The sequence below is a fragment of the Cibotium barometz genome, chromosome 2 (genome assembly GCF_041138505.1).
Source record: "Cibotium barometz isolate CiBa-2024 chromosome 2, ASM4113850v1, whole genome shotgun sequence".
Lineage (NCBI taxonomy): Eukaryota > Viridiplantae > Streptophyta > Polypodiopsida > Cyatheales > Cibotiaceae > Cibotium > Cibotium barometz.
In genome coordinates this window covers 58,056,925-58,123,436 of record NC_141047.1, presented here as the reverse complement: position 1 = coordinate 58,123,436, position 66,512 = coordinate 58,056,925, and the positions used below count along the sequence as shown (strand labels likewise).

The following is a 66,512-nucleotide window of genomic DNA, read 5'->3' as shown; positions in this document are numbered from 1 at the left end:
ATGAGACTCACATAAAACTGCACAACAACCAAGAATCTCCCTAAGAATGTAAAGAACTCAAAGGATCTTGCAAATAATAGCACGAAACTAGGGTTTGTGTGAAGATTTGATGAAAATTAGCTTTAATTCATGCAAAATTTTTATAAAATTCAAGAAAATCAAGAAGATTTTCAAGAACATCAAGAAATGTAGAAAAAACAAGAAAATGCATTTTGAAAACTGTAAAAAATTTTAATCTAATAATGATTAACATTAATCATGATCAAGAAAATGCATTCTGAAAAAACTAGATTAATTATAATCCAAAAAATGATTATCACTAATGATCAAGAAAATGCATTCTAAATATTAGATTAAGAATAATTTAAAAATGATTAATCTTTTAATCATTTTCTAAACAAGGATCTAAGCCAAGAGCTTCTGATACCAATTGAAATGGAGTGATCATAAAGCTGAGGTTTGAGACAATCACCATGGATTAATATAAGATTAAGGAGATAATCTCATACAAAGAACCATGATGCCTAGTGATTTAGCGTTTCACCAAAGGATAGAATATAGTGTTCCACAAGCCAAGATATGAAAGCCATGAAGCTCCAAGAGTTAAGATGACCAAATATCAAAAGATGTTAAAAAGATACAAAAGTGATCAATGAGTCCCCCTTTTATACTTAAGCCCATGACCATGGTCCTTGACCTAATCTAAAGTTATTGCTTCATTACAAAATCTCTACCACAATGTTGATGGAATGCTAGGCTTGTTTGTATTTCCCTCCTCCTGGATGGTGCTTACTTGAGTAAGGGTAGCATGGAAGTGACCCACTGTTGTAATTGTGGCTCTGCCCCTATTTAAGAGCCTAATGTTATCTCTATACATGTAAACCGTGTGAGCTCGAGTGTTTGTCTTGGAAAATCCAAGTACAACATCATGCCAGCTCCCATTTGTTGCTTGCACGCATAGTGTGTGAGGAGGAGTGAACCAATGCAAAGCCCTCCTCTTCATCATGCCTACTGGGAGAAGGTCTAACCGGATGAGGGGGGTCATTGGAACCATCATGTTGTCCGGCCAATACAAAGAGGATAGGTCTTCTTCACTACCATAATTCAAGTGTTCCTCGAGGGAAAGGGAGAGATGCTAGAGAGAGAGAGAGAGAGAGAGAGAGAGAGAGAGAGAGAGAGAGGAAGAGAGGGAGGGAGAGCGTGTAATGAAGGAAGAGATAGGGAGAGAGAGTGTGTGTATATTACAAGAAACATTAAAAGAAACTCGTGTTTAATGCTAACCTAGAGTTTCACATGTCTAAGAGAGTGTATATTACACATAAATACCATTCGATGTGGACAAGACTTGCACATATTTAGAGGTGGCTACACTTCCACAATGCTACCAAAACCATTACTATTTGCAAGCATGGACGAGACTTCATGTTGAGATGTTTGCTTCAATTATCCGTACAATTATCGAATCTCCTTCAAAGCTACATGCATGAGCTTTAATACTTGTAAATAAAGCATACAAGAATTATAATTGCTAACTCTCCTTGTATGTGTAAAAGGTTTGGACCCTATAAAGCATATGTCTGAGAAAAGTGTATATTACACACAAAAAAGGCGATGTGAGAAGGACCCCATAGCCTTGGATTTCAGAACATTAGAGAAGGCGAAGGTAATAATGCTAGCACTCTTGCACTATATACATTTGTTGGTTTTAAAAAAGGGGGAGGGAGGGCAATATGTCCTCCCTCTCCCCCTTTTTTTTACCACTAGGACCACACATTGGTGGTTTTTATATTTATATAAATGTTTGGTTGCAAATGGTCTCCCTCTCTCTCTCTCTCTCTCTGTCTCTCTCTGTCTCTCTCTGTCTCTCTCTTAGAGTCCAAGTTCTAAGTGTAGGTTGAGGAATTGCACAAGTTCAAAGTGCAAGTTCATAAATGGAGGTAACAATTTCATTTGTAGGTCTATCTAGCACATGTATGCACATACAATTACTTAGAGGGAAGTACATAGTTTCTATAATATCTTTGGAGGAGAGGATGGGGCCTGCATTGTTGCAAAATGATAAATGGGACTATAACCACAATAGATTTACCATAATACAAGGACCTTAAAGACAATGAATATTTCATTTTGGTAGAGATGTTTGTTACAACTATGAAGCAACGTTAATTTGATAGTAGACATAGCTGAATATGTTGCACCCCATGTAGTAGGACATGGAATCACCCATCTAGGAGGACAAAGCATCACAAGTAAGCTCAACATTACGCTCAGCAATCGAGCTATATTCTCATGATGTGTCAGTCAAGGCAATTGCACATAAAGAGTTGCACAATAGACATAGACCGAGCCCCACAAACAAATCACAAATATACCAAGGTTTTAAAATGGGGGTCTTGCCTTAGAGTTCTCCCATCAACATTGGGTCAAGTACCTCCAAGGAATGCAATGGAATCATGGTATGATGTTCACCTATGGACAAAAGACACAACTATAAATGTGTCTTTTAATGGCATCATGAGGATCAATTATTGTGTTGTGGAGCTCCAATGCTTGAGCAATAGTTGTCCACACTTTATTGGGATAGGGAGGAGAAACGGAACAAACTTCAGAGGGATGAGAAGGAAAAGATGTGTCTTGGGAGAATCAACAGATGAAGACAGACAAGTCAATTGCTACTATTGCGAGGGACCATGGACATGCATGGCATTGTACGAGGCATACATCTACTATGTTATGCCTCATGGTGTTACCTTGACGTGCCTAATGATTCACCTTGAATATCACCACCATGAGGTATAGCATATGTCGGTTTTGCCAAAGAACCAGTAATGAACATTTTCATTCCACACGAGCCAGAAACCCACCAAGGGTGAGATGGAGCGGGGTGACTACCTTGAGGAGATCTTTTCCCTTGTCCAAAACACAGGGTATGTATGTTATCCCATTTTCATGTTAATCTATATTTTTATTTTGATCCCCCTTGGTCGGGCTTGATACTAGCATTGGTGCCATCACTCCCTTAGGAATTGGATGTAGATTCAAACCCATTGCTTACTTGTTTGGCTTTTGCATGTGGGATGGTTTCCGCTGCTTGTTGTGAGGAACTCAATAGCTCATCTTTTGGATATGATGACCTCTTAACATCGAAGAGAGACATCACTTATTAATTCTTCCATGGCAGCCTCTTTCCTGGGTAGGGGTTAGATAAAGAGGCTTGCTATGAGTTTAAAATGTCAATGAAGGGGCCCACCTTTGGAGTAGATCTTGTCAATAGGATGTGACGAAGACCTCTATCATTCATGGATACATTTCAACCATACCCATCGAGTCAAAGATTAGGTGACACTGACTGCCATTTGTAAGACCCCATGTATGTAGCAAAATGAGCTCTATAGGCTCCACTTTAGAGAAGATAAATGTGGCAAAGCATTGGTCATTCCATTGGTGCATAAATGTAATAAACCATTGGTCATTACGGTTGATGCATGCCATAGCTTGTAAGAGATCCTTACTATTACCACCTATGAGATGAAAGTTGAAGATGCAACTACGCAAGTGATTTTTTTGAAGATCCTTACTATTACCAGCTGTGAGATAAAAGTTGAAGATGCAACTACGCAAGTGAATTTTTTGGCAATCTCTCAATAAAGTGCTAATGAGAAATGGGTTTCCAATAGCTAATTTTTGAGGCTTTATCATCGTAGACAGGGCCCAAGCCAATTAGGATGAGGTTTGACTAGTGCTCAATGGTTCAATGGTTTGTAAGTAGATGTCCAATTGGAATGCAGTTGGTGTTCAATGGTTGTAAATAGATGTCCAATTAGAATGCGGTTAGTGTTCAATGGTTGTAAGGAGATGTCAAGACATGGAGCATTCTTGTCATATCCACTTGGCACAGAGTCTCAAACACGACACAATGAAATATGTTGTGAGAAAAGAGCAAGTAACACACAACATAATGTGCAAGGAGAGGAGGAAGGCAATGAGCAAGAAAGAAGCACTCACATAGAGTCGAAGGATTCGACAATGGTGGTAGAGTGGAGCTATTCGACCTAGTCACATCCCAAGCATGGCTTAGTTGGTGGGGAGCTCGATTCAACCACTAGGGTGTCATCCCAATGGCAATGGGTAACAACACCTTTTCTTGTCCCCTATGTGAAATGAATAATAGCATTGGCATTAATTTGCATAATTATTAAACTAGCATCTAGACCAACAAACAATCTCTTAGAATCTAGGCATGGTAGTTGGCTAGGAGATAGGCTCACAAAGAAAGACATTAGGGAGGGCCCCAGCTTGGTGAACTTCATGAAGAGGGTCGTGGCATGACAGACACCCTGACCCTTGTAAGTAGTGATGCGAATAATGCAACAAGCAATAACAACAAGGATGCCTATGCACTATGCACTATGAGAACACTAAGGGGACAAGGAGACAAAGAGATGATGCAAGAGAAAAGCTACTCAAAATGATATAGTGGAAGATGATGCTAGCTTCACCACTCGGACTTCAATGTAAGCCTTGTAATTCGGCGCCCAAAGGGGAGACCATGGCAACTCCACTTTGACAGCAGTGACAAAGCCACTCAAAAGATATTCAGAGGAAGATGAAAATGGGCAAGCTAAACTCCCATATATGTTCCAAAGCAAGATATTCACAAGATATTATGGGCCATTCAGAGAACGCCGATGAACAACCGAGTCAAGCGAAGGGTGGGTCCAACATGAAGGGAAATGCGGCTGCATCATCTCAAACTATGTAAAAGGAGTGCCAACACCATGCTTCTACTCATCACACGAACCCATCAAGGAGGGAGTGCATCACAAATGATGTGGTTCTACAACAATGATGTGACATGGTTTGATTGCAACATCACCCATGTTCCAACCTCGCTGACTGTGTGGCCTATAGCTCTTGGCAATGTAGGTGAGGTTGCATCTCTAATAAGAGCAAGAGGAGGTTTTATCATAGAGATAAGGAGGACATTATCGGCACCCTCTAATACATGTGAAAATGTAGCCCATAATAATGAACAACACATAAGTGAAGGTGCGCCTAGTGCACCTCCTTTGGTCCACACAACTGCATGTAGGGATGGCACACATACAAAATATCAACCAAGCATCTCTCGGAAGGCCGAAGATCACATCAACAAGACTCTCTCTCTCTTGATGAACAGGTAGTGGAGGAAATTGTGGTGAAAATTAGGCTTTGCAAAGTCTTTCATATGCAAACAGAAGGATCAAAATCTAGAGGGAAACCATATGCAATGTGCATTTCAAAGCAGCGCTCATTCCAATAATGCACATATCACATGGATTGAACATAATAGACAAGAACAATACCACTACATAAATATCACATGGAACCCATTCCAACAATGTATAGACCATATGGACCATACAAACAATGCACAAATCCCACTCATAGCATGTTCATTGACCAATTATACAGCACATTTATGGCCACACATGCAGACCATCTAGGCCATAAAGACCATAGAGAATATACAGACCACAAGGAATAAATGGACACCACACACACGTGATCTCCATTGTTGTTGTTGATGCTGCTCTCTATCCAGTTACCTTACACTAGATTGAAGGTCTACCTCGGTTGCTAATCACATAGATGTTGAGGATCAACAATTGTAAGGGTAAGGGTTGAAGTGACTCTTCTTTGTGGCATTCCAACCGCTTTGTAGAAGCTCAAACCTCGACATAAGCGATGTGAAACATGATGTTGCATCTCTTTCAACTTGTCTTCAAGGATACCTGTTTGGGGTCCTTGAAACTTTAAAACTTGGAAGTCGTGGTCCCTTAAGCCTTGGGACTCAAGGTTTTGGGATTTGAGCCCCTATGTAGAAAAAGCATATAGTCCCTCTCATAGACCATATGGAGACCTTTTTCTTGGACTTACTTGGGCTTTGAATAGAAGAGTTTGGTGCTTGAAAATTGTAGTTCTTGAGATAAAATGAGGATGTTTAGGTATGTGTGAATCTTGTTGTGGGGTGTTTCATTACCTTGACCCACCACTCATCCCATCCTTGTAGCATTATTAAGAACTCTAAGGTGCGATCCCCATATGTTCCCCCCCCTCCCCAAAAAAAACCCTTCCTATATGTACTTACTTATGTACTGCTCGTTACGCCTCTCCATAGGAGTTTTAGCCTTGCCAACAACCCAGCTTAGTCCACCAACTCCTCTTGGAGACCCTTGAACAATTGACGTTTGTCCACCATAAAAGGTTTTAATTATAGAAGCCATATCTCCACAAAACTTAGCGATTAAAATTTCAATAATTATTTAATTAGTGGTAAAAAATCACCGCAGAGACAGACAGTTCAATTGGCGCGACATCACAGCGTCAAAGAGGGGGGTAGAGAGAGTTCAATTGGCACACTACCTAGGCGACATCGCAGAATTCCGTCAAGCGTCTTTGTGAGACCATCACATCATTTGCTACCGCTGCGTTATCACGTCATTTGCTACCGCTGCGATCTCTCCTCCTGCGTGTCGTCTTACTGTGGATGGTAATCTGCGATTCCGTCTGCTTATGGCGCTCAATGACAAGGCCTCCGTTACGAAAGAGCAGAATGACAGGCACCGCAAGGTATGGACACCATCGAGACCCTCTCGATCCGCAGTTTGATCAGGATCGCGATGGTACAAATGATAATCCTCGCTCACTATCTTGCTAGGGTTAGAGTCTCTGTCTTCTCTGCAGGTTTGCGTTAGGTCAGCCTTTGCACTTGTTGTTTTCTGCTGCGTAAAGCTTGCTTTCCTCTGACGCATGGTGCAGACAAAACCCTAACTACGAGAAGAAGAGTAATACGACGACGAGTACCTTCTCCTTCTTTCTTGAAAAAATGAGTTGAAAAGTAGGTTCATCTGCTGTTTGAAGGAGGGGAACCCTAACGCCTGCTTCGTCTTGATAACAGGAGTTGAGAAAATTAGGTCAACCTTTACTTTTCTTTGATGCATGATACAGAGGAAACCTCATAATCATGGCCTCTTTTTTTGAGGTCAAATCTTAGTCTGCTGTGCTTCTTGTTGTGAACAAATGATCATTTGCCTTGCTGATTTTTTGCATTTTCTGCGTTATCCAGGTCTTGGAAGGGCTTATGAAGCTGCCGGAAAACAGAGAGTGTGCCGATTGCAGTAGCAAGTACGCTATTTTTCTAGCTAGCCATAGATGGTTTCCTTATCTTTGGTTACATGTTTCAAAGAGGTCTTTTTGTGTCTTCTTAAAACCTGCAAAAACCTTATATTTCATGACTGTTGGAGAAACTTTTGTAATATGAATGTTTACCACAAAATTTGATTGCATTCATGCTATTAAGCATTTAGCTGTCTCCTTTGATTCATGAAAAGTGCATAGGCTACGTGTTGTGTGTCATATTGCCATGTGCTCTAGTTTTACAAAAGAATGAGACATCCATCGGCTTTTGGCATTTGGTCCGGTGAGGCACTACTAGAGAGAGAGAGAGGGAGAGACAAGATGACAACTAGCACAAGATAATCAGCGTGATTAATACAAGAGTTAGTTGGAGATTAATGGGAGCACAATTAGTCGTGGGAAGCATATTTGTATATGTTAGTTTGGTCCCTTTACAAGGTGTGTGCATATGTTGCCACTACACATGCCACATGTCAAGGCATGATGCCTAGCGCCTATAAGAGGTGTCTGACAAAGTGCCAAACAATGAATGAGAATTGAAGTTCACAAATACAGGATGCACAGAAACTGAAGGAAGATCATATACACCAAAAGGTGGTTACAAAGTTGGAGTAGGCAGCATGAGGCACACCGTAGGTGCAGCCAAGATCCTAGAATATTTAGAAAATGAGATGATACGATTGAGGGCAGAGCCCATGCTTATATAGCATCTAGAGAGCCCAATCGGCCAGCATAAAGCAGGAAGATTGGAGCATAAAATGGAACATGCCAAAAAAAGGTGCCAAAAATGTGGAAAAAATCCCAAAAAATATGGGAAAATTTCCTAGGTTGGGGGAGGTCCTCCAGATGTGCAGAAACAGTGGGGAAGCACCCAGAATAGTGGAGATGACCCCTCAAACACCTCCTCCACTGAAGAGAACCGATACCGGCGCGTGGAAGTAAGTGATTCAAAGTTGGTCTGGAAAGCGCCTTGGTAAGGATGTCCGCCACATTGTCCCTTGTAGGACAGTACTCTAGTGTTAAGGTACCCAGGGCTAAGTAGTCACGAACCATATGATAATAAACAGCAATGTGCTTGGACTTCGAGTGGAAGATCGGGTTCCGTGCAAGAGCCATGGCACTCTGACTGTCGGAGTAGACAACGGTAGGCATCGAAGGAGAGACATGAAGATGATCAAGCAGTTGATGAAGCCATAGAAGCTCTTTGACTGTTTCAAAGTAAGTACGATACTTTGCTTTTGTTGAAGAACTGACAACTGTGGGATGCTCCTTCGTTTGCCAAGAAATGAGTCCGGTACTGAGTAAGCATGGTTGTCACGGTACGAAAATACGATACCGTACGGGAATTTTTGGTACGATATGAAATTTTCGGATACCGTACGATAAAATATGGTTTTTATTTTTTACACTTACAACCTATGGAGCTTCAACCTTGAATGTGAGGGAAGGTTGGGAGGGGAGGAGTCTACAGTGCTTGAGGAACCAGAACATGGATATGTGTCTCTCCCAGTTGGATCTCCCGATTGTCTCCAAAAAAGAACCTGGATGGGTAATGCAATACCAAAGGTCTCCCAGTGTAGCGTTTATGACTAAGGGACCGTCCTTGCACAAATACGAGCAGTGCATCTAGGGTGATAGGTTTAGGGACTCCTCTCTAGATCAAAATGGCCATGTCCAAATCTTCTCCCTCGTACATAACTTGAGAATCTAACTGTCTAGCCTACCTATACCAGGGATCTCCAAGTGATGTAGCAAGATTCTCTCATCCTACCAATCAAGTGTACACTACCAGTCTACCTCGCTAGATTTTTTAGGTCTCTCAACAACCCCATATGGAACATCGAGTGGACACGAAAGTTGCGAAGTATTGCGAGCATTTGGGATCTTTGTTAAGTAGGGTTTCTATAATTTTTTAAAGCATTTGGATTTTTTTTTTCAAGGATTTTTTTTGGGGGGGGGGGGGAGAAACTCGTACCGTATGATATCGTACGGTACGAACCCATTCGTACCTATACGAGAAACAACTATGCGAGTAAGTAACAGTAGCCCATAGTGGAACTCAGGGTATCTGGATCACTTGCCGAGTCAGAATTTGAATATCCAACCAAATCAAGACTAGAGCCATATGAAATCCCATGTGTCATGGTGTCCTGTATATATTTGAGGACACGAACAATAACCTACCAATGAGAAGTATGTGGTGCTTTAGAGGAACTGACTTAGGACACTAACGTTGTAAGCAAGATCAGGCCTAGTAATGGTGAGATGAATAAGTGGGCCGACAAGCTCTCTGTACTGAGTAGGATCATGATAGGGTGCAGAGTCATCGTTTTTACTTAATTTTTGATTTGGGTCCATGGGCAAGATAAAGAGCAACAGTCCTTTCTAAAACCTCTCCAAAATTTGAGAAGCGTACTTTTGTTGAGACAGTGGTATACCTGGCGGGTGGGCGCAAAAGTCTCCGAGAAGTCCTCACCTTCCTTTTGGGCATAGCCCTTAGCCACCAAGCGGGCTTTATATTTGTTGAGTGAACCATTGGCAAGAAACTTCACTTTATAAGTCCATTTGATGCCAATGACCTTCCTATGAGAAGGGCGGGGAACAAGTTTCCATGTGTAATTTTTGTTAATGGCATCCGTTTCCGCCTCCATCGCAAGCCGCCACACACTCAGGAATTTGTAAGGCCTCCTCTGGTGTAGAAGGCTCCGCATGATGCATCAAGGAAGTCATCAATGCAAAATTAACTGTAAGCATGCCAACACTCTGAGTTTGTAATTGGGCAGATCTCCTCAATCTGGATGGAGTAATCCTAGATTGATAAATGGTTGGAGAAGGGACTTAAGAATCCTGCAATAGAGATTGAAGCCACCGCGGAGGGAGAGAGATACTTGGCAGAGGTGGAGGAGAGGTAAGAACCAATGGTGAGGGTGGAACCAAGGAAGGAGTTGATGAAGCTGCTGGTGATTCCGGGGGTTTAGAAGTCTCCAGGGTTTCATCAAAGCGCACGTCCCACGATAATATAACTCTCTCTTTGTTGGGATCCCAAAGCCAGAACCGAAAGGCTTTTTGAGCAGACCTATGACTGCCGTCACACATGGAGGAGCCGGATATTTTTTCTTATTAGTGGATGATTTTTCCAAGAAGGTCTGGGTCTTTTTTCTGTCCCAGAAATCTCAGAAATTTACAAAGTTCAAAGACTGGGTTGCTATGGTGGAGGCCGACACTAGCCTCAAAGTCGTCAAAGTGTGCTCCGACAATGGTGGTGAGTTTACTTCACGAGCATTCATTGTTTTTTGTACTTCCCATGGCATACAGAGGCAGTTTTCTACTCCCCACACTCCTCAGCAAAACAGGGTAGTAGAACGAAAGAACAGGAGACAAGAAGCTCCAGCGAAGAGATGGAAAGATTGTCACGTGCATCCCGCACTTGGATGCCACATATATATATCTGAACAAGAAGGTGCAGGACCTGGAGGGAAAACTGGTCACATGTGAGCCCAGTCCAGGACAAGTCAGCTAGGGTTTCACTCCGTGCGTCTGAGGTTAGGTGTGCATTGTCCTGCACGTGAATATTTTCACATTCTTTCCTCAAATTTTCCAAAATAAAATATCATGGAAATCCCTCTTTTAGCATAAAATAATTATGCACATCTACTAATCCATTTTTATCTAAATGAATTATATTCATAATTCTCATAAATTGAATGAATCTAGAAAATTTGTGCATAACCTTTTTTATTTTTCAGGCAAATGAATAATGCTCAAAACTCCACTTTTAGTATAAAATTTATTATGCATAAATTCATTCTCTAATGATATAAATTTTTTCATAGCTTCCCCTCATTTTCTATGAAATGATAATGCTCGAAATTTCACTTTTAATATAAAAATTATTTATTCATAAATGTCATTTTCTAATGATAAAGATTTTACCATAACTTTCCCATATTTTCTAATATATGAGAATGCTTAAAATTTCACTTTTAGCATAAAAATTAATTATGCATAAAATTCATTTTCTAATGATAAAAATTCTACCATAGTTTCCTCGCATTTTCTATGAAATGATAATACTCAATGTTCCTCTTTTAGCATAAAATTTAATTTATTAATAAACCTTTATTTTCTAATGATAAAATTTTGCCATAACTTCCTTACATTTTTTATGAATTGAATGTTCAAAATTACACTTTTAACATAAGAATTAGTTTATGTATAAACCTAAGCTTAAACATAAACATTACTTTGCGTATGGCTTGTCAATCCCATTGTTTCAAAGATTTGATCCAAATCATGGAGTTTTGGGCATGGATGGAATTACCCCTCCATCTAGTAAGAGGAGCAAAAAGTGGTGACTCGAATATCAAAAGAGGTAGAGAAAAAGATAGCCAGAGTCCTTGAGTTGAATGTAGTACTAATAGAAGAGACATGTGTTACACCAAACGAGCATGTCAAATTTTGTCTTCTCATAGAAGGGTACTATGAAGTTCATATCAAAGCAGAGCCTTACTGCACTTGCCCTGATTTTCAAAAGAGAGAAGAGAGTAAGAAACATTTTCTTATGTATTTCATCTATTTACGTGTTCTTGGACTACATCAACACCAACACAAGGTCTAAAGGACCTTAGATATAGGGTCAAATGACTCTAAGGTCCCGTCACCCTTTATGGGTGTGTGGTGCACATGGGATAGGAGGGCTCTGCGGGGGCACGGCCTCGTTGGCCATCGTCGCATGTGTGTGTTGCACTTTTGCTTCCAATGTCTTGTGTATAAGCTGTAGGGCTATAGGCCATGGTCAAGCCATTGAGCCAGCCTAAGCGTGGCCATGACTCTGAGCCAAGCCGCTGCAGCCATGGCCAAGCCTCTGAGCCTAAGCTTGTTGTTGAGCGTGTGAGCAAGGTCATCATTGTAAGCTGCAGCCTCTGTCGTGTTTTGTGTAGGGACCCGCGTTCAACGTCAGGGAGGGTGTTGGTGGTGACGTCGTTCTCTGGCTGCCACGTGTAAAGGTCTAAAAGACCTTAGATATAGGGTCAAATGATCCTAAGGCTCCCTCATCCCTCCACCACCCTTTACGGGGGTGTGGTGCGCATGGGATCGGAGGGCTCTAAGGGGGCGTGGCCTCATTGGCCATCGTTGCATGTGCGTGCTACGGTTCCGCTTCCAACAGCTCCCACTTCACAAATCCTCCCTTTTGAACAAGAATCTAAAAATTTCTAGCACAAAAGGCTTTGATTTCGCCCCAAAACTGATGTATACAAGAAAGACTAAAAATTCATGTACCTCTGTATGCAAGATGCTGTGTCGGCTGGAAATGTTGGTTGAGCATTCGCAGAGGAGCAAGGATACTAGGCGGCGGCAGAGATCTCTGCACTAGTGCTGCCAGTGTCACAAGCACCCTGCATTGGAGTGCTATGTGACGCACTAGTTCTACATCACTGCAACACTCATTAGTAGGATTTACCTTTTTAGGACCCACTTGGAGAATTCATCAGATAAGGCATGTAGAAGTCAAATCCATAGCATAGGTCTTGGAGTAGTTGCATGTCCTTTACCCACTGGCATCCGTCGGCCAGCACTAAAGGCCTACTGGCATCTGTTGGCCAGCATATGGGAAATAACAATAGAAGTCGAGTAGGTGCAGTTAGCCAGCCATGAGCAATAAGATTGGCCAAACATCACAATGGGTAATTGGTGTTCGAAATTGGGGGCCAATTCCCGGGAGGTCACCCATCCCAGTAGTGTTCATGCCACTACGCGCTTAACCTCCACCACTCTAATCCCTTCCAAGCCACTGTTCATGCCACTACGCGCTTAACCTTCACCACTCTAATCCCTTCCAAGCCACTAAGCATGCCACTACGCGCTTAACCTCCACCACTCTAATCCCTTCCAAGCCACGTAGTGGCATGAACACTACTGGGATGGGTGACCTCCTGAGAGTTGGCCCCCAATTTCCAACAATTGGGACCCAGTACTGTCGACTACTATCATCTCTCTCTCTCTTCTCTTCTCTCAAAGTGGAATTGCACAAGCTCACGGGTATAAAGAAGGCTTTGTTGCGGGTTACAATGATCAATCTATTGCATGCGACAGCCAGAGAGTTGTGCGGTGGTGGTGCACTATCAACTAGTGCCACCTAGAATGGCGGTGGAAATGGGCCGCGGTGGGTGGGAGTAGGCTCTGGATGGGCGGCGGCTCGCTCTAAAACGATGGCAAGCGGCATAACTGGCAGTATAGCTGGTGGTCCTAGCTTTGATCATAATTGTTGGTCCCAGCTGAGAGTCGTGGGAAGCATATTTGTATTATGTTATTTTGGTCCTTTTTATAGGAGAGGTCTCCTTTACAAGGTGTGTGCATATCGTGCCACCTCACATGCCATGTAAGCCCAGTGGGGCATGTAGTGATAGATTCAACCATGTATCCAAGAGGTAAAGATAGAGAGAGGGGAGAGAAAGAAGGGTATAGGGATCTTGCACAGTACACCACACTGAGCAGGAAACAGGCCCCGCTTTCTTTCAGAAATTTATTCAGGAACAATCCACGGGCTCTTCCAAGCCAAGACCAATATGATCAATGAAAACAATATCAAACAAATCTGTCGATGTAGGAATCTGGGTCGAAGTCGGTGTTGAGGCACAAGATCTCTGATGCCGAGCACACCATGAGGATGACCCACAAGAGTCTCTCACCAGGCATGTATGGACAACATAAAATAGAGATTGTAGTTGGAGTGAGTTGTGCTCTCCCCCTCTTGCATTGCGTTGCTGCTGGTGCCCTCCCCCCCTTGGCGCTTGTACCCCCCCCCCTCGCGTTTTGCACCTGTGCTCGTTCCCCTGTCCTACCCCCCCCCCCCCTCTCCTCCCCTTCGCATTTCTTCTTGCACCCACCCCCCCCCCCTCCATTCGCCGCCTATGACCCCCCCCCCATTCCCTTCCTTTCTGCGCCCGCCCCCCTCCCTTCGCCGCCTGTGACCCCCCCCCATTCCCTTCCTTTCTGTGCCCGTCCCCCCCTCCCTTCGCCGCCTGTGACCCCCCCCCCCCCCGCCTTTCCTTCTTGCACCTACCCCCCTTCCCTTCACTGCTTGTGACCCCCCCTCCCCCCCCCCCCCCCCCTCGGGGGGCAAGTTTCTACCGGCCCCTTTCTCCCTTTGCCCATTTTTGTCTTTTTTCTTTTTCTAGCTCCCCCCCCATAAATATCCTTGGGGCCACTTATGGTTTTTAAAACCTTCCTAGGGGCCACCCAAGGTTATAAACCTTATGAACTTTAATCCCTTGGTCCCCCTTCACACTTGGGGTTGTCCACACATGGGTTAATAAACCTTAGCCCCAAGTATGAATCTTTAAAATATTTATCCTGCTCACCGACCACCATGCTCACACTTATGTTGCACCCATTTCACAGGGTCATGACATACCCTCCCCTTGAAAAATGGCAAGCGTCCTCGATTGCAATCTGGTGATACAGCAAGACATCGAAAGCGGAACCACATTGATAACAAAGGCTACCCAATACAGTAAGATATCAGCCATGTGATCCAACTAAAAGTGAAATGTACAATATGGCAAGATCAGCGTCCCAATCTCTCGTCTCCCCCTCCCCTTCGCTCTCTAGTCCTTCCGCTTCCCCTTCTTCGTCTCATCCTTTTTCCTTCGGTAGCGCCCTTAGGTTGTGGGCAATTCTTTATTTTCGGCAAGTTTCGGCCTCTTTTGGTCTTCGCCCCTAGGAGGACTCCATGGCAGCCGCTCTGTCTCCCCCAACCGAGGCCACCGTTACGTGCCTTTCGTTTTTTGAAGCGGACTTGCAGCTTCTCGCTACGACTGTCGCATCCCTTGAGGCCTCCACTCTGGTATGCAAGATTGTCGGTAGCCGCTCCGCGCGTGGCCAACTCAAAGATCTTCTTTAGGCTAGCCTCCTAGGTGCGCCTGCAAAGATCGCAAATATTCATCCTTTGGAGCGCGGCTACTACCAAGTTGAGTTCGACTCATGAGTGGTGTCTGATCTTGTCGTGCAGCTGAGCCCCGTGGCACTACGTGTACGGCCCAGGCCTTCTTTGCATGGTGGCAGCACGGCTTCGACCCGGCAACCGACCCATTAGCTGGAGTTACAAGCTTTCCCGTGACTATGTTTTCCAAGCCTCATGAAGGAATACCTTCCTCTTCTCCCGGTGATTGGTGGTGCCATTGGGAGAGTGATGGAATCCCCCCCAACCGTTGCCTCGGCCCTTGCATGAGCAGTCGGGATTCCATCTCTCTACATTTGTGTTGCCACGTTGGATTTTGTGCCTCACATGATATCTATTCCCAGCCTTCTGGGCGACCCCAGTATGCAGTGAGTGGAGTACTCCGGCCTTCCAGGCCAATGCTTCATTTGCAGACAGATGGGTCATCTGGCCAAAGCTTGCCCTCAACGTCAGACTGCCCTCGGTGGTCCCCCCCTCGCTTCCCGCTCAGATCTGCACTAGGGGCCGAGGGAGGAGCAGGTTCCTAGGCAACAGAGCACTAGGTACCGACCATGGATGATCCTCCAGCTGGAGAATGGCGGACAGTCGGCCCCCGCCCGGGTGGCCAGTCGAGCACCAGAGCTGAGCATCGCCGTCGTGCGCCAGGCTGGAAGCATGCAGGAGGTTTCGGTTCTGTCAGAGAACTGTTATGAGGACTTATCTCACCACCCGCCCGCAAACGGCGGGCCCCGTCCAGTCATGGAGAGCCTCCTCCCCCCCCCTCCCCGATTTGGCGGGTGATTCCTCATTGTGACTTCTCTTCCGGCCCTTAGTGCCCAGTGGGGCTGGTTGACTCAACCCTCTCTCCGTTGAACCTACCCCAACATCCTTCCTCTGCAATGGATGCCTCTCAGCAGCGTGCCTCTCCAGCCTCTCCGCCTCCCCGCTCCCCCTCGCCACCCCCCCCACCTCCTCCCCCCCCCCCTCCCCCACCCTCGCCTCCGACTCTGTCCACAGTCGCTCCATCTGTCCCTTCCTCTTCTTCCATGCCCACCATCCACCCCCCCTGCGCCTCTCCAGAGCATTTCTGTCGGCCCCTGGAGCCCCTCATCTAGTGAGGAGACAGCCGGTGAGTTCTGTTCGTCGCCTGATTTATCGTTTCGCAAAGCCGGTGGAGATGACCATTGCAGCCTCACCGGTGAGGGCTCTCCCACCGGAGCCTCCAGGTGGGTCCCCCGGGATCTTGGGGCAGCCCGTGGATTATAGTTTCTTTCGATGTCTTCCGATGGAAGGGAGAGACAGGTTTGAGGAGACTGTAGCCCCTATTCGGATATGTGTGGTCTTTCACCACTTCAGACCCTCTACGCCAGAGAATGGCACGATGATCTTCTCTTTCCCCTTGAGTGCGACCCCGGGGACAATGGGATCTAGAGTCGGTGGCTGCTACCATTCAGGGCCGGGCAGTTGAGCTATCGCAGCATCTTCAGGATCTCCACATCACCGACGTTCTTACCCATCTATGGTCTCTGGCCATGATGGAGCTTGGTGGATCAGCCCACAGAGACGAGGAAGGGGAGATGGTGACCTCTAGCTTGGAGGTGCTGCTTTTTGTGTTCATGCATCTCTCTTATCGCAGTACCCCTCCCCCCTTCTTATGGGGCAGTACCCCTCCCCCCTTCTTATGGGTATCTTCATTGTAATCAATGGAGCATTGAGTATGCATACTCTCGTGCTCGGACAGAGTGGCAGTACATGGAGGGTACGATCCACACCCACTTGGCGCAACTTTGCACCAGGACGGATTGTGACTATTCCCTGTCTAAACCCACGCCCAAGACTCTTCGAGTGGAGGGCAGTTTCGATAGTTCCGCCTCACAGAGAGATTGATATGAGGATTGTCTCATGGAACATTCAGGGTTTAGAGGGGCCTCAATGCTTTTAGAGACGAGGTGTCCTTAGAGGAGAGCTTCAGCGAGCTATGGTTGGGGGACCTATCGACATTCTTTTCCTCTAGGAGCATCACCTTGCTGAGGGGCGCACCCGCCTCTACGGGAAGATTTTACCTGGCAGGAGTCATACTTTTTGGTCTCCATCTTTCGGCCTTTCAGGGATGTAGGGAGGAGTGTCTCTCTCAGTCAGTGAGTAGCTTTTGTCGTCTGTGATAGGTTTAGGAGTCACAGTTCTAGGACGTGCTCAGTGGGTTACCATTCTGATTGGTGAGAATAGTGTTGGCTTCCTCAACATTTATGTCCCGAATGCTGCTGTGGGACCCGGGTAGAGTTATCTTTTGGAGCACTGTGTGACAGGCCTTGCCCTAGGCTGATTTTTGGTGCATGGGTGGTGACTTCAATATGATACAAGCAGCAGAGGACAGACTTGGAGGTGGCATGGCCAGAGTCTCTGGTGTGGAGTACTCTGCTTGGGAGGAGATGATACTGATTCTTAGGGACAGGACCCTTGGCATCTCCTAGAGTTTGGGCGTAGTCCTGGGAGTCTTAGCTTCTCTGGATCGGATAGGTGGAGCATTGATAGAGGCGGTGATCCCATTTGGCATTACAAACCACATGTGTGGTTGTTCCCCCCCCTCTCCCTCTGTATGAGATAGCCTTCTCCTCACAGAGCGGCCAGCTGTAGGAGAAGCATCTCTTCCCCTTTGATCATTTGTTTCCTGCCCTTATATGAGGCGAGTTTGTATCTAGCCCGTCGTGGTTGTACTTAGCCCTTTGTGGCTGCTTTTTCTTTAACTAATTGAAGGATCTTTTTTCTGAGGAAAAAAAAAAGAGTCTCTCACCAGGCTAGTACCAATGTCCAAAATATGAATCAAATCCCAAACCTCAAAGATGTGCAAGGGAACTCAATACCCAATCTGTAGGAAAATCCTCAAGAAGCTTCTCGAAAAAGTAACACCATGGTGGTGGATATATGAGTCTGATAGCCAATTTCCTTTTTTGAGGATCTGGAGGAAATGCTAGCAGGGTTGGTGGCTATAGGCGGCGGTGCTCAGAGGATGAGGATGAGGATGATGATGAGGTTGTTGATGATGATCTCCTTGCTCTTCACCCACTTGATGCCAAGAGAGAGGCTCAAAGTGTCTTTTTATACTTGGGGAGGGCCTTGCTTTTTGCCAAAAGCAATACTTTAAGCTTTGCTTTTCTCTTTTTGCTTCAATATTTTAATAATAATAAAATATTGCTTATCTTTTACCAAAGTTCTTGATTTATTGCCTTTCTAGCTTCAAGGCCTTGCTTTTTGGCCCTAGAGTTGCTTTTTGAAAAAGCGGCTTTTAGCTTTTTGATACAGCTCAGTCTCCTCTTTCCAATGGTGCCCTTGTCTCACGGGCAACTCAGTTTGACTTTTTGCTTTTTTTGCTTTTTTTCCAAGATTGGTGCTTTTTCTGAAGCCAACTTCATGATCTGTGTTCCCATGCTTTCATCAACCTATCCATGTGTCCGTGCATGTGTTCCATCATGTGAAAAGAGCTAGGAGGGCCAAATAGTTACATGCCACATGTCAAGGCATGATGCCAATTCTCCGTAAGAGGTGTCACCTTTACACATCATTGCTTACATAAGATTCTTGTAAGGGACTCTTCCAACTTCCCACACATAAATGAACCTACACACGAGCAATTGTTCACACACACTAGCTTATTTAAGCCCTAGTCCACACACAAACAAGTGCTAGTTTACACAACCACCTAGCACCCTTTTTATTTACTAACCCATTACACATTTTAACTACCGTGAATGTGAATATTCCCAATAGTTACATGGTAGCCTTGCCAATGCAGTTGTTTCGCAATAGTTGTTGAGATTCATAGTTCAAATTGTGCCAACCCAATGCCTATTTGGTCAAGAGGGCCAATATGGAATGATAGCCTTTGTGTTTGATATACATATCTCATTTCTCCATAGCTGAGATCCCATGAAGGGTCCATTTTCAAATTTGTTGTTGAATACAATGGTTATGATTGTGGCTATATATGGGTCGAAAATCTTGTGGAAATTGAATGGACGAGGAAGGGTTATACGTATTAGTGGGGATGTTGTCGTATCTAGTCCATACTATGCATGATGGAGTTGATGGTTTATTGTCTTGTGGATGACTACCGTGAGGTTATAAAATGCACTCTCTTATAAGGTGAATTTGGGTATGTTCCTGGATTCATCTACGTGTATATATACTTATTAGTGGGTTGTAAATATATATTTTGTGGGTATTCTAAGTAGTCAAAGAATTATGAGGCGTCACACAACTCATCTCTTAATGAGAGTAAATTTTCGTGGGTTTTGCTGCCTTCTCAGATCTATATAATTTGAAGCGTGTAAATGCAGTGGTTGAGAGTGTCGCTGAAAGAAGCAAAAAGTGTAGGCTTAGCTATTTATGATCTTTTTGGATTAAACTTTGATGCATGCAATTTTCTTTTACAGGGGGCCAAGATGGGCAAGTGTAAACCTGGGAATATTTGTTTGCATCCAATGCTCTGGAATTCATCGTAGCCTTGGTGTTCATATATCAAAGGTGCCTCTTTGAGTAGTTTTGTATTGCACTCTTTATTTTTTGAAGTTTTCAATCAACATCACATCCATTGATCTTACTTTTGAAAGTTTTGCTCATATGTGGGGTTAAGAATTAGGATTGCTTTGTTTTGCATCCTCAAATGTATGTAACGAATGATGCATTCTGCATTTAGATTACATTGCAAGGTGTTACACAGTTTTGGAATGGATTTTTGCCCTCCGCTTCTCATGCTACCATGTGGTAGTCTTTTATCCCACATAGTGGGTTGATATAGGGCAAATTCCCCATGGTCTCCCCTCATCCCCCACTTTTATGGTGGTTCATGGGATCTTTGGGTGAGGGGGGACCTAGCCGGTTGTTGGCCTTCGTCCGTGTGCTGCACCTCCACTCTGCACGTGGTACTCTGCGATTCCATGTTCTTTCATGGTATTAGAGCACACATTAGCGCTTCTCTTGGCACTAATTCTAGGCTATTTTCAATACCGGAGGCTTGTTGGTTCTCTTATTTATTTGGCTTACACCAAGTCTGACATTTCTTAAGTGTCAGTGTTGTTAGTCAGTTTTCTTCTGCTCCTTGACACTCTCATTGGCAGGCCGCTCTGAGGGTTCTCCGATACTTATCCGGTACCTTGGACTAAGGTCTCAAGGAGGCACTGAGCTTGTTGGATACTCTGATGCTGATTGGGCAGGTGATCGGGATACTCGACGAACTTCTGGTTATTGTTTCACTCTTGGTTCCGGTCTTATTTCTTGGAGATCCAAGAAACACAATACATTTTCATTATCTTCTACTAAGACTAAGTACCGTGCTTATTTGGATACTTTCTGTGAGCTGTTATGGGTGTTCTAGATGTTGAGCAATCTTGATGTACTCTGTTTTTAAGCATAGTGATGGCTTTCTGACCGTTCAGAGAGCGAACTTAGGGTTACCCTGGAGGGCCGATTTCAGCTATTTTATAGCTTGGTGTTAGATTTTATCAACATTGACTTGGCGAGGCTCGATGGGATTGCCTACCTGCTCAATTAGGCGGAGGTTTCAATGACAAAATACCTAATTGAGCAGTGGACAACCGATTCCTTTTCTTTGTATGGAAGAGGGCCCAAGTGCTTCAATTCCTCTCGCAAGGACACGAGCTACAATCCTGTGATAGGACTCGAATGGCGAGGGATTTCTGTCATAATTCATGCAACAAAAGAAGTTGAACCCCTTTTTAGAAATAACTTATAAGTATACTACAAGTGGACTCTTATGCAAGATTCAAGAACCAAGAGTCAAGACTCACCAAGTGAGGGGTGCTGATGCCATATTTCTCCCACCATGACACTGGCTGTAGCTGTGTCTCCCGCATTTTGGCCGTCACTGAACCAAATTTAAAGCTACTATTTCGGAAAATAAGTAGCTCATCCTCATATTAGCTGGCCGACACCCTTTGTTCCATCACCGACCAGCAGCATAGATATTATGTAAGCAGCCTGTAGTCCCCTTGCATAAATCACATCATTCATCAAGTATTCAGCAAAGCAGTTAAGAGAACATGTGTGCTTTAGTTCCCTTGGGTTCTTGGAACATTCAAATAGCCTTAAGCACTCCGTGCTTCAGTCCAAGTTAGCTTAGAAGATCCTCTCATATTCAGCCAGCGTATGTGCATATCCTCAATAGTTCTAGATTTGCATAAGTGGCTTCATAGAGTCTTCTATAGTGCTATTGGTTCAGCATATGGTTTAGCCTGCGTTCGGTCTTCCTCGTCCTTGCATTTGGCAATCCACAGTCATCATTCACATCATTGTATAGAGTTCTCCAAAGCACTACAAACAAATACTCCTGCTTGCAAGGGAGGGCCCTTCAATGGGTAATTGGGCTCCCTTGTTACCTGGAGTCGACTGGATGTTGTATGCTTCTGCACTTTACTGAATTACGTGAATATTTTGTGTGGTACTGAGGCACATGCATTTATATGGCCTCCTACTGCTGGTCGGCTGCCTGAGAAGGCTGTTGGCCTACTGAATTTTTCCACGACTGCATTAAATGCACAGTCGGCTGTTTTATTGTTGTCGGCTGCTGTTAATGCCCTGTCGACTGCTGCAGGGCTGGTCGGCTGTTGGTCGACTGGATACACACATAAAGCTCCAAAATATCTAACAATATGCTTGGCAGAATCACAATAAAAGCACTGTCCAGCAGCCACCTTGGCATGACGTTCTTCAGGGGTGAACCAAGCAATGACTAGACAGAGAGAGAAGAGAGAGAGAAACTATGTTTGCAGTATGATACAAAAAGATGTCTTTGAATGTACAACTTCTGTCGCCTTGGGCCTTCCAAAATGGATTGACTTCTGACCTAATGGATTGATTGCCCCCATGTGGGGATCGGATGATCTAATGATTGAACTAAGCTTGCTATTTATAGGCTCATGGCCTGCCCCTTCACATACCCAATTGCTACCGGCCAGTAGAGGACAAGCCACATCTTCATTAAATAACTTGGCCGATTGGGTACACAGTAAATTAGGGATTATGTCACGATTGTGAGTAACTCTCTTAATCTCTCCCTAATTACTCCTTAATGCCTAATTAATTGTAAAGACACTTGTGATGGGTCACACCCTTGCACATAGGTCACTATCAAAGGACATGCCTGTTCATTAAAGACACACTCCTAAGTCCTAAGGACATAACCATTGATTCAAGAGCCACACCCCTTCACAGGGATGTGCCTCTTTAGTTGTACCTTTTCGGCCTCTATTTAAGAAAGGCCCCCCTCTCAATGCAATCACTCAAGTCTTTTCTTGCAGTATTTGTCTTATGTTCATTAATTAAGTCTTAATCATGTTAATAAAGCAATAAAAGCTTTACAATGGTATCAGAGTAAACTTTTTTTGCCCTGTGACATGCCCAAACCCTAACCCTAACCCTAAAATCAGCCCTAATCCTAACCCTAAAATCAGGCAGCCCAAACCCTAAAATTGGGTGTAGCAAGTATTGAATGGAAGAGCAGGAGAGAATGCCCCACCAAATTCAGTCCCAAACTCCCAAGTTTTGCTGATTAATGTTGGGCCAGCCCTTTGCAGAAAACTCTTGAACAGAGGCAAGACAGTATGCAACCCCTCAATACGGAGGCTTACCTCTTCAGCCGGCACCCTTTCATGGACAAGCACCCCTCCATGGAGTAGTCGCATCCCTTCGTGGAGTTTCCCCAGCCGGCTGCCTGTTGAGAAGCGCACGTTGATTTGCTTTTTTTTATTATTAAAAAAACAAACACACATAATACCCACTCTCAAAGGTGGGGTCTAAGGTTCTAAGTGCCACGCATTCAAGCAAAAAAAAAACAAAAGAAAAAAAACACCTTTACAGGCTCCCTCACGAACCGGCGCCAGTTGCCACATATTCGTGCAGTTTTCAGCCTTCGCCCCTCCACACGATTTCAACGTGTGCCAGAGCCTGTAGCCGCCTCCCTTCTCCACGGCTTCAGCCTCTTGGACGTGTGTTTTGGACCAGCCGCTTCCCGTTGCAGATTTACGTATGATTGCTGGCCACCATCTCCTTGGTGCTTCTCCTACAATAACAATATTATTTATGGCAATCTTCTTCAGGTTTGATTTTTCCATTTTCTTGGGCATTAAAATCTCACATAATGTGGAGCATTAGAATATCGAAAACCCGTCACTTCATTCTTTTGCGTGCTCTCCACTCATCAGGGGCCAATATCACTTTTCATGGGTTTAAGAGCACCCTACGTGGACACACATTACCCTCTTCTCCAATGGCTTATGGCAGAGGAAACCTATGAATTCAGTTATTTACAGGATACACCCTCACAGTCCATAGTGCCCTCTCCTACCCGTGTTTCTCCACCGGTCTCTGTCCCTGTTCCAGTGAGTGTGTCCCCCTCTTTACAGCTCACTCATTATTGTGTTCAGATAGCCACACCGACTTCTTACCTCAGAGAGTTCGATGTGTGGGTGATTTGTGTTTGTACTTCTGCACACGATTTGGATCATTACTGTTTTATACTCAGGCGTCATCCTTATCTTGGTGCTATCCTTCCCGAGTGTAGCATCATTTTTCATGAATATTGCACCTATTCTGAGAACGTTTATCCATCTCCGTTCACGGTGCGCCCTTCTACACCAGATTATACACCTTTGACACCAGCAACTGCCCCTACCCTTGTACCTTCTTCTCCAGTAGCAGACTCTCATGCAAGCCCAGTCCCAGAGGATCGCCCTCATTATACTGGATGGTCCATAGCTGCTTCACCAGCATGTAGCCTCTCCTCACGGGATTTACAAATGCCGCACCCTCCAGTCAATGGTTCTTACTAGAGCCCATCGACGTCATCAGAGCAAAAACTCCCAGAGCCTTGTCACCCTGCAGCCTCTACATCAGCATCTTCTCTCATGGTTGAACCTGTTGACACACCGGCTCCTCCAGAATGGCATTAAGCTTTGCAGCAACTTCAGCAGCAGTTCCAAGAGCAACTCTAGGAGTCCATGGCATCCTTGGCTTCTTAGATCCAGCAGCTCCACACGGATCGCCACTCCCATATGAGTTCCATACCAGTAGCAGATGTTTCAGCAACAGTACCAGCAGCGAACACATCATTCCTTTCGAGGTAGAAAGCAACAACCTTAAAACTCTATATCGTCTTTTACAAGCCAGTAAAACAAAGAAATTGGAAACTAAATCCCCTGAATCTTATGGTGGTCAGTGCAATAAGCGCATCCTAGACCAATGGCTCTACGAACTGCAGTTATACTTTGAAACCATGACCCCTTTTGGTATTCCTCCTCAAAGACACTACTTTATTGTGGTGGCAACGACGACAGCACGCCGGCAAATCGGTTACAACGTGGGAAAAATTCGAGCGGGTCCTCCATAAGCAGTTCATACGCGCCAGTGCAGATTTCCAAGCCCATACGCGCTTATGCCATTTGGACCAAAATGGTTCCTTGGCCTCTTATATCTCCCAGTTCACCAACTTGATACTGGAGGTTGACTCCTTGTCCCCAGGGGCGGACGAACTCCATGCCTTCGTGGAAGGTCTTAATCCCACATTGCGTGCCGATGTTCAGAAATATAGTCCTGTCGATCTTGCCAATGCCATACGTTACGCTGAGCGCGTTTTGCAGACATTAATTCTCGAATTCGGCCTCTTCCAGTCGAGCTAATGCCTTTCAGAAAGCCAATAGGTCTCGTATGAACCAAGATAGTCAAAGAGAGTCTTCTGGCACTTCTACCTCCCGGTCTAATTCCCAATGGAATAATTCTCAACACCCTCGCCGATCAGAAGGATCGTCCTCTTTTCAATCCCAGCATCCTCAGTCCTTCCAACCACGCAGTTCGGATCGTGGACGGGACCAAGGATGTGACCAATCTCGCAATCCTCGTCCTTCCATTGTTCCTTCTGGACGGGATCAACAAAAGACAGGATTGTGCACAATTTGCAATGGACCTCATCGTTGGTTTGAGTGTCCCAAAAGACAAACCCATCGACAGAATTCTAATGTTGAACTCTCCACTTCCAAGGAGAAACCCCCAGTTGCTGACAAAGAAAAGTGTGCGATTAATCACCATGCTATTGCACATGCTTCAGTGATCACCGCTATTGCAACAGCTCAACCTGCCTCTTCACCGTTACCCCAACGGTCTACTCAAGTTTTGGTTCTTCAAGGTTCTATTTCCAATCACCCTATTCATGTGCTCATCGACAGTGGGTGTTCTCATAACTTTGTGGGAACCACCTTGATCCAGAGATTGAAGATTTAGACTCCTCAAAGTGCTGTTATTTATGAAGTAGAGCTTGTCGATGGTTCCACATCCTTGTGTAACACTGTCCAAACACCTCTCCTTTCGAATTCAGCACTATCGTGACAAATTGGATTTCCAAGTCATGTCTTTGGCACATTATGATATGATTCTTGGTCAAGAATGGTTGTATCAATATGATCCCCTGATCAGTTTTCGGAACCATTCCATACAATTTACTCAAAATGATACACTTGTGGCACTCGAAGGCATCAGAGACCAACCCTCGACACCAACCCTTTCAGATCTTCAAGCAAAATGGTGGGTCCGCAAGAGTGGTTGTTCCTTAGCACTTTTAATGGTCTATTCACCCAATGATCCTCCCGAGGACATGGATACGAAGATGATGTACCTCAAGCAACCTTTCTTTGCTCCATACTTGGATCTTTTCCCTCAGGAGCTTCCTGTGGTTCTCCCACCTCGGCGACCAGTTGACCATGCTATTGATCTCCTTCTTGGCAGTGCTCCACCTACTTGTGCTCCATATCGAGTTTCTTTTACGGAATCTCAAGAGATACAGCGACAACTTATTGAACTTTTGGAGAAAGGACATATTCGATCAAGCAAAAGCCCTTTTGGAGCTCCCTTTTTGGAACTCCTGTCATGGCTATTCCTGACACTACTCTCCCTTTGATGTTTATACGGATGCGTCTGATATTGCCACTGGTGCCATCTTGATGCAACAAGGACGTGCTATTGCATTTGACAGTCATAAGCACTCTGCGATTCAAGTAAGATACCTAGTATATGACAAGGAATTTTTGGCTATGATTCATGCCTATCGTACATGGAAACATTATCTCCTTGGTGCGGATTCAGTGGTGAAAACAAATCGTCATTCTTTGAAATACATCTTCACGCAGTTAGTTATGAATGCTAGGCAAGCACGTTGGGTCGAATTCTTAGCCAATTTTCATATGACAATTGAGTATGTTGTTGGTCTTACCAATGTGGTTGCAGATGTCCTCAGTCGTATGCCGCCAGCTTCGGTCCTGGCTATTTTTACAGTTGAAATGGATATACCTAAAAGTTTCAAGGATCGTTATTCAAAGGATCGTGATTTTGGAAATGCATTTTGAATTCTGAATTCTCATAATGCAACTCCTTTCAAATTGAAGATTTATGGAGCATATACATTAGTGGATGGTTTATTATATTATCAGGATCGTATTTGTGTATCTCATGATACTCATGTTCGAAGAGGCTTGGTGAAAGAACATCACGAGGTCACTTATGCTGCACACCCAGGCATCAACAAGACATATCATCTTTTGATGGCTACATACTATTGGCCTCAAATGAAGCAAGATGTTATTAAGTTTGTCACAACATGTCTTTCGTGCCAACGTATGAAAGCTAGCGAACAAGTTCCAGCTTGTCTTCTTCAATCACTTCTAGTTTCCAATGAACACTGGGAAAGTATTATTCTGGATTTTCACACTTCATTGCCACGTTCTTCTAAAGGCAATACACAGATTCTTGTGGTGGTTGACAGATTTTCTAAGATGGCACATTTTGTTCCGTGCAAGAAAGCAGCCCAGGCTTTGGATATTGCAATACTATTTATACAGTATATCTTCAAACTTCATGGGTTGCCAAAATCTATAGTTTTTGATCGAGATCCAAAATTTACAGGACATTTTTGGACTTCGATATTCAAGTCTCTTGGTACAAATTTACTTTTTAGCTCTGCTTATCATCCACAGACAGATGGACAAACGGAAGATTCTGAAAGAAATGCTGCGTCATTATGTTTAGTCTCGATTAGCTTCATGGGAAGAATATTCACCTTTGGTGGAATTTGCTTATAATAATTCTTATCATTTAGCTATTGGAATGACACCTTTTCAAGCAGCTTATGGCCATACTCCCCTTGTTCCTTCCAACTTTGTTCTTCAACATAAAGTGGCTTTAGCAGACCAACTCATTTAAGAGATTTAAGATATTCTGTTACAGATTAAGGATAAGATGGTCAGTGTACAAGATGAATATCAGCGCACAACTAATAAGCATCGTCGTCACATTGAATTTATATTGCCTCTCATCGATACAAGACAGTGAAATCAGTCTTTCCAAAGCTTCGTCCAAGATATTATGGACCCTTTCGTATTATTAATAAGAACTTGTCTCTCAGTTATAAGTTGGAATTACCGCCTTCTTGGGGTAGAATTCATCCAACTTTTCATATTTCTTGGCTCAAGAAGTTTGTGGACGATGATTTTTCAGTTTTAGATGTTTTGGATTATGTTCCAGAAATCGAAGATGAACACATACTCTTAATTCCAGAGACAATTCTTGATGTGAGACAGAAAGAAACATGACATAAGCTCACTACAAAATTTTTGGTTAAATGGAGAGATCTTGATGATTCTGACTCTACTTAGCAAAGTGATGAAGATTTACAGGAATATCCAGAACTTCTTCGGGAATTCTTTCAAAGACAACCATCTCTTCTTAGCCGGAGTCTTATTTTAAGTGGGAGGGAATGTCACGATTGTGACTAACTCTCTTAATCTCTCTCTAATTACTCCTTAATCTCTAATTAACTGTAAAGACACGTGTGAAGGGTCACACCTTTGCACATAGGTCACTATCAAAGGACATGCCTATTCATTAAAGACACACTCCTACGTCCTAAGGACGTAACCATTGATTCGAGAGCCACACCCTTTCACAGGGATGTGCCTCTTCAGTTGTACCTTTTCGGCCTCTATTTAAGAAAGGCTCCCGTCTCAATGCAATCACTCAGTCTTTTCCTGCAGTATTTGTCTTATGTTCATTAATTAAGTTTTAATCATGTTAATAAAGCTATAAAGCTTTACAGATTAGTCCATGTTTGTGCAAGTGACATCCCCTCCTGCTAAACTTGATCACGGGATTCCATTGGCCTTTGATTGGATGACTGTCATCATCCCTTGTCTACACATGGACTACAAAACTTGTCATCCTTTCTTCTTGGCATTCTTGACTGAAAACCTTGCCATTCCTCATATCCACACCAAGTTTGATGTTGAAAACCTTGCATTTGTTCTACTTTGTCCCCTTGCCTGCAAATCCCTGTCCCTTAACATAGCGATGGTCTTCTTTCCGACGATGATCATGCCTTTGCCCCACCCTTGGAACTGTCCTTGAGACCCTATGGTATGCCCCTTTGAGCATACAACTCCCATGGCTGCTTTGGTGTGGTTTTGCCTACTGCTGACCAGCCCCATGACTGCCACCTTGGCTGCATTTATTGCTATGGATCTGTGCACCTTCCAGTGTTTAGCTTGGCTGAGCGTCATGCTCTGATACCAATGTGGCATGTGGAAGTCTTGAGTGACTTGATCCAGCCCTAAGCCTACTGATTAGGAACACAAGTGCAAAAGCAATGAGTAGACAGAGAGAGATGAACTATGTTTTCATCAGTATATTGATATGATTTAAAAAGATGTCTTTGACTCTACAACTTTTGTGGCCTTTGGCCTTCTGAAATGGACTAACTTCTGACCTAATGGATTGACTAATGACCTGCCCCCATCTGGTGATCAGATGATCTAATGACTGAGCTTGCTATTTATAGGCTCATGGATTCACATACCTGACTGCTGTCGGCTAGCAGAGGACAAGCCGCATCTTCATTTAATGACCTCCAATTGGTTACACTGAATATGGGCTTCTTCTTTGCTTGCCAGAGCCTACTTATGCCCTAAATCCAACCTAAACTTGCTGCATGATCAGGGATTAGCCAGGAGATTTTGGTCCTCGTGTGTGCATGTGACACTTACTGTACACACTTGGCGAGGACTTCGCCAGAAACGCTTCGTGGCAAACACTGAGAAAAGCAAGTGAATATGATGATTTGGCTACCCACGTATATATATGCACCAATACTTCTAGTCGGCCAGTAGTAGTGCGTTTGGCCACCTGTACCTGACTGCCACGCCAACAATGCCACACCTACCGCCACCACATCAGCACTGCCACTTGAGCTGTCTGACTTTGTGTGTCGGTTGGTATATGATGTCCGGCTGTGCCCTGCATAGTCATAGGTGTGTTGCAATGGGTACTGGATATGTTGGGAAAGTATGAATAAGAAGACCTTGCTTACTTCATTTAGTCGTAGGTGTGTCACAATGGGTACTGGATATGTTGGGAAAGTATGCATAAGAAGACCTTGCCACATCAGCACCGCCATGTGTCACCTGAGTTGACTCTGTATGTTGGCTGGTATATGATGTCCGGCTGTGCCCTGTGTGAGGTGAAAAAAAGAAAGAAAGACCACTGCCTCTATAGCCCTTCATCAAAAGCTGTAACAGTTGTGGGTGCCACCTTTGTCCCCTGTGGTATAACATTATTCACTTGAGCTTCTGTTGGTTGTACTCTTTCCAGCACGGTTCTCATCGGTACCGCTTCTACCCTTCTCATTTCAGGTCTTACTGCCCACTGGAACCATCCCCAGCTGGTTCATCCGTTGTAATTTCCAATCCTTTGATTTGGCTATCTCCACCGCATCCTCATACGACCTGGGCTTCTTTAATTCCACTTTCCAGCGAATACCTCCCTTCAATCCTGCAATAAAACGATCCTTCTTCATCATGTCCGGAGGTACCTGATCATCCCCCAAAGCCTTGCACAAAGTCTCCCACAACAAAGAGAATTTCTTCACATAATCATCAATTGGCTCCAATTCGCCCTGTGTCAATCCCTGCTCTTCATGCCAAACTCTGTCTGGATCCTCAATCTTCTTGAACCTGTTCAAAAGTGCAGTCTTCAATCCATCCTCAGTCATTGGAATGCGTGGCTCAGCATCCTTTAACGACTCTTCAAAAGTTCTGGACCATGCCTTCGCATCTCCCTTCAAGCAGATATTCAGCAACCGCAATACCTGTGCCGACTCATTGATGTGATTGCTTATGCATGCAACCTCCATCCTTTCCAGAAAATCTGCTACATCTTCATTAGGACCACCAAAAAACTCTGGATACGACATGATTTTGATCCCTAAGCTTCACTTCAAACCCAAGAAAAAAAACTGGAAACACCTTCCTTCAATCTCCTACTCTGGGGCATACACCCTCGTAAGAGAAATCCCTGAGCTATCCTCTGTGGGGGCGCCAGAAGAATGTGAGGTGAAAAAAAGAAAGAAAGACCACTGCCTCTATAGCCCTTCACCTCCCAAACTTGGAAAATACAAACACAACGGAGGCACCACCAGCCACCGGCTGGAACACTTCTCACTCTTCACCACCCACCCACACCAGAAAGAACAGCTCAAAACCACGATAGACAGTTATGATTCAACAAAAACACACAACACCATACACATTGTACAAACTCAGCAATTACACCAAAAACTAGGACTCTGGCCAGGATTTACTGCCAAGGGAATCCACCCTTGTGTCTGACAACCAAGCCTCTGTCTCCCGGTCTCTGCACTCTTCAGAGGGCGCCCCACCAGCAACCCTCAACTCTCTGGTCTTCTCCCTGCATCCGGTCCATCCACCAGTCTTCGGCACTACCAGCCACCTCTGCATCTGCTTTACGTGCCAGTGACACTTGAGACGGCCTCCAACTCTGCACTGCGCTCTAGGCTCTCTCTCTCATCAGCATCCACTCTCTGCCTGCAGTCGTCGCCCACACAAAACCAGCCACTTCTCTCTTCAGAGGGCGCCCCACCAGCAACCCTCAACTTCAGCAGCTCTCACTCTCTATGTGTCGTGACCAGCAGCTTCGCCAACCACAGAGTCTCTGCAGCTTTCCCTGGTCGTCCGCTTCTCTCTCACAAGGCAGCAACCCCTTGTATCTGGCCCATCGACTAGTCCATCTCTTTGCCTGCAGCCAGCCTTCCTCAACTGACCACCAGTCCTTCGTACCAAGGCAGCTCCTAACCTTCGCGTCTTCGCCAGCTACACTTGCGCACCCAGCGGCTACCACACCAGCCCGACTGCTTTCTCTCCACACTCGCTGCAGCACCTTCAGCTCCCAAGCCGTCTTCTACAGGGCGGCTACTTTGTCTTCGGCGCCTGCTCGCTCCATCGAGAGCCACGTCTCTCCCTCTTGGCGTCCGCCTTTTCCACTTCAAAAACCCGGACTCGCCACGTCTGTCAACCCTCGCTCGAGACGGCAACCTTCACCACTTTTGCTCACCCAGAATCACCCGCCCGGTGTCCACACCAGGGGCCGCCCCAGCAGCCCGTCTTCTCTACGCACCCAAAGGCCTGCAGCCCTTCGCTAACCCTGTGCGTCCGCTAGCACACCTTACAGAGAGCCTTTTTGCACAAGGCGGCCAACCTTTCTTTTCCACGCCGTGGTCTGCAGAATCCCCCAGCCCTCTACAAGGCGGCTTCTCACAAGGCGGCTACTATCCCTTCTTCGCGCCCGGTATCTGCACGATTCCAGCAGCGGTCTCTCTCCTCCACAAGGCGGCCATCTTCACAGCTTTGCGTCTTCGCCACCACCTTCTAGATGGTGTGCTGGCAGCCAAATGAATCCCAACGTGGACCTTTCACAAGTTGGCCACGTTAATTCATATTTTTTTATTTTTTTATTTTTGTTAAAGTCTCAAAGATGGCCATACAATGCTACAAGGGCCCCTTGCTTCTCCTTGCTTCAAGTGAACATACTGCGCTCACACTTTCCAAAAGTATATCTGCCCACAGCTTGTAATCAGCAGCATCATGACTTACCAAACACGATCATTCCCCTTGCTCCAAAGGCGGCCTCTCTTCCGAATGAGTCGGTGCCCTGCATTTAGTAACCACCCGCACACCACACTGCTGCAATAAAAACCTTCCAAATCTCCAGTATCTGCTCCAAAAAAACAACACGCGTGTACCAGCTCACTGCAAAACCATTCACTCTATACATTTGCCAGGGCATTCAGGGCAAAGCTTATTCGCAAACCACGCACACCATATGTACACAGACCCAAAACACCTTTCAGATTTTTGCCTAACACCCTGTGTAGTTGTAGGTGTGTCACAATGGGTACTGGATATGTTGGAAAAGTATGCATAAGAAGACCTTGCCTGCTTCATTTAGACTCATGCAGACTCTTTACATGCAAGAACTAATGCTATGTGCGAGACCTGTCTGCAAGAATTTTTAATGCAAACCCTAATCCAAGGTGTGTTAAACCTGTCTGCAGAGAGCCCTAATGCACAGCCCTAGTGCAACTTGCTATCTGCAAACCCTAACGCATAACCTAGCTGCCTGCAAACCCTAACACACTAGCCAAAATACCTCAGAATCACCTCAGACGAGGAGAACTACTAGTAGAAAGGTGGCTTGATGCTCTGATACAAATGTAACATGATCGCGGAAGCTGATCGTGATTAAGTCTAATTAATGCTAATCCATTCCATGAATTGCAACTACAAAAAGATCAGGCAGTATAGACCTTATCTACTATATATTGCCAAAACATGATCATATACAATGAAGACACATATCCAAACTTAGTATGTTTGTATGCTATGCAAACTTGCTACAAATGCATAACCCTAAACCGATGTCCTCAATTCGCCCTTCCTGCCCTAGGGTATTGGCATTGCAGATTTGGCATGGGATGCCCCCATCTGTCCCTTAGATGCCTATTCATTGGTATCCTTTAGGGTTGGTCAGCTGATTAATTGGTTGGCTCTCAACTGGCAATTGCACCAAGGGGCCCAATTGTGACAAGTGGCTAATTAACTCCACAATGCACCTTACCATGGCTGCCTGGTGGGTGCCCAAAATGCTGCCATATCTGTCCATACTCGCCCTAGGACTCTGCCCTTTAGGTGGCTGCAGTAGAAGGCCATGTCTATGTGCATCCAACTTAGGGCATGCACGTGACAACTTTGCTACAGCTCGTCTTGAAATTGGTATTTGGATAAGGAGATTGTTTATGTTTGTTGCCTGTATTTAGTAACAACGATCTTCACAGTTGACTGTCCCAATATGCTCTGCCACAAGAGGAGTCCAAACCTGTGTTTGATTGATGATGAATTTACATGTTGATTGTTTAACAGGTTCGTTCAGCGACTTTGGATACATGGCTTCCAGAGCAGGTGGCCTTCATGCAAGGTGGGTTCCACTTAGTCCGTGCATGGAGTCTTGCTTATTGCTAATAAGCCCTTCATTCTTTAGATTATTCTGTTATTTTGATCTTCTGGTTATGAGCAGGTATGGGGAATGCCAAGGCTAATGCTTTCTGGGAAGCAGAGCTTCCTAGTGCTTTCAAGCGTCCCAGTGAGAATGACCATGGAGGTCTTGAATCATTTATTCGCTCCAAGTATATTTTATTACCATCCCAAAAATACTTATTGGGTGCCCGTTCAACTTTTACAATCACCATTTGGATTGATGATACTTTCAAGATGGAGATTATAAGAGGGGAGAGAGCTAGGACTTTAGGACACAGCAAGCTCTATCTTTACCTCAGTTCTAACTTGTCATGAGTTCTTTGTTAGGTATGAGGCAAGAAGGTGGGTTCCAAGAAGCAACAAGTCACCTTCAAGAGCACATGAGGAGAGACGCTTGTCCACTGATCGGCCCAGAAGGAGCTTGGATAATCGGAAGGAGGGGAAAAATGTTAACTTTGAAAAAGGTGACAGCAAGGGCCATGATGCCTCAGAGTTTCCAGAACCACGGAGAAATGATCCTGAGGATGAGAATCAAGAGATTTCTCGAGCTTCTCGGTCTCCGAGTCGGCACATTGCCACATCATCTGTGTCTTCCTCTGAAACTTCTGGCAGCAAGGTGAGGGCTTTTTTTGTCTCAAGTTGTCTACATCATTTTACTGAGCTTACTATTAGTACCTTTTGTGTGTTTAAATTCTCATGGTGCTACATTTATTTTGACCTCATGAGGAGACAGGAAAGTGTAAGACACTCATTAGTTTTACCTGCTCCCAAGGCACCACAAAATCCTGTACACCCGGTGCAAGCTGAGACTGTACAAAAAACGTTCAAAGTTGAAGCTCCTACTGACCCTTTTGATCTTCTCAACGTTGAAGAGACTTCGCAGATTGGAAGTGTTACTGCTTCACCTCTTCCATCGGATGTCCAATCCTGGGCTCCCTTCCAATGTAAGAAGCAACTCCATGGCATCACGTGTATGCATGCTTGTACATATGTTCTATACACATGTGGATTGGTTAGTGCAGTGAATTGAGTGTTTTCATGGGAAATATCAAGGCCTAGGTGATACAATGCGTACATAGAGTTTTAGCTATGAACACAGTCAAGGACATGTGTGTAGAATTCTGAGCTTGTTGTTCAGTGCAATCTGGAGTAATTGCAGTCTGTGCATGTATGGCTCAAGGAAACTGCTTGAACTGTGTAAACCAGGCTTTCCTAATTTGCGAAGTTGCAGCTGCAGAACCTAAACCTGTTGTGGAGAATCCTGGCAATTCTGACCAACCGATCCCAGGTGCTGGTGAACAATTGAGTTCTGCACTGCCTTCTGCTCCTACTGCTGAATGTACAACACAAAATGACATCATGGCAGGGCTAGAAGATCTTTTTATAGGTTCACCAGAAGTATCGTTGAAAGCATCAGATGCCCCTCAGCCTCAAAAGGATGTGAAGAAGGAGGATATATTGAGTCTCTTTGGTCAGGTTAGATGCTGGGCATTATGTTGTTTAGGAAATTGAGAAAGCATACAGAAATCTGCAACTATGAATTTAGATATCTACTGTGACTATGTAATGCAGACATCTATTGCATCCCCTTACGTGGCTCATCAGCAACAGATGGCTGCTCTCTTAGCGCAAAGACAGTCCATACTTATGGCTGCAACTACAGCATCTGGGGTGAAGATGCCTAGTGCGATTCCGGGAAACCAGCAACTGCAAGAGTTGAACAGTGTATTTGGCAATCTAGGAAGTGGATCAGCATGGTCAGTTGGTGGTTCTCAACTGGCTGGAATGATCAACAATGCTGGAATTCCGTTTGCAGGGCAGGTAAGGCTTGTAGGTATTAATGATAAAATTTTGGAGGGGCTCTTATACAGAGCAAGGTTTTTAAAAAATGAAGTTCAAGTACAAGTTCCTTCCCTTTTAATTCACGGGCTCAGCAATATCTAAGAAAGTATAGTTGGAAGGAACTATTTAATGATAAAATTTCAGAAGGCATGTACCTAAGAAAAGTTATTTCCTCCAAATGAAGCATTCACAATCACACATTTCTCATTGCTTTTGTAAAGGTGGCACTTTGTGTGTGTGTGTGAGAAGCTTGATACTTGGTAACACTGAGTTTGTGGGAGCTTTGACATGTATAAGGGCGATTGGGTTGCAGTTGTGTATCACCATCGCAATCATGTCAAACGCTTGGATAGTGCAAGGTTGTACAAAATTATGCATTACTAAGGAAGTTCCGAACGTGTAACATGGTTGCAGAAGCTAATCTTGATTAACGCTAATTAATGCCAATCACTTAATGTTGCAAATAACATTAGACAAAAGCAAGATGACCTAATCTATTGTATATTGCCACAATATGATTATATACAATGACAATCTTGGATCTAGGTTTAGATCTTGTTTCTTATCCTATGTGCGTTAATGCAACACCTGGAAAAGGTTACTGTCCGGGATGTTCCCAGGCTGAATCAAACTCTTGTTTGCTGATCCTCAACTCACCCTTCCTGATTTGGGGTACTGGTGTTTTGGCGTGGGATGCTCTCATTCGACCCCTGAGCCGCCTATTTATAGTTTCGGTATGGCTGATCGGATGATCCAGTGTTGGTTGGTTGGCTGCCAATTGTGTGTGATGTAGCTTTATACTTGGACGCATGTTCTGGGGATCTTGGACAGCCCCTGGGCCTTCTGAATGTTCACATGGCATCTCTCTCTGCTTGATGCATGTGACATCCCCTCCTCCTAAACTTGGAGCACTGGGGCGTATGATGCACCTTTGCTCTGTTTCTAGTCTGGTTCTATTGTAGGTACAATTTGTTCTCTTTTGGCACTTTTTCTCCCTCCTTGGGGAAGAGGGGAAGCCGTAAGCAATTACAACACCCTTGTGTCATCCAAACTCTCTGGCTTTGCCTCCAACAGTATCTCCACCGGATCTGCAGCCACGAAAAGTGTTGCAGTACTTGTTTCATCCTCCTTTGTGCTGGATTAGGAAAGACACACTTGTAGCTCTACTGGATCTACTGCCGTGGAAAGTGTTGCAGCACTTGCTTCATCCTCCTTTGTGCTGGATTAGGAAAGACACGCTTGAAGCTCATCGGATAAACGCTGGCCTAGCTCTGCTGTGGCCAACTGCATTGCTACTGGTCCCTCTGAGATAGTGTCCTCTAGAAGCTCCTTCCATACTCGGAAGCTCTTTGGCACATTTGATAATGCCCTTGATTGTCACGTGCACACGTTAATCCAGTGCCACGTAGACATGACTATTCCTTACAGCCGCCTTAAGGGCAAAGTTAGAGGTCGTATATGGGCAGTTTGGAGCCAATTTGGTGGCCCTATAGGTGCTTGGAGGTGCCCAGGAGATTTACCAATGGTTGGGACATATTATGGACACAATATGAACACATTTTATGACATTTTTGATGACTTTTTATGGCTTGAAAAGTGAAAACCGACCTGATTACGACTTGCTATCACTTTCCTATATAAAGGCAAGTCATGGATTATTCATAATCATTCAGAGACAGAGATTGCAGAGCCAAGACCAAGGACATGGAGTCTAACAGTTTGGATTAGCCAAGTACATCTCCAAATCAGCATTTTCCATTAATGCACAGTGGAGAACAGTAAGCATAAGTTCATTCATAGCATTCATAGTCTAGATCTACATTGGATCTATGACAATCATTGTAATTACTCATTCATTCAGTAATATATAGTAGGAGTAGGTTAGGTAAAGATTCTCTCTCTTCTCCTTCTCTCTACACTATGTCATGAGCATGTGATTAGCGTTAATCTTTATTGCTTTGCGTTAATCATCATTAAGCACCGCATAGTAGTCATATTGCATTGATTGAGTTCCAACCCCTCGTGGCTCCATCGTGGTACTTAGCATTGCTGCCACATAAGCAGACAACTTGCTTGTTACTAGCTCCATGTCATTAATAATCTGTTTCCACTGGATATCATTGTCATGTGCACCACATCTGTGAGTGCCACATGGACACGGTTTCTGGTTGCAGTCACTATCTTGGCAAGATAAGAGGTAGGATATACTGTGTTTGGGGCTGTTTTGACATCTTAAATGGTGCTTGGACGTGTACAGTAGATTAGGGTTATCTTTCTCGTCTTCTAGATGTTTGCTAAACATGGGATTAGTGTTAATCTCTTTTGCTCAAGATGCACACTTCTGCAACACATGTAAGAGTGGTATCAGAGCATAGGTCAGCCTAGGCCAGTTCCTAGCTAGAGTTTTTGCATGTTGTATTAGGGTTTGCAGGCCAGTGTTTTCGGCCCTAGATTTAGTGTGCAAAGTGGGTTTGTAAGCTGCATGTAGACTAGGACTAGCAAAAGTTTTAGCCTAGGTCTAACCTAGGTAGGAAATGGCTTCTTTTGGATACTCCCTTGACAAGATCCTAGCTATAGGAGTTGTGGAGATTACTCATGGGATCAGTGAGTGTTTCTTGGACTGGGACATATAGCTTGGACATGGAGAACTTGGGCATGGAGCTTGGACATGGAACATGAAGCTTGGACATAAACATGGAACTTGGACATATAGGTTGGGCATGAAGCTTGGACATGAACATGGTGCACAGAGCTTAGATATGGAGCTTGGATTTTGGACTAGTATTTGGACTTGGACTTGGACTTGAATTTGGATTCATTGGACTTGGAATCCATTGGATTTGGATATTGGATCTGGTACTAGCCCGGTGAGGGATACTTGTGGGTCATCCTCGTGGTGTGCTCGAATCAGAGATCTTGTGCGTCGACATCGACATCGACTTGGATATCCTACATCAGCATATTTGTTTGTTTTGTATTCATTGATTGTATTGATCCTGGCCAGCGTGCCTGTGGATTGTTCCTGAATAAATTCCTGAAAGGGGGCGGGGCCTGTTCCTCGCTCAATGTGGTGTACTATGCAAGATCTCCATTCCCTTTTCTCTCTCCCCTCTCTCTCTCTTTATATTTTTAATCTCTTGGACACGGGGTTGAGTCTGTCACTGCATGCCCCGCTGGGCTTACAGGAGCTTCATGATGAAGAGTCTGCTAATAGCCAGAGGGCTATGGGAGATTTTCACCAGGCAAGAGCCTCGTCCTACGACACCCAACAACGCCTAGCACCTCCCCGGTAACACTAAAAGGGACTCAAACTGTGGCACAAGTGGTGTGAGGCATTTCAGCACCACCGTCTCAACCCACTGAAGATCAAAGACGATGGGATGCTAGTGGCGCTAAAGTAATGGTCTCACATCCAATCTTGCAACTCTGCAAGGGCTGCCCAGGTGGTCCTCGAGACCATGTTCCAGTTGCGTAATGAAGCACGAGTCGTGTACCTAATGCAAGAGATGGACAACTTGACCATGAACGAGGGTGATTCCATCAATGATCACCTTACCAAGGTAACAGACCTAGAACAGCTCTAGAATATAGATGAGGTAGTAGATAACCGAAAATTGGTCACCACCATTCTTAACTCCTTACTTTGAATCTCTCTATGGGAGGAGGCGGCAATCCTATATCCTTTGAGGAGCTAGTTCGATTACTTCTCCATGAGCAATAGACAAGGACGAACAGATCCAAGGGTGATGTAAGCAGAGGAGACCAAGCCTTCTTCTTTAGGGACAAGGCAAAGTGGACTCGTCACACAGGATGACACCGAGAAGAAGAAAGGTAATTTTCATTATTGCCACGAGCCAGGGCACTACATTGAAGAGTGTCGCAAGAGGCTTGCAAAGCGGAAAGTTGATGAAGACCGTACAAACTTTGCTATTTCCTTCGACAACAAGAAGCAATAACCAGAAGAAAAAGCAAACCTAGTCAATGATGACTGGGCTTTCTAGCCACATAATCACTATGGGGGGAATGTTAAATATTAATATTGATTAATGTGGGAATAAACAAGAGCTAGGTGGTTGTGTAAACTAGCACTTTATTTAGGCTTTAAATAAAGCGGTTCCAATGTGTGTGAACAACTGCTAGTGTGTTTGAATTCTGTTGTGTGGGAATAGCCTCTTAGAAGTATATTATGTGAAGTAGTGATGTGTGGCAAAGGGACACCTATTAGGGACACATGGCATCATATTTGGCATATGGGGCATATGTGGTGGCAGCATATGCCTCACCATTGTAAAGGGGGTCTCTCCTATAAAAAGGACCTATCTCTATAATGAAATTATCCTTTCCACTACTCTTGTATTTCCCTTAATCCCTTTGCTATAATCTTGTTGGTCAATGTCTCTTTCTCTCTCTCTCTCACTCCCCATTAGACGTGTGCTTGCACTCTCACCCTAAGGCAGTCTTGGGTTGCTCCTGAATCCTATGCGATTCCATCATGACATTTATCCTTCCTACCATGACCTATGCCATCGGCCCTTCTATCACCATCTTGATGATCTCGACTCTTTCCCGGAGCCTTGCTTGAAAGTTGGTGCGCTTCTTCCTCCTATTCCAGCTCGTCGATGCAATGCTTGTCGTGCTTCTTCCTCCCTCAAAATTCCTCATCTGCCCGCTTCCATTCAGCCTCAAGTTCTTCTTGTTTCCACCTATACTCCACTTTAATCTCTCCAATCCTCTTGCCAATTGCAGGCATCTATCTCCTCACATCCACGTTTGTACTCTTCCATCAAGGCTACATTCCCCTCTGCTAGGGTGAGGATCGCAAGAAAACTGATATAAAACCTGTTTTAATGGTTTTTGGGCGATAAAAACATCCTAAAAGCAGTTTTTAGGGTTTTTGAAATTTATAGGGTTTTTGAAATTTCTGTCCATACAGTTCCGTACAGGCGTCCGTATCGCCCATGCATATGCCCACACAAGTCTAGGGCTGATCGTACATCTGAAAAGCAAGTTGGAGAAGGTGTTGATGGCGAAGAAGAAACTCTTCATGATCATAATGATGTCTGCACACACTCCAGGATCTCCTTCAATCTTCAATGACCTTGTTCATGATAAAAAATATCATGAATCCAAATCCAAGTCCAAGTCCAAGTCCAAATCCTAGTCCAAAATCCAAGCTCCATATCTAAGCTGTGTTCCATGTTCATGTCTAAGCTTCATGCCCAACCTATATGTCCAAGTTCCATGTTTATGTCCAAGCTTTATGCCCAAGTTCTCCATGTCTAAGTTATATGTCCAAGTCCAAGAAACACTCGCTCATCCCATGAGTAATCTCCACAACTCCTATAGCCTTGTCCATGAAGAAAACCATGGAAAAGCTCTTTCTCGCAAGAAAACTGATATAAAACCTGTTTTAATGGTTTTTGGGCGATAAAAACATCCAAAAACAGTTTTTAGGGTATTTGGAGCAATTTTAGGATTTCTAAAATTTATAGGGTCTTTGAATTTTTTGTCCGTACAGTTCTGTACATATCCGTACATGCGTCCGTATCGCCCATGCATATGCCCACACAAGTCTAGGGCTGATCGTACATCTGAAAAGCAAGTTGGAGAAGGTGTTGATGGCGAAGAAGAAACTCTTCATGATCATAATGATGTCCACACACACTCCACGATCTCCTTCAATCTTCAATGACCTTGTTCATGGTACTACAAGAGAAGTCCAATCCTTTTTTATACTTGTAAGAGATCCTGCTTTTTGCCAAAAAGTCTTAATGCTTTTGCTTTGCCTTTTTAAGCTTTGCTTTTCTCTTTTTACTTTTATTAATAAAATATTACTCAACTTTTGCTTTTTGGTCTTAGAGCTGCTTTTTGAGAAAGCGCCTTTTAGCTTTTTGGTCCGGCTAGTCTCCTCTTTCAAATGGTGCCCTTGGCTCGCGGTCAACCTTGTTTGACTTTTTGCTTTTTGACCAAGAATGGTGTTTTTTCTTAATCAAACCTTATGGACTCTGTCCCCATGTCTTCTTCCACCTGTCTAGTGTCCAGGCATGGATTTCATCATGTGAAATAGAGCTAGGAGGACCAAATAGTTACATTCCCTCCCTCTTATATCACAGTTGTCCTCAACTGCGGACCGCAAGTGTTCCAAGCACATCCATATCCCTGGTACATCCATATGTTCCTGGTACATCCATATGTTTCACGGTACATCGAGTACATCCATATGTTTCAAGTATATCCGTGTGTTCCAAGTACATGAAGTTTTTCTATAGGTTTGAAGATACTAGCCCTATTTGGTGAGCTTTTGCATCTGGTCTTTTCCCATATCTGTAGTGTCATCTACTCATCTGGTAATATCTCAATGCCTTTTCTTTGACCGATGTCCTTGTTCTTGATGGTATATCTTCATGGCCTGTCACATGTATTAGATAAAATAAATGCATATTTACACAAGCTAGTCAACAAACAAGTATGCATCATTCGCGTCTACTGGGTATTCCAGGTAGTACTGGCCAGATAGTCTGGAGCCTAGTGGACTATCACATGCCATAAATCCAAGCATTGTCCATTCATCAAAAACAGCACACAAAGTCAAAGAAATTCAGACATACATCAGTATGCAATGCAAGTAATGATCCTCTTGTTCATGGATTGTCTTGTCTGGTTTCATCGAAACCATGCTGAGCCATCTGGTCACTAGGACCACTTAGACTTTTCCTCAAGGCCATCTGGTCACTAGGATCGCTCGAGAGTTCATCAGTAGTCCTCTGGGCCATCTGGTCGCAATGACCGCCCGATTGCGAAATCCAATACAGTCATCTGGGTCATCTGGTCGCAATGATCGTCCGATTGCGAAATCCAATACAGTCATCTGGGCCATTGTCAAATCCCCACGGATCTCCTCGTGATCGATCTTGGTTCGAAACTCAAATCTTGCAAACGAACGAACAAACAAACAAGCAAGGGAATGCAGGCCTGACTCACCTCCCAACCATGACAGCCGTGGGCAAGCCCACAGTCTTGGCTGTCCCCACCAAGCCATGAGCTGAGCTAACTAGGTTGACGTACCGACCAATCTCCTCCTCGCGACGTCCCATACCGCTACGAAGCTGTCCTCGCGGGCCTCGAGACTGCTGTCGGCCTCAGCTGCACAAAGCAGGTGCACGTCTGCACTAGATCCAGGCTCCAAGACCATAGAGCTCTCACAAACTCGCGAGACTCTCTATAATACAATAACTAATCTTGGCCACCCTTTTATAGGCTCTTGGCCGGTCATCGGGCGTCCACACTTGGGCGCCCGTCCGTCCATACTTGAGTGCCCGCCCGTTAGTATTTCCCTAACTCAGCTCGTCAATCAGCCTGCCTAGTTCCAAGCTTCCCCAAGCCTCGACACTAGTCTTGCATGCGTATAGCACAAGGTAGATACACACTGTGCACATGACATACTCCCCTTCCTCTAAGAGCTCACTCCTGAGCTCACTAAAAAGCTAGGGTAATCTCTCTGAAGAGTAGTCAATGTCTCCCATGTAGCGTCCTCCTCAACACGATCCTTCCACTTAATCTTGTATTCCGTAATAAGCGTATTACGCAATCGTCGTTTACGAAATCCAAGAATCTTTTCAGGTTCGTGCGGAACAAATGTCATGTCCTCGACATCTATAATTTCTTGAGAAGTAACTAACTGATCTACTCCACTCAGTACTTCCTTAAGTCTACTGACATATACAGGATGAACTTTCACATGAGAAGGCAAATCCAATTCATATGCAACTGAACCAATCTGTCGTGTAACACGAAATGGTCCACAGTATCTAGGGGATAATTTCGGAGATCTACCTGTCCGTAAAGTCTTGGAATCTTTCGGAACTCGCAAATACACTATCGTTCCTTCAGAGAACTCTCTAGGTGAACGATGTCTATTAGAATAAAACCTGTCTCGGTCTTGAGCACTTCTAATAGATTCCTTTGCAACTTGTAACATTTCCTCCATATCTTGCAAAAAATTACGTGCTGCATCATGCTGAAGTCTTGAGAATCCTACTGTAACAGGTGATCTTGGTTGAATGTAGACTTGTTATTAGGGATTGAGTGGTTTAAGACTCTTGAAGTCAAGATAGATTAGTCTAGTCATATTTTTTCTTTTCAGCATAGGGACACCAAGTATAGTATTTTAGGTGATTGTATCCATCCCTCTCAGGGACCTCTTGTAAATACAATTGATTTTGGAAATATAATGGATTCTTCTTTGTATACCGCTTTCCATTGTGTATTGATTCCACTTTCTTCCTTTCTCATCCCTTCTTTGGATGTAAATGAATTAAGTGTGTTTGAAAGCAAAGAATTACAGAAGATACTTGATTCATTTCAAGATGTATTTCCTAAGGAACTGCCATCGGGTTTACCACCTGAACGGGCAGTAGATCATTGTATTGACTTGATGCTTGGTGCTCATCCTGTGAGTATTCCATCTTATAGGATGAGCCAAGCCGAGGAAGATGAATTGGCTAAACAACTCGAAGATTATTTGAGGATGGGCCAGATCCGTCCAAGTAAATCACCTTGGGGTGCACTTGTGTTGCTTAGGAGAAAGAAGGACAATACTTGGAGAATGTGTATAGATTACAAGAGATTGAACAAGCTGACCATTAAGAACCGTTATCCTCTCCCTAGATCAGATGACCTGATTGACCGGTTAGCAGGAGTGAAATATTTCACGAAGATAGATTTATGTACTGGCTATCACCAGATACGTATTCTTGAAAGGCATGTCGAAAGAACCACCTTTCGGACTAGGTATGGCCATTACGAGTTTCTCGTATTATCTTTTGGGTTAACCAATGCTCCAGCCACTTTCCAGCAAATGATGAACGATCTTTTTCGTGAACATTAGGGAAGATTTGTGGTGGTGTTCCTGGATGATATTTTGATTTATACTCGTACTCTTGAGGATCATGTCAGACACCTCAAAGTTGTTTCCAACTTCTCAAAAACAAGTTTCCAAAAATCACTCGTAAACTTAGAGTCCTTATCACTGACTATGTCGTGCGGTAACCCGTACAGTCTAAACAATTGCTCGATAAACTGCCGTGCTAATTGCGTAGCTGTAATAGTCTTCCGGGTTGATAAAAATCTAGCCATTTTTGTCAAGCGATCCACCAACAACCCAAATAGAATCGTGGCCTTGATGTGTTCTTGGCAATCCGGTAATAAAATCCATAGAAATACTTTCCCATTTATTACTTGGGATTTGCAAAGGATGCAACAACCCAGCCTGTCTAAAGCATTCAGCTTTATTTGCCTGATAAAACAAGTTTCCAAAAATCACTCGTAAACTTAAGTCCCTATCACTAACTATGTCCTGCGGTAACCCGTACAGTCTAAACAATTGCTCGATAAACTGCCGAGCTAATTGCGTAGGTGTAATAGTCTTCCGGGTCGATAAAAATCTAGCCATTTTTGTCAAGCGATCCACCACAACCCAAATAGAATTGGGCCTTGATGTGTTCTTGGCAATCCGGTAATAAAATCCATGGAAATACTTTCCCATTTATTACCTGGGATTTGCAAAGGATGCAACAACCCAGCCTGTCTAAAGCTCCTTCTCAAGGGTTGGCCAACGAGATTGAGTGTCGTCTAGCTTTTTACTTTCAAAAGCAACCGGTCTACCATCTTGAAATAAAGCAGTCTTGATAGCATAGTCACTGGCATCAGTTTCAAGAACATAAGGCCGACTAGGATCAGGCAATGCTAAGATAGGTGCTTCCTTGACTTTATCTTTCAAAAGTTTGAAGGCCATATCCAAATCGTTATTCCAAGTGATAGGTTGATTTGACTTACGTCCACGACCTTTCAATAAGTCGGTCATCGGTAGTGTGAGCTGAGAGTACTCCCGTACAGATTTCCGAAGAAAAACAACAAAACCGAGAAAAGAACGAAGTTGTTTCAGTGTTCGCGGTATAGGCCAGTCCAAAACCTTGACAAAATTTGTGTATCACAGATCCCGGACATTAGGTCCAAGATTCTTAAGGAGTGTCACGACTCCCCTTCTGCTGGACACCCTGGGGTACACAGGGCACTATCATTAGTGAAACACACTTTTTATTGGCCGAAGATGAAAGGGTATGTAGAAGATTATGTTCTCAAGTGTCAAATTTGTCAGGCAAATAAAGCTGAACGCTTTAGACAGGCTGGGTTGTTGCATCCTTTGCAAATCCCAGGTAATAAATGGGAAAGTATTTCCATGGATTTTATTACCGGATTGCCAAGAACACATCAAGGCCACGATTCTATTTGGGTTGTGGTAGATCGCTTGACAAAAATGGCTAGATTTTTACCAACCCGGAAGACTATTACAGCTACGCAATTAGCTCGGCAGTTTATTGAGCAATTGTTTAGACTGTACGGGTTACCGCAGGACATAGTCAGTGATAGGGACTCTAAGTTTACGAGTGATTTTTGGAACTTGTTTTTGAGAAGTTGGAAACAACTTTGAATTTGGGTTCCTCAGATCATCCTGAATCTGATGGCCAGACTGAAAGAGTGAATCAGATTTTGGAGGATATGCTTCGGGCATATGTATCCAAAAGACAGAGTTCATGGGAGGATTATCTGCCTATGTTAGAATTTGCTTATAACAGTACTAAGGATACGAGTACAGGGTTTAGTCCTTTCATGCTTATGTATAGTTTTCAACCAAGATCACTTGTTACAGTAGGATTCTCAGGACTTCAACATGATGCAGCACGTAATTTTTTACAAGATATGCAGGAAATGTTACAAGTTGCAAAGGAATCTATTAGAAGTGCTCAAGACCGAGACAGGTTTTATTCTAATAGACATCGTTCACCTAGAGAGTTCTCTGAAGGAACGATAGTGTATTTGCGAGTTCCGAAAGATTCCGAGACTTTACGGACAGGTAGATCTCCGAAATTATCCCCTAGATACTGTGGATCATTTCGTGTTACACGACAGATTGGTTCAGTTGCATATGAATTGGATTTGCCTTCTCATGTGAAAGTTCATCCTGTATTTCATGTCAGTAGACTTAAGGAAGTACTGAGTGGAGTAGATCAGTTAGTTACTTCTCAAGAAATTATAGATGTCGAGGACATGACATTTGTTCCGCACGAACTTGAAAAGATTCTTGGATTTCGTAAACGACGATTGCGTAATACGCTTATTATTGAATACAAGATCAAGTGGAAGGATGGTGTTGAGGAGGACGCTACATGGGAGACATTGACTACTCTTCAGAGAGATTACCCTGGCTTTTTAGTGAGCTCAGGAGTGAGCTCTTAGAGGAAGGGGAGTATGCCATGTGCACAGTGTGTATCTGCCGTGTGCTACACGCATGCAAGACTAGTTTCGAGGCTTGGGGAAGCTTGGAACTAGGCAGGCTGATTGACGAGCTGAGTTAGGGAACTAGGCAAGCTTGGAACTAGGCAGGCTGATTGACGAGCTGAGTTAGGGAAATACTAACGGGCGGACACCCAAGTATGGACGGGCGGGCGGCCAAGTGTGGACGCCCAATGACCGGCCAAGAGCCTATAAAAGGGTGGCCAAGGTTAGTTATTGGGATGTAGAGTGTCTCGCGAGTTTGTGAGAGCTCTATGGTCTTGGAGCCTGGATCTAGTGCAGACATGCACCTGCTTTACGCAGCCGAGGCCGGCAGCAGTCTAGAGGCCCACGAGGGCAGCTTCGTGGCGGTATGGGACGTTGCGAGGAGGAGATTGGTCAGTACGTCATCCTAGTTAGCTTAGCTCGTGGCTCGGTGGGGACAGCCAAGACTGTGGGCTTGCCCACGGCTGTCATGGTTGGGAGGTGAGTCAGGCCTGCACCCCCTTGCTTGTTTGTTTGTTCGTTTGTTTGCAGGATTCGAGTTTCGAACCAAGATCGATCACGAGGGGATCCGTGGGGATTTGACAGGGATTCGAGTTTCGAACCAAGATCGATCACGAGGAGATCCGTGGGGATTTGACAGTGGTATCAGAGCATACCTTGTGAACGAGCAAGTCGGTAGGTAGAGAAGAAGAGGTCGAAGAATGGTATGTGTTAAAAAGCTTGCTGTTTTTTCTGTGCATACTGCAGATTTCAGATTTAGTATGTGTTTTTTCTTCATCAAAGAGACCCATGTTGATGGGAGATGGTAGTTAAGTACGGTTGATGTCTTTGCAAAGAAGAGGCATGTTTTGTTATGCAGTCGCATGTACTGTCGTGAGAGAAAAACAAAAAAAAGCATGTTTGCTTTTCGTTGCTTTTTGGCGCACGTGAGAGAGAGCGAAGTATGCGAGGTGTTGTATAAACTGTTGGTTGACGTGCAGGCGGACAAGCATGCGAAGGCGCCCAAGGCTGTGTAGGCAGGCGGCCTTGGCCTGTGTAGCCAGGCGGCCAGGCCTGCCACGTAGCCAGGCGGCCAGGCCTGTGCAGTCGGGCAAGCATGGACGCAAGCTAGCGCAGGTTGCCGCAGGTTGCTCTGACCGCCTGAGCATAGGCACCAGCAGGACCGGGCGTGGTGGCTGACGACGGGCGAGGTGGCCAACGGCAGGCGGGCGTGGCGCCGGCAGGAAGGCTGGCGAAAGCAGCAACGCATGTGACGCCAGGCCGCTAGCGTTAATCCTGGAGAGAAGAGAGAGAAAAAAAAAACTAGGAAAGCTTACGTTTTTTTTTGGAGTTTAAATTTTTTTAAAAAAAGTTTTAAAAGACCCCTCCTTGAAGGTTTCCAAGGTGTCTTATTTTTTTTTAATAAAGAAAATAGAATATATATATATATATATATATATATATATATATATATATATATATATTCAAGAAAAAAAACAAAAACAAAACAAAACAAAACAAAACAAAACACAAAAGCAAAGCAAAAGCTAAGCCTAGCTTTTGGAGATTTTTGGCTTTTGAAACCTTTATAAACTCCCTCAAGTGGGCTTCTTGCCACACATCTCTCAAGTTTTCAAGTTTTCAAGCTCTCAAGCTCTCGAGTTCACTTGCACTTTTGTTGTGCAAAGATCGAATTTTCTCTCCACGTACCCTCTTCACGATGTCGACCCAAGAATCAGAGTTAGAGCTCCTCGTGGAACGCGAAGGCTTGCTGGCTACCGAAGGTATCGATGCCGATCTTTTTGACGATTTTTTGCAAAATCAGATTTCCAAGAGTTCAAAGTAGCTCTCAAAACTTCTTTGACGGACCGTCAGGCACAAATCGCAGCCCTGATGCAGGCTTTGCAGAACTCCATCGCTCTATTGACCACTACCCTCTCTACTTTCTCGGGTATGGATACCTTGGCCTTTGCTTTAGGCCCCAACATTACTCCGGAACCGTTCGGGGGCGAGCAAAAGCAGCAAACCATGGAGATCGTGGACACGTGGCTACATAAGTGGCAAGTTTACTTTCAGTTTCATCCATATGATTGTGGAAAGAAGATCCAGTTTTAGCAGCACGTTTCCTATCCGGCAAAGCTTTGCTTTGGTGGAAGGAACTCAACCCTAAGCCAACGACTTGGGAACAATTCGAAGACGTTTTCAAGAAAGAATTCCTCAAGAAAGAGGATGATTACGATGTTGCCCGGTTTTCAGCTTTGACCATGACCTCGAAGCACCTCACTTATGAGGTCTACCTCCAGAAGTTTCGTGACTTGCAGATGAAAGCTACAAAGATGGATCCCACTACTCTTTTGGGGTTTTTCGTAGCTGGTTTACCAGACTCGTACCGATTACAGGTTAAAAATAACAAATGTAAAATATTGGATGAGGCCATTCATTCAGCTCGTATCTATGATGATACGATGGTCTCTTCCAAGTCGAAACCCGTTACCGAGCAGGGGAACAAGCATAAACGAAAGTTCTTCGCACCTATGGCTAACACGACTGAAGGCAAGTCTTCGGACCAACCTTCGAAGAATTCAAGTTCGACACCAGCCAAGAAGAAACGACTCCTTAGGGCTTTGAAGCTCAAGAAGGAAGGACGTTGTTTTATCTGCGAAGAAAAAGGACACATGCGTAATGAGTGCCCGAAGCAAAAGGGTACCAAGTCAAACGTAGGACCCAAGCCAAAGGCAGCTAACCAGTTGTCTTTGAGAGGTACGTCAATTACTGTACTTTCTCGCCCTAGTACTTGTTATGATTGTCTGTTCAATTCTAAGGTATTTGGCTTGCATGATCTTCTCCGAGTTTATGGAGAAGTGAATGGCCATAAAATTCACATTCTTTTAGACCCTCGCACTTCGCATAACTTTGTTAACTACAAACTTGTGCAGAAATTGAGTCTTGATACGACACTCAGCGACCATACCTATGAGGTACGCCTACCTGCAGGAAGGCAAGTTTGGGATCGCAAGGTGGAGATGCTTCCAATCCAGATTCAGGACTGCAAAGACACTCTGGAATGCTATGTTATGCATCTAGAGAATGTAGACTTGTTATTAGGGATTGAGTGGTTTAAGACTCTTGACGTCCAGATAGATTGGTCTAGTCATATTTTTTCTTTTCAGCATAGGGACACCAAGTATAGTATTTTAGGTGATTGTATCCATCCCTCTCAGGGACCTCTTGTAAATACAATTGATTTTGAAAATATAATGGATTCTTCTTTGTATACTGCTTTCCATCCCTCTCAGGGACCTCTTGTAAATACAATTGATTTTGGAAATATAATGGATTCTTCTTTGTATACTGCTTTCCATTGTGTATTGATTCCACTTTCTTCTTTTCTCATCCCTTCCATGGATGTAAATGAATTAAGTGTGTTTGAAAGCAAAGAATTACAGAAGATACTTGATTTGTTTCAAGACGTATTTCCTAAGGAACTGCCATCGGGTTTACCACCTGAACGGGCAGTAGATCATCGTATTGACTTGATCCCTGGTGCTCATCCTGTTAGTATTCCACCTTATAGGATGAGCCAAGCTGAGGAAGATGAGTTGGCTAAACAACTCGAAGGCTCTAAGTCGAAATTTGAAGTAGATGTTCGAAGCAGAGCGACCACTTAAGTGGTCCAGTCTCTACGGTCCTGTGCTTTCATTGGACTCCGCGGAGAGCGCCCAACTGGTGTTCCAAGACCACGCATAAACAGGCGCTCTCGTACTAACGCCTGGCTCTCCCAATCTCAGCACCTTTGGACCGTGGTTCTCCAATAGCTTGGACTACCCGGCACCGAACGGGAGTTGCCGTGGGGAGAGTTCCTTATCAGATTTATCACAAAAATACTTTACTTAAATCTGAAAAATTCACTTACTTGAGGATGGCAGATGGAAGACCAACACTCATGGTGTCTGTGTGTAGTTACTTGAGAGAGACACCGAGACACAGGATGTCGAGAGGAGTAGTTGCTGTATGGAGGTGACACACAGCCTGTATGGTTGCCCGACTACACTGGAAAAGGGATGGCAGCTTGCAGCTACCGGCCTGTAGCGCACAGTTTGCAGGAGAAGACACACAGTGGACAGTCGCTTGCAGAAGTTGGAGCGCTGCCTGCATGAGATGGAAAAGGGACAGCCGCCTGGCTGCGAAACACAGCCTGCAGGGTGATGAAGCGTACAGTCACCTGCTGTGGGGGGAAACGCAGCCTATCTGGCTACCCATCTGGAGATGCACACGTACACAGCCGCTTGCTGTGATGGGCAGCGCAGCCAGTTTGGCTGCCTGTCTGGAGGCGCACAGCCACAGCCGCGTGAATGAGCATGCGCAGCCTGGGGAGGTGCAGCCGCCTGGGAGGGAGCATGCGCAGCAGTACAGTAGGAGATGGCAGCCGCCTGCAGCAAGTTCAGTCGCCAGCAGAGGTGGGGAAGATGGCATTGATTGAGACTATGCACAGAAGGAGATCGCCGGCAGATTTTCTCTTACGAAAGATGGTGGAAGCAATCGCCCGGTGTCTACGATGGAGGTGAAGGCTCTTTTTTTATAAAAATTAAAGAGGGAGTTGCACTATTGTGTTGTGGCTGGCTACCCACGTTTGCATGTGGGCGGCGAGTTCTAAGGGGTGTGGATAGGTGACCATGCACCCACCCCCACACACACACAACTTAAGTGTGGCTCCCCACCTTGGCCCCTAAGTGGGTGCCCAAAGGGGGTGCCCACTTTTAAGTGAGTGAACATTTAACCTTATAAAACAAAGGGTTAGAATATAAAATGTTAAACCAACATGTGCAATATACTTACCACTTGTTCACATGCACCACAACTCGTCAGAAGACAGAGCAGACTTCACGACTCACTGGCAAGCGTCCCCGCTCAGTGACACGTCAAGCAGGCAAACACAAAAATACAAGTCATGCGAAAACAGTTTCAAACATGCAGAACATGAGTGCATGTGCAAATAGTATCATGGACATATCTCCCGTTCATGGAACAAGTACAAAATATCTGTCGGCACAAAAATGGCATGACGTAAAACATAAATCTTGGGCTTCCTATGGAGTAACAGTCCCATAGGTAAGACACAGTTCCAGGCACGAGCCTCCCTATGGAGTGACAGTCCCATAGGCAAAACACGGCACGAATACTGGCTCTTCCATGGCGTGACAATTCCATGGGTCGAACACAGTCCAGGTCATACACGGGTGGCACCAGTCTGGCTCCCGTCCATGTCAGCAAAGATACTGGCCTCTTCACATGAGACACCGGCCTGGCCTCAAGTGAACGAGACACAAAAACTGGAGATGGACCAAATCAGGCTTAGTTCCGTACGTCGTACGACTGAAATCGTACGTACTTGTTGTACGGTACGGTACCGTACGGATTCGTACGATACCGTACGATTTTCGAGATTTTTTTTTTTTTTTTTTGGGGGTCGTCGTCGTTGTTGTTGTTGTTGTTGTTGTTGTTGTTGCGTGGAGCAATTTCAGTCTTCTAGAGAGCCATTCATCGCCATTTGCAGCCTATAGGGAGCTGTTTGTCAGCGTGTGCACTTGCCATTGCCATATTAGGCAAGCGATCATATTGCCTGATGAGGAGAACGAGGCAATCTTCATGGAGCTCTATAGTGAGCTTGTGGCAGCAGATACTCGCAGCACCAGGAGTCAGCATGGACGGGGGCCCGAGCAGTTGGAGTTCATAGGCCTCCGCCTTCGGCATCGGCAAAGGGTGGCCTTCGCACATATGTGAGGCGGGGATCCTCGAGCTCCAATCCCCGCCTTCATGATGATATTCCATTGCCCCCTCATGATGATACCCCACTGCCTAGAGAGCCCTTGTTTGATGATGATGGCAACCTACTTAGCGAGAATGATCCCCAGAGTGTCTCGTCCACCTTCGAAGAGTCCTCTTCAGAGAACTCTCTTGATGGACACTCTAGTAGTGATCATGTTGATGATCATGCAGATGTTGGTGATGATGTAGACTTTTGATATGTTATAGCTCTCTAGGCATTGGGCATCTATCTCCTTCTAGCCCATCGATGATGTATTGTAGTATGTAGTATCATGTATGTACGCATGTTGGAACTTGGCGGTCGCCCATGCCATGAGTTTTTGGCCTATCCTTTTGTAGCAATTTTGTACTCTAATGGCATGATGACATTATGTTCATGGTTCTACTATTTTGTAACTTCTTGTCTACAATTTTTAAGTTTAGGAAGTATTTTTAAAAAAAAAACGTACTAATATCGTACCGTACCTCAAAAAATTTTAAGGTACCAATTAGTACCGTATTTTATCGTACCGTACCGTATCGTACCTTTCGTACTAACTAACCATGGACCAAATGGTCGGCCAATTGGTGACATGCAGGATGGAGAAGCTCACACAGAAATGAGAGAGAGAAAGAGAGAGAGCCAAAAGTGTGGTATCCACAAAATGCAAGTCAACCCTTGCATGTGTGTCACATCCATATAATATAGAAGTACAAAATATTATATGTCCTTTCACACTTGATGTCCAAGGGGAAAAACCACATGGGAAAAAGTGCCCTTGGTTAAGCCCTGTTCACACATAGCACTACCATAAGTGAGCATATGCCTACAGTGATTGCTTCCTTTTAACTTAAGAAAGGCATTTCTTTGCTTGTCACCCCAGTGAAAAGTAGCTTTCTTCTTTGTTAAATCATGCAAAGGTGAAGCAATCTCGGCAAAGAGCTTAATAAACCGGCGATAATACGAGCATAATCCCAGAAAACTCCTAATCTCATGTACATTCTTCAATTCTGGCCAATCTTTTATAGCTTGCAACTTCGCGGGATCCATACGTACTCCATCCTTGGATACAATATGACCAAGGTAGTGAATTTCAGCCAAGAAAAATTCACTCTTCTTGCCATTAATGTAGAGCTTATGGCGACGAAGCTCTTCAAACACTATGGCCAAATGCTCCTTATGCTGCTCTTCATCTTTAGAGAACACAATGATGTCATCAAAGAAAGTACCTGTGAACTTTTTGTGTGCTCTGAAGATACGATCCATTATACGGTTAAAGGTGGTAGGAGCATTGGTAAGTCCAAACGGGGCCACCAAGAACTCATAACGGTGGCAGTTTTGTGAATATCCTGAGGGGCCACCCGTATCTGATGATATTCACTCTTAAGATCGATGCAGCTAAAACATGCTGTACCCTCCAACCTATCCAAAATATCATCGATATGTGGTATCGGAAACCTGTTCTTTATTGTCACCTTGTTAAGGGCATGATAATCCACACACATCCTGTATGTCCTATCTTTCTTTTGCAACAGCAACACAGGTGAGCAATAAGGAGATGAACTAGGGCGTATCAAGCAAGTCTTTAACCTACGCCATAATCTCTTCTTGCTAACTTGCTCTCACCCTGTAAGGAGGTCTATTCAGGGACGTACTCCCAGATATCACATCAATACGATGATCCTCGGAACGCTCAGGTGGCAACTCTCCTGGTAATGCATCCTTGAAACAATCACCATAACCACGCGAAAAGTCTATGCGCTCTCGGGTTAGATGATCTACATTTACATTCTCATGTTCAGATTGTTCTTGTACAAAAGCCAAGTAAGAACAAGCTAACTTCTTCATTATTTTGGAAACCTGAACATGACTTACAATAGGTATGGTACTACCTAGAGTACCAGGTTCTATAACAAGCTCTCTACCTCTATGAACAAAGCTGATTTTCTTGGACTTATAGTCCTTCTTGGGCTCCATACGAGCATGCCAAGGCATCCCCAACAAAACATCACATCCTGTGAGAGGAGCAACTAAGAAACTCTCATGATCAAGATATCCCTGAATATGAATTCGGAGTTTGCCAATGATTGTCGTTACATCAACTCCTTTACCCTCAAAAGCGCCATCTGCATTCATTTGAGTCACGAAATCTGATACATCCAAGCCTATGGCAGCAGCCATCTGTACCGAAATGGAATTATATGTGGATGCATCATCAAACAAAAAGAGTGCGGGCTGATCCCTCAACTGTCTCCATGCTTTACATATTGTTCTATGATCTGGGGGTTGCCCTGTGTTTCCCTGCACATTGGGCACAACATTCACATGAGGCTTTTCAGCATTAGAATCTGCATTCTTGGGATTCTGCAGGCATTTGGTAAATATGTGATCCTTATTGCCACAACCAAAACATTTCCCATCACGTACATAATCAAGCCTCTACTGTTTTAACAACCCAAAATCATTGCGTTTACCCCCCGGTTGCTTAGGCGAGTTTCCCTTTGTATCTGAGGCATCTTTGTGCTCACTTTTATAGGGCTGTCCACCCTTTTTCTGGTCATAACCAGCCCGTCTCTTGCCCTTAAATGAATCTGAATTTGACTTGTTTTTAACCCACTTCATATGCAAATTTTCAGCTATGAGTGCAGAGTTTATCAACCGCTGAAGAGTCTGATTTGGGTACACACTTGTAAGCTCTCTTGAATGATGGGGGGGCAAACCTGATTCAAACTTCCATTTCTTCTCCCCATTAGAAAGAGACATAAAGGGATTAACTTTCAGCAGTACCTTCCAGTACTTAGCTATATATGTGTGCATTGTCTCCCCTTCATCCTGCTTCAACCAATCCCACTCTTTGCGTACATTCTTGGCAAAGTTTGGAGGCAAGAATTGAGCATAAAACTGAATTTTAAAGTCATCCCATGTGCGGGCAGCACTTGCATCCAAAAGCTTGGCCATCCACCAATCATAGCTGTCTCTTTGAGATGCATACCCACATGCCTGAGTTTAGACTTCTCAGAGAAATCTTCATTGCAAAAAGCAATTTCAAACTATCTCACAAAAGCAAGCGCCTTCGTAGTATCCATCTTGCCATAGAAGTTCTCAAACTTCACATCTTTGTCTCCTAACTTGAACTCTCGGCTTTTCTTTTTAGAACGAGACCTGTCTCTAGCCTCATGTCTAGGCTTAGGAGACTCATGCCTGGGTCTCTTCTCACGTACTCGAGACATGCTCCTGGAGTGGTGAGAATCTTCACTTGAAGAATGCTCTCGGCGTGAAGATCCATAACGGTGACAAGGATCCACATCTCCTGATGTACTGGAATCTGCATGTGCTTCCATGCGGGGAGTCCTTTTTGTACCTGCATCACTTAATACATCCTTTTTGCCTTTCAAATAAGATATGGCCAGCTCTCTAGGATCCTCATATCCCATCTCTGCTGCTATGGCCTCAAAGGCTGCATCGTAACCTTAACCCTTCTTTTTCTTTTCATTCAAAACCCTTTGCACATCAGGGTCATTCTTGAGAGTCTGCAATTCAGCTGTCTCCTCACGATAGCGTCTAACTTGACGCTTGAGAGCCTGTAGCTCTGAGAGTACATCGGCCTGGTTAGAATATGCGGATTTAGCAAACCGCTGTGCATCTAAATGCTCACCAGACCTTGCTTGCATGCTCATGTTTCACAATCTGTATGCTCAGCAAAAAGCTTTCCGTATGCCCAAACATCGTCTTTCTCAAGCAAAGAAAGAAACCAACGCTCTGATACCACTGTCACAAACGGGCACGTGTATACGGAACCAATTCACTACCAAAACAGCATACATACATCAACCATTCCTGGCATATACATGATTACCATCATTGTGAAACATTACATGAGCATATACATCGTGCAAACATAAACCAACTTGCACATGACACAGCACTAGGGGCTGAAGTTGGGCCAACCCCCCCCCCTTGAGGTATCTTTATTACCAACAGAAGTATTTATATGTACAAGATGCGGGTGCCCGGAGAGTACACACTCATCCAGTCGACACCAAATTTATCCAACTGTGAAAACATAGGTAAACACATTACCTGCAACTCCTCGGTCACCAACCAAGGTTGAGTGGTCACCAACCACTCCTGTTGCAACACCCTTGGTCACCAACCAAGGTTGAGCGAAAACCAACCGCTCCTGTAGAAATACCCTCGGTCACCAACCAGGATAGAGTGATCACTAGCCACTCCTATACTTTGATAGAGCGGTCACCAACCCTCTAACAAAGTGCTGTCCCAAACTTGCAAAACAGTAACCAGCCGTGGTTTTGGCTCACTGGCCACCCACAGGTTCCACCAGATCACATCCCCAGGCTTGATACTTGTCTAGGGACATGTTTGCTCAAGTTTCGTCAAGAAACCTCCTGCAAACCTGTGAAAACAGCCAATAATGGCCCTTACAACAGTCGGCCAGCTCTTGTTGAGGCTCTGTTCACTCCGTCCAAGCCCTGTTCTCACAAAAACAGTCCCAACAGCCATGTGCCAGCTTCTGGAAACAAATCTAACAGCCTGCAGCCCTGCAGATGCAGTCGGCCAGCCTTGTAGAGAGAGAAAGAAAGAAATATTTCAGATGAGTGCTCTACAAGTCAGGGCTTGCCCACATTGGCCCTCCCACACCCAGAATAACAACTCGTGGAGCTATTTGGGAGTGCTCGGGTGCCCATCTCTCATAATTGGCCTTGGTTCATTAAAAATAGTCTAGCGTGATGTGAACTCACTTATAAAATTATAAGTGTGTCCGCCCACACTTTAAGTGAATGTGAACCCTGCACCCAATAAACCTTAGTAACATGAAATAATGAATAAATTGGGTTAAGTGTGCACACTTACCACCTGCAAAACACATAAGGAAACCATATGAGTCCCAAACAGGTGGGCGCACGCATATCCACGGGCTGTCCAGGCGTCCCCGGTGTCCATGGACATTCACAGACAAATTACCAAGCAATGTCCAGGCATCAAAAACAAGTCATCCATGCATGTGCAACTCACATACATATGTTGGTGCACAAACATAGTGGATGAAATCTCCCAACTTACATCTTGTATATCCAACTAGCCCGTTCATAGGCATCGTCCACACGAGACCAAAAAGTACTCACCAGGGTAACCACGCGTCCATGAGTCCAGAGTCACTCACCAGGGTTACCACCCTTCCATGAGTTCACAAGCGTTGTCCACACAGGACCAAAAAGTACTCACCCTTCCATGAGTCCAAAGTCACTCACCAGGGTTACCACCCTTCCATGAGTTCATAAATCATGCCAGGAACTCACACCAGGTTACCAATCCTTCCATGGAGCCCTTCCACATGTATTCAATCATGACATCATGCCAGACGTCTGCCAAAGAAGTGGTGACAACCTATATATCCAAGTTCCATGTTTATGTCCAAGCTTCGTGTTCCATGTCCAAGCTCTATGCCCAAGTTCTCCATGTCCAAGTATATGTCCAAGTCCAAGAAACACTCGCTCATCCCATGAGTAATCTCCACAACTCCTATAGCCTTGTCCATGCAGAAAACCATGGAAAAGCTCTTTCTCGCAAGAAAAGTGATATAAAACCTGTTTTAATGGTTTTTGGGCAATAAAAACATCCAAAAAGCAGTTTTTAGGGTTTTTGAAATTTCTGCCCGTATAGTTCCGTACATATCCGTACAGGCGTCCGTATCGCCCATGCATATGCCCACACAAGTCTAGGGCTAACTATACATCTGAAAAGCAAGTTGGAGAAGGTGTTGATGGCAAAGAAGAAACTCTTCATGATCATAATGATGTCCACACACACTCCACGATTTCCTTCAATCTTCAATGACCTTGTTCATGGTACTACAAGAGAAGTCCAATCCTTTTTTATACTTGTAAGAGACCCTGCTTTTTGCCAAAAAGCCTTCATGCTTTTGCTTTGCCATTTTAAGCTTTTCTTTTCTCTTTTTACTTTTATTAATAAAATACTACTCAAGTTTTGGTGCTTTGCTTTTTTGGCTTTAAGGCCTTGCTTTTTTGGCTTTAAGGCCTTGCTTTTTGGCCTTAGAGCTGCTTTTTGAGAAAGCGCCTTTTAGCTTTTTGGTCTGGTTCAATCTCCTCTTTCCAATGGTGCCCTTGGCTTGCGGTCAACCTTGTTTGACTTTTTGCTTTTTCTTACTTTTTGACCAAGAATGGTGCTTCTTCTTAATCAAACCTTATGGATCCTGTCCCCATGTCTTCTTCCACCTGTTTGGTGTCCGGGCATGGATTTCATCAGGTGAAATAGAGCTAGGAGGACCAAATAGTTACAGCTCCATAGTGAGTTGGTAGGACCATCAAGCCGATCTTCAGTTGTCACGAACCCAACAAACTCAGAAAGATCAATGGTAGTTGCTCTTTGCAACATCCTCATAGTATGAGATTTTCCAAAGTCTGAGAGGGTACTAGGAACAAGAAAGCCTCCCCTTGGTGTGAGCTCTTGGGAAAGTAAGAGAAGAAGAGAGGTACAGGAGTGTGCACACAAGGCACCGGGATATGACGAGATGAAAGGTGCGATCGCCAAACACAAGACTCTAGGAGTGTTGCATAGGAAGATGAGTGCCTCGATGATATGCACAAGTACAAGAGTGCCTATGGATGCTTCCACTTCATGAATCTCATGAACAAGAATCCCCAAATATGCAGCATATAAGCTTTGAATTTGTCAAAAAAGGTGTATGCAAAAGATATGCTGCCACCACATATGACATATGCCATATGCCATATGCCAAATATAATTCCAAGTGTCCCTAATAGGTGTCTTTTTGCCACACTTCACTACTTTACAAATATCCTTCTAAGAGGTTCCCACACAAAAGAATTCGTACACACTAACGGTTGCTCACACACATTGGAACTGCCTTATTTATAACCTAAATAAAGTACTAGTTTACACAACCATCCAACACTAGTTTATTCCCACATTAATCACTATTAATATTTAACATTTTCGAGTAGGTATCATTGCCTGGGATGCAATTGTTTGAGCTAGAACCCAAGAGCTAGCAAATTTTTGAGCAGGTAGCTCTCTCCAAATCCCATTTTGAAGAGGATCAGCCTGATAGTTCCCAAGGAGGTGGATCTCTCCAAATCCTGTTTGGAGGAGGATGAGGTTAGCTCAACAGTTTTTGAGGAGCTTCAGAAGAGTCTCTACCAATCCGCTGATGAGGAGGTTGAGGCTCCAGTACCAATAGGAGCGTGACTAGAGACCGGGCTAAAGAACTTGAAGACCAAGTCAAAGAGTTTGGAAACCATCTGTGAATACCACAAGGCCATGCTTTCCCGTTGCAGCCAGTATCTTGGCAAGATAAGAGGTAGGATATGGCCTGTTTGGGGTTGTTTTGGTAGCCTAAATGGTGCTTGGATGTGCCCAAAAGATGCACCCATGGATGGGAAACCTTTGGGGCATGGCTTGGACACAAAAATATGACTTTTTGGACATTGTTTTATGGGCTGAAAAGGGGAAACCGACTTGAACTTGACTTCACCACTTGTAGCCTATAAAAGGAGGCATTACGCAGTTCAATGCGCATCCATATGCCAAAGTTTGCGAGACTAGAAGCAAGGCAACGAGGGCACATTGGTGGATCAACAAGAGCTACTTCTCTTGTGTGTGTAGAATTGGCATGGGATGCTCTCATCTGTTCCCTTAGCGCTGGTCGGCTGATCTAGGTTTGTTCAGCTCAATCACATAATCCTCACTTATATAGCATTTACCCATAAAAGCTTTACTTATTGGATTATTCACTTATATGCTTTATTATCCTCGACTCTTATAATCAGCCTGCCTTTCCTAATCCATGGGCTCCCTAGCCCCCAGATTAGGTTGACTAATCTATGGGTAGCATCAGGTACATAACACCAGCTCCTCAAAAGTGCAGGGACATTGGCTCCATGGACATCAAAGTTCGCGGGTCTGATCTGATGCATGGTTCTCATAACATCTGTGCAGGTTGCTCAGATTAGGTTGACCGGGTCATTTGTGAAGAAGCTTTTTCTGGGCTGCCTTGCCTGGAAAATACTAGGGTGGTACGCCCTTGTGGTAACTTGGATGTGTGTGTGACCACTTTCTTTGAAAAAATGAAGGTTCTCTCTTTTGATATGTAGGCATCAGCTGGTTTTATGAGGTTAACATGAACTTTTTTATGGTTTCTACCAGATTGGAGGAGCCCCTTATCAGCAGAATGCAAGTGCACAAGCTTCCACGCCCATGTCTAGGTATGTAGACTGTTATTCCTTTACAAAATTCTTGTTTTTTAAGTTTTTCAATGATCTGGCATGGACGGTTAATGAATTGTTGCATGTGGCCTTTCAGCTCAAGTGCGGAAATGCAGGGGGTTTTTCTACCGTATCAGTCTCTTGTTTCTTCTTCCCTTTCTGGCTTAGGTGCAACTGGTGCTCCCAATGGAATGGGCCAAGTTAACCCTGGGAGCAAACCCAGAGCTGCATCTCTCTCTGCCTTCAGTGCAAGCACAACAAATGGAATCGGTCAGGCCAGTTCTACAAGCAAAGCCACCACTGCAGCTGCTTATGAAATATCAACAGTATCGGCAGGAGCTGCTTATGATTTTTCAGCCCTAACTGCTGCTGCATTCTCAAAGCATTGATCTGCTGCAGAAACTGACAAACTACTGCATAATGCAATCACTAATTGCTTGACTGCAGGTCTCAAAAACATTATATTTTGAAGTGTCTAGTGATTGATTAATCATGCCTTGATTCTTCTACAAGTGGCGGATGAGTTTTCCATGTAAGACTGCTGCTCAGACTTGATTATTTTTATGAAGGCCTTGAGACCTATATGAACATCTTGTAACAAATATTTTTTTCTCGTTATTTTTTGAATTCTACCTCTGTGTTTACGTTGCATAAGCTCCCTTCCCTCCACACAAGGCGCTATCTGGAATTACTACGTTTGAAATCCCCATCATGAATTGGTTATTTAGATCTTGATGGGTCACGAGCTACATGTTTTAGGAATTAGGTGAGAATTTTCTCTCTTCGCAGAAGACTTGAAATGAGAGGTGGATGCAAACCTCTTATCCGCACATCATTGTGTACATGGATGCGTCCAACATATCCCATTTAGGAGTGCAAGTCAACATGGCTATGCTACCATGTCAGCAGCTGCCCTCTTAAGTGTTTGCGTACCTGCCCCCCCCTACTATGAGATACGGGGGAGATTTTCAGCATTGCATTGTGGTCTCTCGTTCCACCGAGGACTCCATGGCAGCTGCTCCATCTTCCACTACGGAGACCACCCTCCATTGTCAACTATTTGAAGTGGATATCCAGCTTCTGTCAACCAATTTTGCCTCTTTGCAAGCCGACCGGCCATGTGCTCGATTCAGGACCTCTTACAAGGTGCTTTGATTGGCGAGCAGGGATCAATGTCCACCGACATCCAGTTCCTGGGAAACGGCTACATCCAGGTGGAGTTCGACTTTACCGCCTTGGTGTACCTGGTCTTGCTATAGTTCCCCATTGTGTTACAGGATTGCCAAAAGTATGATCAGGTTATGATTAAATCATGATTGTGGTTATCTTTCCAAAGTAGCTCGTCTTGTATTAGTTAAGAAGACCTACTCTGCCTTGGACATTGCTAGGATATTTATGAAGGAGATATTTAGGTTACATGGATTGCCTCGTCACATTGTAAGTATCTCCTTCATGCTCTCAGCAGTACCCTTGGATAGGTCATTAAGACCCCGGATGATAGCTTCAATGGTTGCCAGGGTGGCAGGTCTCCCATCCATCAGGATGCTGATAGCCTTGCCAGAGAACCTTCTCAAGATCATCACGATTCCTCACCTTGATGGCTCTGGATTTCAGCAGCGGGTGGAGCTCTCTGTACTCCCCGGACAGTGCTTTGCAGTCCAGCAGTGGCCGGCTATCCCCTGGTGACTCCGCTCCAGACTGCTCCTTAGACCAAGGATGAAACACTTGTTCCTATGTGCTAGGGTTTTTGAAAGAAGAGCAGTGGAATCAAACACATACAATGTACGCAAGTGATCTAAACTACTTTCTGTATTATGTACAAGAAAGTAATATAGCTGAAAGGGTGGCTGCGAATGCAAACAGCTATTCACAGCCCAACGCCTACAGAAGATCTCCTTGGCCAATCGATGGGTAGAGAATTACTTTGTAGACGGCCTGTGCTGAGGAGCAAATGTTTGACGATTTCTAGGTGCACATATATATACGCCCAAGTATTACTAGTGGGCCATACAACTGATGTTGGCTTGTTATTTATGGCCACAACTAGCTTTATACAGAGTCTCACATGTGTGCTCCATGTTTGGCCCGGCTACACTGTCTAGGGCCTTTCTCGGCTGCGCATGCACGCATCTGCCTGCTCCAGGGGACCACCCTCCTGCCTAGTGGTCAGTGGCCACATGGTACTTATGCAGTGGACGTGTGTCAAAGGTGACGAGTTAGAAGATTGTCCTCGTCCTCCCGCCTCCATGAGAGGCGCTTTCCCCTGTTGGATAAATGTAATCCCAACTCCTTAGTCCAATTTAATATGTGGTTGATAGACTAGTGGTCAGTGGTTGGTGTGTAAAGCCTACAAATGGTTGGTGCATGTTGTTCATGCAACTCATGCAACTAAAAATAGGGTAGAGGAGTCTCTAAATAAGGTACAAGTCGTGATCAAGTGGTTATGTAAGTTTGGTTCATGTCTAATCATAATTAGTGTCTTCTTGTGTTAATCTCATATCAATTTTCTACATATACCAATTTTTGTCCCTCATATTCATGATGTTTTGTACACTCTTTGATCCACCTTGAGTATGTTTTGATCAATCTTCATAGCTTAGTTATCATATCCAACATTTGGTATCAGAGCTTGACTCAATTAGGCTTAGTTTATTAGCAAAAATTCTAATCAATTTCTTAATCACCATAGCCAGTTTTTCTCAGTTTGAACCACTGGTTGTAGTTTGCTTCCGTGCTTGCACCTAAGTGGATAAAACCCTAATCTTTTGATATAGGCTCTTAGCTTTGCTCCCACGCATGCTACAACTCGAAGCTCAATGGCCAATTTTGATGCAACTCAGCGAATTTCCCATCGCCATCAACGCAGCCCGTTTTCTGATCATTCAAACAATTTGCCGTCGTCTGTACAAATTGGGTCAATTCCTTTGAGGTGATGCAAGTCTATTATGTGAAGATTCAGCACACAAAATTTGGAGGCATATGGTCCACTGTAGCAGCTGCACGCATCGTTTTTTCAGTCGCCTCTTTTCTGTAGTTTCTGCTCCAACTACATGGTGATACCTATTTTGATTTATATTGATGATATTTTTGTTATTTGGGCTTAAATCATCTATGTGAGCAAGTTTTCAACATCAATCATCATATTTTATCATCATGAGTTTCAAATTCTCCGACAAATTCAACGGAACTGGGTTTCATACCTGGCAAATCAAGGTGAAGGGCTACCTCATGAAGAAAAATCTGTGGAGTATGGTCAAGCCACTTTCTGATGATGAAGCAGGTATTTCTGCTGCAGTTATAAGAGCTACAACGGCTGCACTTAAAGCAAAAGATGAGCAAGCACTTGGTATTATCATTACTACTTTAGAAGATGATTTTATTCATTATATTGATGATGTTGAGTCAGCTATGGAAGCTTGGGAATTATTAGAACGTACTTTTGGTGCAAAGGTAAAGCATTCCAAGATCAGTTTGAAGATGCAACTCTTTGATCTAACCATGGAGAGTAATGAAAATTTAGCAATTTTGATTAACAGGTTGAAGAGCTTAATGACACAGTTGGTTTATGTTAAATCTCCTGTTCCTGAAGAAGATGCTATTGCTATTCTGCTTAAAAGCTTACCTTCAAGCTTTAGACAAATTGTGACGGTACTTAAAGAGAAGGAGCCAGTCCCTTCTTCGGAAAGTATCATAAATTCTTTGCAGGAAGAAGACAAGAAGATTACAAAGGATGTGATAGATCCTTATGCATATACTGTTACTACGACATCTGCAAGGAAGAAGTGTACTATTTGTGGTCGTACAAATCATCTTACTAAGGATTGTTTCTCCAAACATCCTTGTGAGTATTGTGGAAAGACGAATCATCCATCCTCAAAGTGCTACCAAAAAGATCAAAAGCAAGCAAAGACACATGTGGTTGAAGAAGTCAACTAACAAGAAGAAACAAATCTTTGTTCTAGTCTTAGTATAAAAGATGTAGATGAGGAGTATGCTTTTTAGATTATGTCATGTATGTGGTTGAGTCAAGACTTATGTTGTTCCAACTTGACGAGTTGTAGAGGAGAGTACACTACCCTATGTTGTTATTAAGGGGGGACTCTTACTCATTGTGTCAAGGAGGTTTGTTAGACTTGATTCATGTTTTGTAAGAAGTTGGTCTTAAGGGGGGATTGTTGGATAAATGTAATCCCAACTCCTTAGTCCAATTTAATATGTGGTTGATAGGCTAGTGGTTAGTGGTTGGTGTGTAAAGCCTACAAATGGTTGGTGCATGTTGTTCATGCAACTCATGCAACTAAAAATAGGGTAGAGGACTCTCTAAATAAGGTACAAGTCGTGATCAAGTGGTTATGTAAGTTTGGTTCATGTCTAATCATAATTAGTGTCTTCTTGTGTTAATCTCATATCAATTTTTTGCATATACCAATTTTTGTCCCTCATATTCATGATGTTTTGTACAATCTTTGATCCACCTTGAGTATGTTTTGATCAATCTTCATAGCTTAGTTATCATATCCAACACCCCCCACTCCCTGCAGGCGTCTGAGGACACTATTCACTCCTGTCCGATGCATCCTCTCCAACAGGTTCAGTACCAGCAGTCTTCGGGGTCAATGTGACAACCCACTTGGCTGTTGTAGGTGCCCTAGGTGAGGTGGAAAATAGTCCCTATGTATGGGTCCCAGCGTGGGCCCGTAGACAACGGTTCCCATTGAGAACTGCTATTCACATTTTGCCCAAGGATCCAAAGCTTTGAGAGGAAATCTAGTTGGTGGGTTGGGCTCATGGTGGATTATATCTTTGGCTGATAATAGAGTGGATGGACCTCTCTCTTCCACTGAGTGTGGTTACTCCCCAAGCAGCACATCTCGGCTGTTGGTGATTATCTTCTTCACCTCTGAATAATAGAGTCGATAAGCCTTTGACTCTTGACTGTATTTGAGAAAGATACACTTCTTGCTTTTAGCATCAAGCTTTTTCCTAGATGCATCTAGTACATGTACATAACATTCACAACCATATTTTTTGAAATGAGACACTGAAGGTTTCTTACCAGAGGAGACCTCTTATGGTGTGATACACTTGAGCGTCTTTGTGTAGCTCCGATTGAGGATGTAAATTGTTGTGATTACTGTTTCAGCCTAGAAAGTGTTGTGCTTACTGTTTCAACCCAGAAAGTGTCTTGTAACCTTGAGCGCCTGTGTAGCTCGGATTGAGGATGTAAACTGTTGTGCTTATTGTTTCAGCCCAGAAAGTGGCTTGATGTAAACTGTTGTGCTTTCTGTCTCAGCCCAGAAAGTGTCTTTGTTGTAGCCCTTTCCCTTTGAGCATACATCAAGCCGTCTCCACAACGGTCCAATTACTTTATTCTACAATGTAGTTTTCCTAAGGTGTGTGAGTAGTTGTGCGGCAGGAGATTCAGCAGGCTAGTTGGTCACCGGCTCAGCCCCAATGGGGATGTTCGTGGTACGCGATCTAATCAAGTTCACCTTCTACTCATGGAGTCCATCGTATGCTTGGAGATGGGTTGTATGTTTCTTGTTGTAGGTCCATCCTGCCCTCACTAATGTCCAGGATGCAGAGAATAAGGGCATGGGTGCCCTCCCTAATGTCCAGGATGCGCAGACAAAGGGTGTCTATCCTCTTCGCGATGCGTTCCAATATAACTCACAGCCTTTCTCTGGCCTGCCCTCTTGCAGGCTCCTCACTCCATTGACGAGGAGTGTTCT

General features: G+C 44.3%; 1 protein-coding gene across 7 annotated transcripts; it reads left to right on the top strand.

The window, feature by feature from the left end:
• Positions 1 to 6,328: 6,328 nt before the first annotated feature.
• LOC147641265 (ADP-ribosylation factor GTPase-activating protein AGD5-like) lies at positions 6,329 to 61,434 on the top strand. 7 transcript variants are annotated; one of them, XM_086819838.1, is made up of 13 exons: positions 6,338 to 6,612; positions 6,727 to 6,827; positions 6,941 to 7,024; positions 7,109 to 7,167; positions 19,549 to 19,639; positions 33,439 to 33,493; positions 33,593 to 33,701; positions 33,880 to 34,168; positions 34,286 to 34,496; positions 34,784 to 35,028; positions 35,125 to 35,373; positions 60,722 to 60,780; positions 60,878 to 61,434. In XM_086819838.1, the coding sequence occupies exons 3-13, from the start codon at positions 7,007 to 7,009 to the stop codon at positions 61,167 to 61,169; spliced, it is 1,677 nt and encodes a 558-aa protein (XP_086675964.1). In that variant the 5' UTR covers positions 6,338 to 6,612; positions 6,727 to 6,827; positions 6,941 to 7,006; the 3' UTR covers positions 61,170 to 61,434. The 7 variants fall into 7 exon arrangements, with proteins under 7 accessions (XP_086675961.1, XP_086675964.1, XP_086675972.1 ...); XM_086819846.1 differs by having other exon boundaries at positions 6,374 to 6,612; positions 6,727 to 6,956; XM_086819831.1 differs by lacking the exon at positions 6,941 to 7,024 and having other exon boundaries at positions 6,383 to 6,612; positions 6,802 to 6,838.
• The last annotated feature ends 5,078 nt before the right edge of the window (positions 61,435 to 66,512 follow it).

Coding starts and splice junctions, on each gene's coding strand:
- LOC147641265 (XM_086819827.1), top strand. CDS start 6,530: ATGGTAATCTGCGATTCCGTCTGCTTATGGCGCTCAATGACAAGGCCT. Junction 33,494..33,592: donor GCAGGTGGCCTTCATGCAAG/GTGGGTTCCACT, acceptor GGTTATGAGCAG/GTATGGGGAATGCCAAGGCT. Junction 34,169..34,285: donor CTGAAACTTCTGGCAGCAAG/GTGAGGGCTTTT, acceptor ATGAGGAGACAG/GAAAGTGTAAGACACTCATT.